General features: G+C 47.4%; 3 protein-coding genes and 1 long non-coding RNA gene across 6 annotated transcripts; 2 read left to right on the top strand and 2 right to left on the bottom strand.

Moving 5' to 3' along the window:
- The first annotated feature begins 17,619 nt into the window (after positions 1-17,619).
- On the top strand, positions 17,620-20,022 carry LOC125522111 (E3 ubiquitin-protein ligase SIRP1-like). The gene is made up of 2 exons (XM_048687188.1): positions 17,620-17,976; positions 18,781-20,022. The coding sequence occupies exon 2, from the start codon at positions 18,831-18,833 to the stop codon at positions 19,839-19,841; it is 1,011 nt and encodes a 336-aa protein (XP_048543145.1). The 5' UTR covers positions 17,620-17,976; positions 18,781-18,830; the 3' UTR covers positions 19,842-20,022.
- An 8,918-nt stretch (positions 20,023-28,940) lies between these two features.
- Positions 28,941-32,884, bottom strand: LOC125522103. The gene is made up of 2 exons (XR_007289632.1): positions 30,503-32,884; positions 28,941-30,386 (listed from the first exon to the last, which is right to left on the bottom strand). It is a non-coding gene; the product is annotated as an uncharacterized LOC125522103 (long non-coding RNA).
- A 187-nt stretch (positions 32,885-33,071) lies between these two features.
- LOC125522072 (myb-related protein 2-like) lies at positions 33,072-35,320 on the top strand. Of its 3 annotated transcripts, none has more exons than XM_048687146.1 (7): positions 33,072-33,231; positions 33,302-33,512; positions 33,593-33,669; positions 33,749-33,806; positions 33,892-33,979; positions 34,058-34,127; positions 34,531-35,320. In XM_048687146.1, exons 2-7 carry the CDS (start codon positions 33,308-33,310, stop codon positions 35,254-35,256), a joined length of 1,224 nt encoding a protein of 407 aa, XP_048543103.1. In that variant the 5' UTR covers positions 33,072-33,231; positions 33,302-33,307; the 3' UTR covers positions 35,257-35,320. The 3 variants fall into 3 exon arrangements, with proteins under 3 accessions (XP_048543103.1, XP_048543118.1, XP_048543111.1); XM_048687161.1 differs by having other exon boundaries at positions 33,073-33,231; positions 34,058-34,132; positions 34,531-34,810; XM_048687154.1 differs by having other exon boundaries at positions 33,083-33,231; positions 33,305-33,512.
- A 705-nt stretch (positions 35,321-36,025) lies between these two features.
- LOC125522094 (uncharacterized protein At5g19025-like) lies at positions 36,026-37,358 on the bottom strand. The gene has a single exon (XM_048687174.1). It carries the CDS (start codon positions 36,937-36,939, stop codon positions 36,244-36,246), a length of 696 nt encoding a protein of 231 aa, XP_048543131.1. The 5' UTR covers positions 36,940-37,358; the 3' UTR covers positions 36,026-36,243.
- Between the last annotated feature and the right edge of the window lie 33,154 nt (positions 37,359-70,512).

The following is a 70,512-nucleotide window of genomic DNA, read 5'->3' as shown; positions in this document are numbered from 1 at the left end:
ATATGCCCTAGAGGCAATAATAAAGTTATTATTTATTTCCTTATAATCATGATAAATGTTTATTATTCATGCTAGAATTGTATTAACCGGAAACATAATACATGTGTGAATACATAGACAAACAAAGTGTCACTAGTATGCCTCTACTTGACTAGCTCGTTAATCAAAGATGGTTATGTTTCCTAACCATGAGCAATGAGTTGTTATTTGATTAACGGGATCACATCATTAAGAGAATGATCTGATTGACATGACCCATTCCATTAGCTTAGCACCCGATCGTTTAGTATGTTGCTATTGCTTTCTTCATGACTTATACATGTTCCTATAACTATGAGATTATGCAACTCCCGTTTACTGGAGGAACACTTTGGGTACTACCAAACGTCACAACGTAACTGGGTGATTATAAAGGAGTACTACAGGTGTCTCCAAAGGTACATGTTGGGTTGGCGTACTTCGAGATTAGGTTTTGTCACTCCGATTGTCGGAGAGGTATCTTTGGGCCCTCTCGGTAATGCACATCACATAAGCCTTGCAAGCATTGCAACTAATGAGTTAGTTGCGAGATGATGTATTACAGAACGAGTAAAGAGACTTGTCGGTAACGAGATTGAACTAGGTATTGGATACCGATGATCGAATCTCGGGCAAGTAACATACCGATGACAAAGGGAACAACGTATGTTGTTATGTGGTCTGACCGATAAAGATCTTCGTAGAATATGTAGGAGCCAATATGGGCATCCAGGTCCTGCTGTTGGTTATTGACCGGAGACGTGTCTCGGTCATGTCTACATTGTTCTCGAACCCGTAGGGTCCGCACGCTTAAGGTTACGATGACAGTTATATTATGAGTTTATGCATTTTGATGTACCGAAGGTTGTTCGGAGTCCCGGATATGATCACGGACATGACGAGGAGTCTCGAAATGGTCGAGACGTAAAGATTGATATATTGGAAGCCTATGTTTGGATATCGGAAGTGTTCCGGGTGAAATCGGGATTTTACCGGAGTACCGGGAAGGTTACCGGAACCCCCCGGGAGCTAAATGGGCCATGATGGGCCTTAGTGGAAAAGAGAAGAGGCAGCCCTACATGGGCTGCGCGCCTCCCCCTTCCCCTAGTCCTATTAGGACTAGGAGAGGTGGCCGGCCCCCCTCTCTCTTTTCCCCCTCCGCGAATCCTATTCCAACTAGGATTGGGGGGGGGATCCTACTCCCAGAGGGAGTAGGACTCTCCTGGCGCGCCACACCTTGGCCGGCCAGCCTCCCCCCTCTAGTCCTTTATATACTGAGGCAGAGGCACCCTAGAACACACAAGTTGATCCACGTGATCTATTCCTTAGCCGTGTGCGGTGCCCCCAGCCACCATATTCCCCGATAATACTGTAGCGGAGTTTAGGCGAAGCCCTGCTGCTGTAGTGCATCAAGATCGTCACCACGCCGTCGTGCTGACGGAATTCTTCCCCGATACTTTGCTGGATCGGAGTCCGAGGATCGTCATCGAGCTGAACGTGTGCTCGAACTCGGAGGTGCCGTAGTTTCGGTGCTTGATCGGTTGGATCGCGAAGACGTACGACTACTTCCTCTATGTTGTGTCAACGCTTCCGCAGTCGGTCTGCGTGGGTACGTAGACAGCACTCTCCCCTCTCGTTGCTATGCATCACCATGATCTTGCGTGTGCGTAGGAATTTTTTTGAAATTACTACGAAACCCAACAGTGGTATCAGAGCCTAGGTAATTTATGTTGATGTTATATGCACGAGTAGAACACAAGTGAGTTGTGGGCGATATAAGTCATACTGCCTACCAGCATGTCATACTTTGGTTCGGCGGTATTGTTGGACGAGACGACCCGGACCAACATTACGTGTACGCTTACGCGAGACCGGTTCCCCCGACGTGCTTTGCACACAGGTGGCTTGCGGGCGACTGCCTCTCCAACTTTAGTTGAACCAAGTGTGGCTACGCCCGGTCCTTGCGAAGGTTAAAACGGAGTCTATTTGACAAACTATCATTGTGGTTTTGATGCGTAGGTGAGATTGGTTCTTGCTTAAGCCCGTAGCAGCCATGTAAAACTTGCAACAACAAAGTAGAGGACGTCTAACTTGTTTTTGCAGGGCATGTTGTGATGTGATATGGTCAAGACATGATGCTAAATTTTATTGTATGAGATGATCATGTTTTGTAACCGAGTTATCGGCAACTGGCAGGAGCCTTATGGTTGTCGTTTTATTGTATGCAATGCAATCGCGATGTAATGCTTTACTTTATTACTAAGCGGTAGTGATAGTCGTGGAAGCATAAGATTGGCGAGACATCAACGATGATACGATGGAGATCAAGGTGTCGCGCCGGTGACGATGGTGATCACGACGGTGCTTCGAAGATGGAGATCACAAGCACAAGATGATGATGGCCATATCATATCACTTATATTGATTACATGTGATGTTTATCTTTTATGCATCTTATCTTGCTTTGATTGACGGTAGCATTATAAGATGATCTCTCACTAAATTATCAAGAAGTGTTCTCCCTGAGTATGCACCGTTGCGAAAGTTCTTCGTGCTGAGACACCACGTGATGATCGGGTGTGATAGGTTCTACGTTCAAATACCACGGGTGCAAAACAGTTGCACACGCGGAATACTCAGGTTAAACTTGACGAGCCTAGCATATGCAGATATGGCCTCGGAACACGGAGACCAAAAGGTCGAGCGTGAATCATATAGTAGATATGATCAACATAACGATGTTCACCATTGAAAACTACTCCATCTCACGTGATGATCGGTTATGGTTTAGTTGATTTGGATCACGTGATCACTTAGAAGATTAGAGGGATGTCTATCTAAGTGGGAGTTCTTAAGTAATATGATTAATTAAACTTAAATTTATCATGAACTTAGTCCCTGATAGTATCTTGCTTGTTTATGTTGATTGTAGATAGATGGCTCGTGCTGTTGTTCCGTTGAATTTTAATGCGTTCCTTGAGAAAGCAAAGTTGAAAGATGATGGTAGCAATTACACGGACTGGGTCCGTAACTTGAGGATTATCCTCATTGCTGCACAGAAGAATTACGTCCTGGAAGCACCGCTGGGTGCCAGGCCTGCTGCAGGAGCAACGCCGGATGTTATGAACGTCTGGCAGAGTAAAGCTGATGACTACTCGATAGTTCAGTGTGCCATGCTTTACGGCTTAGAATCGGGACTTCAACGACGTTTTGAACATCATGGAGCATATGAGATGTTTCAGGAGTTGAAGTTAATATTTCAAGCAAATGCCCGGATTGAGATATATGAAGTCTCCAATAAGTTCTATAGCTGCAAGATGGAGGAGAACAGTTCTGTCAGTGAGCATATACTCAAAATGTCTGGGTATAATAATCACTTGATTCAATTGGGAGTTAATCTTCCAGATGATTGCGTCATTGACAGAATTCTCCAATCACTGCCACCAAGCTACAAGAGCTTCGTGATGAACTATAATATGCAAGGGATGAACAAGACTATTCCCGAGCTCTTCACAATGCTAAAAGCTGCGGAGGTAGAAATCAAGAAGGAGCATCAAGTGTTGATTGTCAACAATACCACTAGTTTCAAGAAAAATGGCAAAGGGAAGAAGAAGGGGAACTTCAAGAAGAATAGCAAACAAGTTGCTGCTCAGGAGAAGAAACCCAAGTCTAGACCTAAGCCTGAAACTGAGTGCTTCTACTGCAAGCAAACTGGTCACTGGAAGCGAAACTGCCCCAAGTATTTGGCGGATAAGAAGGATGGCAAGGGGAACAAAGGTATATGTGATATACATGTTATTGATGTGTACCTTACTAGAGCTCGCAGTAGCACCTGGGTATTTGATACTGGTTCTGTTGCTAATATTTGCAACTCGAAACAGGGACTACGGAATAAACGGGCACTGGCAAAGGACGAGGTGACGATGCGCGTGGGAAACGGTTCCAAAGTCGATGTGATCGCGGTTGGCACGCTACCTCTACATCTACCTTCGGGATTAATATTAGACCTAAATAATTGTTATTTGGTGCCAGCGTTGAGCATGAACATTATATCTGGATCTTGTTTGATGCGAGACGGTTATTCATTTAAATCAGAGAATAATGGTTGTTCTATTTATATGAGTAATATCTTTTATGGTCATGCACCTTTGAAAAGTGGTCTATTTTTGATGAATCTCGATAGTAGTGATACACATATTCATAATGTTGAAGCCAAAAGATGCAGAGTTGATAATGAAAGTGCAACTTATTTGCGGCACTGTCGTTTAGGTCATATCGGTGTAAAGCGCATGAAGAAACTCCATACTGATGGACTTTTGGAACCACTTGATTATGAATCACTTGGTACTTGCGAACCATGCCTCATGGGCAAGATGACTAAAACACCGTTCTCCGGTACTATGGAGAGAGCAACAGATTTGTTGGAAATCATACATACCGATGTATGTGGTCTGATGAATATTGAGGCTCGTGGCGGATATCATTATTTTCTCACCTTCACAGATGACTTAAGCAGATATGGGTATATCTACTTAATGAAACATAAGTCTGAAACATTTGAAAAGTTCAAAGAATTTCAGAGTGAAGTTGAAAATCATCGTAACAAGAAAATAAAGTTTCTACGATCTGATCGTGGAGGAGAATATTTGAGTTACGAGTTTGGTGTACATTTGAAAAATTGTGGAATAGTTTCGCAACTCACGCCACCCGGAACACCACAGCGTAATGGTGTGTCCGAACGTCGTAATCGTACTTTACAAGATATGGTGCGATCTATGATGTCTCTTACTGATTTACCGCTATCGTTTTGGGGATACGCTCTAGAGACGGACGCATTCACGTTAAATAGGGCACCATCAAAATCCGTTGAGACGACGCCTTATGAACTGTGGTTTGGCAAGAAACCAAAGTTGACGTTTCTTAAAGTTTGGGGCTGCGATGCTTATGTGAAAAAGCTTCAACCTGATAAGCTCGAACCCAAATCGAAGAAATGTGTCTTCATAGGATACCCAAAGGAGACTGTTGGGTACACCTTCTATCACAGATCCGAAGGCAAAACATTCGTTGCTAAGAATGGATCCTTTCTAGAGAAGGAGTTTCTCTCGAAAGAAGTGAGTGGGAGGAAAGTAGAACTTGACGAGGTAACTGTACCTGCTCCTTTATTGGAAAGTAGTACATCACAAAAAACTGTTTCTGCGACACCTACACCAATAAGTGAGGAAGCTAATGATGATAGTCATGAAACTTCAAATCAAGATACTACTGAACCTCATAGATCAACCAGAGTAAGATCCGCGCCAGAGTGGTACGGTAATCCTGTTCTGGAAATCATGCTACTAGATCATGATGAACCTACGAACTATGAAGAAGCGATGGTGAGCCCAGATTCCGCAAAGTGGCTTGAAGCCATGAAATCTGAGATGGGATCCATGTATGAGAACAAAGTATGGACTTTGGTTGACTTGCCCGAAGATCGGCAAGCAATTGAGAATAAATGGATCTTTAAGAAGAAGACTAACGCTGATGGTAATGTTACTGTCTACAAAGCTCGACTTGTCGCGAAAGGTTTTCGGCAAGTTCAAGGGATTGACTACGATGAGACCTTCTCACCCGTAGCGATGCTTAAGACCGTCCGAATCATGTTAGCAATTGCCGCATTTTATGATTATGAAATTTGGCAAATGGATGTCAAAACTGCATTCCTGAATGGATTTCTGGAAGAAGAGTTGTATATGATGCAACCAGAAGGTTTTGTCGATCCAAAAGGAGCTAACAAAGTGTGCAAGCTCCAGCGATCCATTTATGGACTGGTGCAAGCCTCTCGGAGTTGGAATAAACGCTTTGATAGTGTGATCAGAGCATTTGGTTTTATACAGACTTTCGGAGAAGCCTGTATTTACAAGAAAGTGAGTGGGAGCTCTGTAGCATTTCTAATATTATATGTGGATGACATATTACTAATTGGAAATGATATAGAATTTCTGGATAGCATAAAGAGATACTTGAATAAGAGTTTTTCAATGAAAGATCTCGGTGAAGCTGCTTACATATTAGGCATAAAGATCTATAGAGATAGATCAAAACGCTTAATTGGACTTTCACAAACAACATACCTTGACAAAATTTTGAAGAAGTTCAAAATGGATCAAGCAAAGAAAGGATTCATGCCTGTGTTACAAGGTGTGAAATTGAGTAAGACTTGCCCGGCCACTGCAGAAGATAGAGAGAATATGAAAGATGTTCCCTATGCATCAGCCATAGGATCTATCATGTATGCAATGCTGTGTACCAGACCCGATGTGTGCCTTGCTATAAGTCTAGCAGGGAGGTACCAAAGTAATCAAGGAGTGGATCACTGGACAGCGGTCAAGAACATCCTAAAATACCTGAAAAGGACTAAGGATATGTTTCTCGTATATGGAGGTGACAAAGAGCTCATCGTAAAAGGTTACGTTGATGCAAGCTTTGACACTGATCCGGACGATTCTAAATCGCAAACCGGATACGTGTTTACATTAAACGGTGGAGCTGTCAGTTGGTGCAGTTCTAAACAAAGCGTCGTAGCGGGATCTACATGTGAAGCGGAGTACATAGCTGCTTCGGAAGCAGCGAACAAAGGAGTCTGGATGAAGGAGTTCATATTTGATCTAGGTGTCATACCTAGTGCATCGGGTCCAATGAAAATCTTTTGTGACAATACTGGTGCAATTGCCTTGGCAAAGGAATCCAGATTTCACAAGAGAACCAAGCACATCAAGAGACGCTTCAATTCCATCCGGGATCTAGTCCAGGTGGGAGACATAGAGATTTGCAAGATACATACGGATCTGAATGTTGCAGACCCGTTGACTAAGCCTCTTCCACGAACAAAACATGATCAGCACCAAGGCTCCATGGGTGTTAAAATCATTACGGTGTAATCTAGATTATTGACTCTAGTGCAAGTGGGAGACTGAATGAAGGAAATATGCCCTAGAGGCAATAATAAAGTTATTATTTATTTCCTTATATCATGATAAATGTTTATTATTCATGCTAGAATTGTATTAACCGGAAACATAATACATGTGTGAATACATAGACAAACAAAGTGTCACTAGTATGCCTCTACTTGACTAGCTCGTTAATCAAAGATGGTTATGTTTCCTAACCATGAACAAGGTGTTGTTATTTGATTAACGAGGTCACATCATTAGTTGAATGATCTGATTGACATGACCCATTCCATTAGCTTAGCACCCGATCGTTTAGTATGTTGCTATTGCTTTTCTTCATGACTTATACATGTTCCTATGACTATGAGATTATGCAACTCCCGTTTACTGGAGGAACACTTTGTGTGCTACCAAACGTCACAACGTAACTGGGTGATTATAAATGAGCTCTCTACAGGTGTCTCCAAAGGTACATGTTGGGTTGGCGTATTTCGAGATTAGGTTTTGTCACTCCGATTGTCGGAGAGGTATCTCTGGGCCCTCTCGGTAATGCACATCACATAAGCCTTGCAAGCATTACAACTAATGAGTTAGTTGCGAGATGACTTATTACAAAACGAGTAAAGAGACTTGCCGGTAACGAGATTGAACTAGGTATTGAGATACCAGATCGAACCTCGGGCAAGTAACATACCGATGACAAAGGGAACAACGTATGTTGTTATGCGGTCTGACCGATAAAGATCTTCGTAGAATATGTAGGAGCCAATATAAGCATCCAGGTTCCGCTATTGGTTATTGACCGGAGACGTGTCTCGGTCATGTCTACATGTTCTCGAACCCGTAGGGTCCGCACGCTTAAGGTTTACGATGACAGTTATATTATGAGTTTATCATTTTGATGTACCGAAGGTTGTTCGGAGTCCCGGATGTGATCACGGACATGACGAGGAGTCTCGAAATGGTCGAGACAAAAGATTGATATATTGGAAGCCTATGTTTGGATATCGGAAGTGTTCCGGGTGAAATCGGGATTTTACCGGAGTACCGGGAAGGTTACCGGAACCCCCCGGGAGCTAATGGGCCATGATGGGCCTTAGTGGAAAAGAGAAGAGGCAGCCCTACATGGTGCGCGCTCCCCCTTCCCCTAGTCCTATTAGGACTAGGAGAGGTGGCCGGCCCCCTCCCTCTCTTTTCCCCCTCCGCAATCCTATTCCAACTAGGATTGGGGGGGATCCTACTCCCAGAGGGAGTAGGACTCTCCTGGCGCGCCACACCTTGGCCGGCCAGCCTCCCCCCTCTAGTCCTTTATATACTGAGGCAGAGGCACCCTAGAACACACAAGTTGATCCACGTGATCTATTCCTTAGCCGTGTGCGGTGCCCCCAGCCACCATATTCCTCGATAATACTGTAGCGGAGTTTAGGCGAAGCCCTGCTGCTGTAGTGCATCAAGATCGTCACCACGCCGTCATGCTGACGGAATCTCTTCCCCAACACTTTGCTGGATCGGAGTCCGAGGATCGTCATCGAGCTGAACGTGTGCTCGAACTCGGAGGTGCCGTAGTTTCGGTGCTTGATCGGTTGGATCGTGAAGACGTACGACTACTTCCTCTACGTTGTGTCAACGCTTCCGCAGTCGGTCTGCGTGGGTACGTAGACAACACACTCTCCCCTCTCGTTGCTATGCATCACATGATCTTGCGTGTGCGTAGGAAATTTTTTGAAATTACTACGAAACCCAACAGTGGTATCAGAGCCTAGGTTATTTATGTTGATGTTATATGCACGAGTAGAACACAAGTGAGTTGTGGGCGATATAAAAAAGTTATTTCGAGTGAAGATCGAGTTCCACTCGACGGATCATCCATGAAGATATTCAACGATAAATCCAATTCAGATAAGATCTAAAAGTCCCAGACCTCAGGCCAAAGTGATCGAGCCCTCAGCTTGACGGAGTTTAATGGTTACAAAATCCACTCGGCATTCCGAGGCAAATTTAAAGTGGAGCTTAAAAGTTTTTCACTCCTTAGGTGGAGGACTGGAAGGGGCGACGAACTTGTCCAAGTCGATCCCGTCTGCAATACGGGTGGCAGCAGCGATGAAAGTCTCCATGAAATCTTGAAAGTTGTGCTTCTTGGTATTGGCAACTTGGATGGCGGCCAGCTTCTCTTCTCGCGCCTCCTTGCAATGGACGCGGACCAGAGACAGAGCCACATCAGCGCCACACCGAGCAGAAGACCTCTTCCACTCCTGCACTCGGTCAGGGATTCCGTTAAGTCGAGTCATCAAAGACTCGAGATCGTTTTGGAGCGTAGCCTCTGGCCAAAGTGCCGGGTCGATCCGTGACATGGCAATCTTCAATCGAGCCAAGTAGTCCACGACGCCATCAATGCGAGATTCCAGTCGGAGCAGATTCATGGCAACTTCATCTTTCACGGGAGAGTTGATTGGATCCAAACCTGTTTCGATCCGCCTAGTCTCCTCTTCAAAGTTCTGGCAAAGCTCTGCATACACGATCCAAGGATAAGTCAATTTTCATAGACTGAGTCGACACAAAAAAAACCCAGTCGGAACTGAATGTGCACCTTCAAGCTTGATGTACAACTTCTTGGCGAGGCTCCTCAAGTAGCTCTCCAGGTCGTCCCTCCTGCGAGCGATGCTTTCCATCTTCTCGTTCAGGGTGAGGTTCTCCTTCTTCCAACGTGAACACTCTCTGTTGGCTTCATTCAGAGCGGTCTTCAGCTTGGTATTCTCTTCTTCTAAGTGGTCGACCGAAGCCAGCTTTTGTACGGCCAGAGTGGTCTTGTCATCAGCCTCCTTACGGGCAGCAGCCAAGTCCTGATCCTTCTTCGCCAGAGCTTCGTTCAGTTTTTCTGCGAAGAAATGATGATTGAATCGGAAATAGCAGAAGGATACTCAAGCCTAAAAACTAACCAGTCGACAAAGTCGTCTTACCTGTGGCGCCGTCTCTGACTTTCTGCAGCTCTGTTCTGGCCAGCTCCAGATCAAGGTTCAGTTGAATCTTCTGCTTCTCCAACTCAGTATAGCGAGCTACAAGTTCGTAGGATTTCTGTAAAAGAAAAATTAGTCGACAGACGTCCAAGATAAGTTGCTTCCGAGTAACCAAGAGACAATGACGACGTTTCTAAGACCACAGCCGAATCCAAAACATTCGACAGTAGTCTCGGGGACTACACCCAGTGGGTGCACTCAGTGTGCCCCCACCGGTTCGACCAAAAAAACAAAGAGAAAGAGAGAAAAAGTCGACTGCCCACAGTCGACCGGATACAGTTCCACTCGACCTGGCCCGACCAAACCGAGTGAAGAAATACAGCTACAGCAACACAATGTAAAGACTACAGTCGACTGCCAGCAGTCCACCGTAGTCTCGGGGACTACACCCAGTGGGTGCACTTAGCGTGCCCCCACTCGTCCAAGGATTGGCAGACACACCCAATGGGTGTACAGATACAGATACAAAAGATGTTCGGAAAAGAGACTCTTCAAACAGCATATCATAACAGACCAAGTGTTGAGTCGACTGACCTGGACGTTGCTCTGAAGAGCCGAACTTGCGTCATAGGCTGCTTGGCTGGCCTCCCGAGCCATCTTCACTTGCTCCATCATGATCCCCGCCTGGCGTATAGCCTCCTTTGCAGCAGCCGCTTGGTCCTTAGGGACGGGGTACGCAGCAAAAAGCGAAGGTGGATCCGCAGTCGACGCCGAAGGCCGCACGCTCGTCAGAGGAATGGCGAAAGTCACAGAAGCCCGAGTGGTGTCACCACCATCCCGAGCCATGGCCTCAGATGCCGGAGCAGGTTGGGGGGGTCTTGTCAGCCGACGACCTCTTGTTCCTCCTCATTCTCAGCGGTTCGTTGTCGTCGTCATCCGGAAGGTCGATAACATGAGGAGGGGCTGCAAGAGAAACATTCAATCGACCGGAGTTGCAATAAAAGATCAGTCGACTCAAAGCAGAACGTCAGTAATCGTACCAGGGTTGGAGGTAACAGCATCCTCCATCTCTTGGTCGTCGTCCTTGGCGGAGACCTCAGAAGTAGTAGCGCTGCAAATCTCGAAAGTCAGTCAGTTGGCTCAATGAATCGACCAAGGATCTGTCCATGGTCGACGAAGGAAAGCAAGTTTTATTATTACCCGGAAATGGTAGGGACAACTATCTTCATCTTGGGCAGAGCCTTGGGCGGCTTGGACAGCGTCGTGCGTGGGTGCTTGGGAACCTTCCCAGTCGGCGTAGGAGAAGAGGTCCGAGGGCGTTTCGACAACTGCCCAACAGAAGCAGTCGCCTTGCCACGTTCCCGCGCCGGGTCGTGTGTGTGCTTGGACCGCCCCTCTGGGCGAGGGGGTTCGACCTCCTCCTCCTCCTCTTCGCTGGAGTCGATGTTGTCGTCTCCCTCTCCTTCACCGTCGGACTCCCACTCGCCTTGGTCGTCCCCGCTCTCACCTCCGCTCGCCTCCCCTTCCTCAGTTGGCTCCTGAGCCCCGTTGGGCGTCGAGTACATCTCGGTGGTCGCCTGGAAAGCAATAGACAAGACGAAAGTCAATCGACCAACTCAAAGAAGACCAATGCAGAAAACAAGATTTCAGTCGGGAGCATAAAGACATACCTGGTCCACTTCATACGAGTTGTCGAGTGGAGTTACCCTCCTGGCTCCTCGGGGGTTGTCTTTGTTCCCTGTGATGCTCGACAGCCACCCCTCCAGCATCTCATCGGTGACCTCCTCCGGGTGGATCCGAGTGGTGTCATCGAGACCCGAGTACAACCACATCGGGTGGTCATGGGTCTGGAGCGGTTGGATGCGCCTCTGGAGGAAGACCTCCAGCAGGTCCATCCCAGTCACACCCTCACGGACAAGCTCGACCACTCGACCGGCCAACACTTTGACTTGGGCCCTTTCCTCCGGCATCACTTTCAGAGAAGCGGGTTTTTCAGCTCGGTCGAGGGAGAAAGGAGGAAGACCAGTCGACTGTCCTGGGGTCGCCTGGTCCTGACAGTAGAACCAGGTCGCCTGCCAACCACAGACCGACTCCGGGAAAGTAATGGATGGAAAACAGCTCTTCCCCCTCGTCTGGATCGCCAAGCCCCCGCACAACTGGATCACCTGCGTCCTCTCGTCACTCGACTTGGCCTTCTTGACCGATTGAGAACGGCAGGTAAAGATGTGCTTGAAAAGTCCCCAATGGGGGCGGCAACCCAAGAAAGCCTCACACATGGAAATGAAAGCGGCAAGGTATACAATGGAGTTGGGAGTAAAGTGGTGGAGCTGCGCTCCGAAGAAGTTCAAGAAGCTTCGGAAAAAAGGATGGGGCGGCAGAGAAAACCCTCGGGCAATGTGGGTGGCTAGGAGCACGCACTCACCGTCGCGGGGTTGAGGTTCGATCTCTCCCCCCGGAAGACATGCGGCTTCGTGGGGAATGACTCCCCCCTCGACCATGTCGTCGAGATCCTCTTGCCAGAGCACCGATGGCATCCAGTCGCCCTGGATCCAACCTTTGGGCAGAGCGGTCCTAGAGGAAGATCCGCCCCGAGCAGACCTCTTCCCTTTCCCCGCCGCCGCCACCTTCTTCGCGCGCTCCAGAGCAGTCGTCTTGCCCTTCACCATCGTCGCTGGCAAAATCTCGAACGGGCTTGCGGCGCTAGGGTGAGAATGGAGGTGGCGGAAGGACTTGCGAAGGGAGAGAAGAAGAAGAAAGCAGAAGGGAGCGCACTGTTTGGAAACCCCGATCCGGCAACTTATAAGGGGCCGCTTCGGAGTGGCTGACTGGTAGGCCCAGGCTATCCAGTCAAATCCCGCAGCAGACGCGCGCGCAGTACGTGGCGAAAAAGGCGACGCGGGGATCGAGGAGCTTCTGCTTTATCGCTTCCGATTACTACGGCCGCTCCCGTCCCGCGCGCTTCCCAAAATCCGAATCCTGCGACATCCGCGGGCCACAGAACAACTTGTCAAAATAGGAGACCCCGATCGCGCCGACGCTCAGTATGTCACAAGTAAAGAAATTCACTCGACGATAGGCCTGGAATGGATCAAGGCGACTGAAAGAGGTTGATAACGTCATCCGTGACGATTGGCCCAAAACGAGGCACTCGTGTAGCCCAAAGAACCAGTCGGGAAGATCCCCAACTCTTTCCCCACTCTAACCTCGATCCATTCAGGGGCTAATGATGAAACTATGTGAAGGAAATATGCCCTAGAGGCAATAATAAAGTTATTATTTATTTCCTTATAATCATGATAAATGTTTATTATTCATGCTAGAATTGTATTAACCGGAAACATAATACATGTGTGAATACATAGACAAACAAAGTGTCACTAGTATGCCTCTACTTGACTAGCTCGTTAATCAAAGATGGTTATGTTTCCTAACCATGAGCAATGAGTTGTTATTTGATTAACGGGATCACATCATTAAGAGAATGATCTGATTGACATGACCCATTCCATTAGCTTAGCACCCGATCGTTTAGTATGTTGCTATTGCTTTCTTCATGACTTATACATGTTCCTATAACTATGAGATTATGCAACTCCCGTTTACTGGAGGAACACTTTGGGTACTACCAAACGTCACAACGTAACTGGGTGATTATAAAGGAGTACTACAGGTGTCTCCAAAGGTACATGTTGGGTTGGCGTACTTCGAGATTAGGTTTTGTCACTCCGATTGTCGGAGAGGTATCTTTGGGCCCTCTCGGTAATGCACATCACATAAGCCTTGCAAGCATTGCAACTAATGAGTTAGTTGCGAGATGATGTATTACAGAACGAGTAAAGAGACTTGTCGGTAACGAGATTGAACTAGGTATTGGATACCGATGATCGAATCTCGGGCAAGTAACATACCGATGACAAAGGGAACAACGTATGTTGTTATGTGGTCTGACCGATAAAGATCTTCGTAGAATATGTAGGAGCCAATATGGGCATCCAGGTCCTGCTGTTGGTTATTGACCGGAGACGTGTCTCGGTCATGTCTACATTGTTCTCGAACCCGTAGGGTCCGCACGCTTAAGGTTACGATGACAGTTATATTATGAGTTTATGCATTTTGATGTACCGAAGGTTGTTCGGAGTCCCGGATATGATCACGGACATGACGAGGAGTCTCGAAATGGTCGAGACGTAAAGATTGATATATTGGAAGCCTATGTTTGGATATCGGAAGTGTTCCGGGTGAAATCGGGATTTTACCGGAGTACCGGGAAGGTTACCGGAACCCCCCGGGAGCTAAATGGGCCATGATGGGCCTTAGTGGAAAAGAGAAGAGGCAGCCCTACATGGGCTGCGCGCCTCCCCCTTCCCCTAGTCCTATTAGGACTAGGAGAGGTGGCCGGCCCCCCTCTCTCTTTTCCCCCTCCGCGAATCCTATTCCAACTAGGATTGGGGGGGGGATCCTACTCCCAGAGGGAGTAGGACTCTCCTGGCGCGCCACACCTTGGCCGGCCAGCCTCCCCCCTCTAGTCCTTTATATACTGAGGCAGAGGCACCCTAGAACACACAAGTTGATCCACGTGATCTATTCCTTAGCCGTGTGCGGTGCCCCCAGCCACCATATTCCTCGATAATACTGTAGCGGAGTTTAGGCGAAGCCCTGCTGCTGTAGTGCATCAAGATCGTCACCACGCCGTCGTGCTGACGGAATTCTTCCCCGACACTTTGCTGGATCGGAGTCCGAGGATCGTCATCGAGCTGAACGTGTGCTCGAACTCGGAGGTGCCGTAGTTTCGGTGCTTGATCGGTTGGATCGCGAAGACGTACGACTACTTCCTCTACGTTGTGTCAACGCTTCCGCAGTCGGTCTGCGTGGGTACGTAGACAGCACTCTCCCCTCTCGTTGCTATGCATCACCATGATCTTGCGTGTGCGTAGGAAATTTTTTGAAATTACTATGAAACCCAACAGTGGTATCAGAGCCTAGGTTATTTATGTTGATGTTATATGCACGAGTAGAACACAAGTGAGTTGTGGGCGATATAAGTCATACTGCCTACCAGCATGTCATACTTTGGTTCGGCGGTATTGTTGGACGAGACGACCCGGACCAACATTACGCGTACGCTTACGCGAGACCGATTCCCCCGACGTGCTTTGCACACAGGTGGCTTGCGGGCGACTGTCTCTCCAACTTTAGTTGAACCAAGTGTGGCTACACCCGGTCCTTGCGAAGGTTAAAACGGAGTCTATTTGACAAACTATCGTTGTGGTTTTGATGCGTAGGTGAGATTGATTCTTGCTTAAGCCCGTAGCAGCCATGTAAAACTTGCAACAACAAAGTAGAGGACGTCTAACTTGTTTTTGCAGGGCATGTTGTGATGTGATATGGTCAAGACATGATGCTGAATTTTATTGTATGAGATGATCATGTTTTGTAACCGAGTTATCGGCAACTGGCAGGAGCCTTATGGTTGTCGTTTTATTGTATGCAATGCAATCGCGATGTAATGCTTTACTTTATTACTAAGCGATAGTGATAGTCGTGGAAGCATAAGATTACCCTGGTCTCTCGATGGTCCTGACAACCATGTCAAGTTCAAGCACATCGCATGTCGAACTCGACGAGCACGAGCAACCTCCGCTGCCGCTGATGGTTTATCCCTACTGCAACAACGACATGGTGCAGTGGTGGGTCTCTCGTACAATTTCTAACCCAGGGAATCACTTCTACAAGTGCCAGCGTGAATGGGTAAGTCTATCGCACATACATCTATAATTTCAGCCCTATCTAGCACAACTGAATTTGATCTTTCCCTCTGTCTGTTATTGTAGTCTGGCAAATGCAACTTCAGGCCTTCTTTGGTTTGGACGAATTTTGTAGGATTTTCATAGGATATGATTTCTATAGAAAAAATTCCTTCAGAGCTCTTTGGTTTGTAGGAATGAAATCCTATTCCTATGGAGGAATTCTTCCTATCCTCCACATTTCATAGAAAAATAAACATTAGCCTAGACTCAATGAAAAAAATCCTATAATGTGAATCAAAGGGCATCTTCTTTTCTATTCCTATGCATAGGATCTGAGATGCATGTCATCTCATTTTCTATAACTTTCCTATTTCTATGATTTTCCAATCCTATGAACCAAAAAAGGCCTGAAAATGGGAGAAATACTACGTCAACGTTATCCGTGCAAAGTGGCCCAGGATGTTCACCATCCCAAATTGCACACAGAGGAAATTTCACCGTATCATCGTCGGGCTTCTAGTCCTCAACCTGCTTGCTTTGCTCTACGTTGTCTCAAAGGTCGCCTGAGCAGTGTGATGCTGCTGCCGAGACGCCAATGCTACTGCACCATCCTGTGTCCGCATGTCCTAGACATGGATTATCAACTATTATGTATTTTTTTTATTCCAAAGCACGTGACCTCGTTGCTACGTGTTGAGAAACTTGTACGACCTACTATTAGTGTCAATCTTAAATATGTTTATGTGAAATTGTGAATCTTTGGACGAATCAAATTATTAATTACGGGCCTTCAATTTGTACCGTGCATTTCGCCCGGCGACATGTCATAATGCGCCGTACAAGTTTATTATTACTGCCACATCTACCTTAGCACCCACATTTTCACACACCAAAGTTTACTTGTACATTGTCATACACCTATAATCAATGGGACGTGCAAAAGTCGTCCCTGAAGTCTTTGTTTTGGAAACTTTACATGCGAATTAACACTATGGGCCCACCACACTACCATATATTGAATGACAATGGATAGGTACGAACTGTTCTGGTGTGCGCGTCGGTCAGGTATTCACAAATAAGAAATCATTTCATCAAAAGGTGCACGCATCCCAAGTAAGCACGGGAGCGAAGGCGGTTTCAGCGTGCTGCGTCGCCGAGTGCTCCTAATTCGCTTCCAGTCGTCAACATGTTACTATCAAAGATCTCAGATAAATCCCCACTAACATTTTACCTCTCTAGCCAACAATAACCCAAGACCGCACACCTATTTCCTTGCGGGAAACAGGCATAACTACACCGCTCTCACATCCAATGCCCCGCCAAATTGACCAAACCAACCAAATCGAAGCGCTCCCAAGTGTGAAAAGAACCCACCAAGTCTAGAGTCAATCCAACCACGTTTGAGCCTCGAAGAAACAAGTCTGGTGAAAATCAACAATGAGCCACTAATCTAGACAGAGCTTCTCCTCCTCTCTTCTCTCCTCCCACAAAGAGCCATCTCAGCCACTGATTTAACCAAGATCAACAACAGTCCACAAACGCCGCACTTGTGGCCCGAGTCAAGCTGCCATCTCACCACGACGTGGAGAGATCAGCCCAACACATCCCGAGCCACATGCCGCCATTAACTCTGAAGACGCAAGGTTTGACAAACAAGGACCACTGACCACGTGACTGCTCCGCGCCACTGTACACGCCACTCCATGCTTCTTTGGTTGGCCCATCAGGCAGGCAGCACCCACCATCGTCGGAAATCTCCCACAAAATATCTCAAACAAAAACAAAACTTGCACGAAATCCTCCATAATTCACACTCAGTCCAGAGCAAGCCATCAGAAGCTAGCACACCGACAAAACAGGGCAGATAACCCATCAGGCACCTAGTTTACAGGTGGCCCGCTCTTCTCCGGATGATGAGAAGGACGCCCTATCCATCGGCCAAACCCTCAATCCCCATCACCTAAATAAAAAGATCCCCCCAAAAGATCAGAAGCTTTGCATGCTTCCAACCCATAACAAACTTCGCTTTGCTGGTGTGGTGGGATCCGAAACTAAACTATTTCCTCTTGGAGATTTGCGCCTGGATGAGATAAAAAATCCTCCTGCTATTTTTCTTGACGATGAAGGAAAAGGAGAGGGACGATAACCTCTAGGGACCAGGGAGTAAAGTATCCACCAGTCAAGCTAACCTGCCCTGCAACTTCCGTCCTGTTCTTCTCTGGCCTACCTCCTCCAGCAAGGGAGGACTGGGAGCAGGAGCAGGGGGGCCGCCTCCACTCCATCCAATCCGATCCAATCCGATCCACGGGAGAAAGGCCAAAGGTCAGCGACTTCTTTCTTTTCTTGATTGATGCTTGGTTTCGAGCAAAAAGATGGTTTTTTTGGGGTTGCTAATCCGGCCCGGCGTGCTCCAAATCAAGAACACGGTGGAGCCTGTTCCGTGCCCCCTCCCGTCGAATCGAATAATATAATATCGTTCCGTTGCGAAGGGATCGATCAGGGTGCGTGTTCGTTCGGGGATTTATGCGGGGATTTGTGTAGGCTGGGATCGACGGCGGGTCTCGCCGCTGAATTTGTTTCCGGCGCAGCCCGATGTTGTGTGAATCTTGAGAAGTGTCCGAGTTGGTCCCTTGTTTTCGCTCTTCTTTTAGGGGGGAATAATAGTATCCTGTTCCCCGTAGAATGGAATCGGCACCTCATTCTTGGGCTGGGAATCCAGGCTCTTGATCTCCGCCTCCCCTTCTCGGAGATCTCGGTGTCGCCTCGGCTTCAGTCGGGTATTCTCTTTAGGAATTATTATTAGGACTGTCTGCCACTCCTGTTCCTGAAGAATCAGAAAAATTAGAGCTAACTTTGTGTTAGATGCAAGACCTGGCTTTGTTCTTCTCCTTGTTCTTGTTCGCCATGCTGATCTCCTGTGAGATATGCCTGATTGCCATTGCTGTGTGGAATTTAGTCACACATGGACACCATGCTTCTCATGTTGTTCCACTTGTTCTTGATAAAATTGTTCCTGATATGCTGCACTTATTCTCATGGATTGCGAATTATATCATGTGTGGTTGTTTTCTTGGGGATTTATGCAGATTATTACCCTTCAACTAACTCATTGTGCACGGTTCACAGATTTGACTTCTGCTCGTGTGCTACGCTTGATCGACCGAAGGATTGGCGATATGGCAGAAGCTGACATCACGCGGTACTGGTGCCATGAATGTCAGCAGGCCGTCGAGGAGGCCATGGTGGAGGAGCTCAAGTGTCCGTTGTGTGATGGTGGGTTCGTCGAAGAGATGACCCTTGAGCAGGTTGAGGCATTGGTAAGTCAGCTATCAGAGCAAGGGCCAACTCAGTGGGACCCTCTGGACAACCCTTTTGAGCAGGCAGGATCGCCGGGGGACAGCGATGATGAAGATAATAGCGATATAGGCCGTGAGTTTGAGGGTTTCATCAGAAGGCATCGACGGGCATCGGCGCTGCGCCGTGTGCTTGACAGCATCCATGATGACCTTAGAGATGACAGGGAAAGGGACAACTCCGTTCTGATCAGTGCTTTCAACCAGGCCCTCGCTCTACAAGGTGCAGCGCTTGACCCTGACGAGGACCGAGGTGACAATGGTAACTCAAATAATGATGATGGTTTGCTAGACGAGTATGTCCTCGGGGCAGGGCTTAGTCTGCTTCTTCAACATTTGGCTGAGAATGACCCAAGCCGGTATGGTACTCCTCCAACGAAGAAAGAAGCAGTCGAAGCCCTGCCCACGGTCAAAATCGAAGAGGTTGTCAGCTGTTCAGTCTGTCTTGATGATCTTGATATAGGGTCCCAGGCTAAGCAGTTGCCTTGTGAACATAAGTTCCACTCACCATGTATCCTGCCATGGCTTGAACTCCATAGTTCCTGCCCAGTTTGCCGGTTTGAGCTGCCATCTGATGAGACAAAAGACTTGAGCGAGCCTAGCAACGTTGATCGAATAGAGAACAGCCATGAGGAGGCAAGAGCTGATGGCCCTGGAAACAATGGTGAGGACAGTAACACAAACGACAGGGAGGACAGTAACAGACCTTGGGCCCTTGTTCCTTGGTTTAATGGCCTATTCTCGACACCTGAGCCGCAAACTGTCAGAGCTACTTTGACTGATCAGCAGCTGCCTCCTGCTTCTGGAACCAACCCAAATGCAGGTCATAGTTGATCTTCTCCAGTGTTGTGAATAATGATCATACATCTGAGGATAGTGATGCAACTTTGTCAGTAGAACTCTTCTTTCCATCTTGTCGGTCATCTATCTGGATGAACAGGGTACAAAGTTTGTGGCTGCTTTGACATATGATTTGCGCTCATTTCACTTTGTTTCAGTGTTATGGCTAAGTCAACCCTATGTCTTACTACACTAATTTCTTTCTTTCCTCTTTGGCGCTGCGAATGATGCATTCATAATCCTTGATATATTGAGGTACTACTAGTCTTATTTCACTTGTAAACATCGACCAGAAAGCAACCTTGTTAAAACGTCCCTTTACGCTTTATGTAGTGGTTGGCCTTCTTACCTTCCACGCCTCTAGAAGCTTCTACGAAGCTATGCTTCCGGTAGCTTGCCTGCCAAGCCCCCTATAGGCGAACGGCCGAAGGATGGTCGAAAAGATTATGAGTAGAGTCTGTAGGGAAGTCAAGCTAATGCTTGTGCATAAAGTTGGTACAGGTATTGTTGCCCAAAAGTATACATCTGTTTGAAGACAACTCAAGCTAATGTTGTGCATAAAGTTAGGTATTGTTGCCCAAAATTATACATCTGGTTGGGAAAAGAAACGACTTTTAACAGTGCGTCGCTTCGATGCAATTCCTCTTGACAGGTAGCTACTTTCTATCATGCCTAAATTCCCCTCTCCTGCTGTTACCAAAATGGTTTGCTATGGACATGCTATCACCTTCGGTATAGTCCTTTGAACAGTTCACGTTTCATTTGTTTTCGGTTTAACTAAATGGTCCTATCAACCTTGTGGTGTTAATTTGATTAAACCTTTTGAATGATTGAGGTTTCATTTGTTTTTGGTTTAAAGAAATGTCCTATTCCTCTGCTTAACTGTCACAGTTGTTTGCTCCAAGTTGATCGCTGCCCCTTGTCTTAAGCCCACATTATTGCCCATTTGTTTAGTGGATGCCATGGGATTGAAATGATGCGATATCTAAGATAATCGCATCTAAATCTAAACCAGTCTGTTCATCTTTTGTCAAGCAGCAAATGCTCGGTTCCTCGGGACCGTGGCGGCATCGGAGAAAACTAATGGCGAGCTTAGTGGCCGTGGGATTTATGCTTGCCTTTGCATTATGCATCCGATTATTATTCCTGAAATTTTAAGAGGTGCTTACAAGCATAAGCTTTGAAATGAATTCCTTGTTGTGATACTAATCAATGGTTGTCTAGTGGCATTCGATTCTTGAGTGCCGCCAGACTGCCAGGTTTACAGAAATCAGCTAAATTACTCCACCAGTGAATGTTCTTTAATAATTGATTGTGTTACTGCTGATCATATTCTCTTGGTTCAACAAAATGATTGATGTTCAACATTTATTTTTTCCTCCTTCGGATCAAGGAGATTACGGCTCACGATTTCATTCACATGAAACCGCACAAACCGGCAGCACATTGAGCAACACCCCAAATATCTAGCTGGAGCACATTAGGAAAACAAATGATCAATACTTTCTTCCCTATCACAAGATCTACACTCGCTGTTATTCCCTTTTCACCCCCTCCTGATCAGAACATCCTTAGTCAAATACTACTCCCTCCGTTTACAAATACTCTATACGAGATGTTCTAAGTTTTTTCTAAACCAAATATATATAGACATGTTTTAGTGTGTATGTTCACCCATTTCAGTCCGTATGTAGTCCCTATTGAAATATCCTAATCATCTTATACTCCTGTTTGTGAACAGAGGGAGCACTATTAATCTAAGAGGAGCTCTAACTGGCCACATCTTCCTGCTTGGCCATTTAGCTTGGCTAGGGATTACACTGAAGAAGCACCAGACTTGCTACCTAACCATTTACTCTTTTTTTTTGACGAAAAGGCTGAGAGCAGCTTTTCACTGATATACGGGGGGGTTAAGAGGAGAATAGTTACAAGCGATGTACAGATCCAACATGCAACACTGGCCAACTCCTACACCAGTACTAGCCCTGATCTAGCGCAATTCCTTAGTCGGGTTCCCTGGGCCTGTTCAGCAAGGAGCTGGCATTGCCTCGGCCAGCAGCACGCCACACGTTTGCCTCCTCAATCATCCTGTCGACTAGTGCGTGTGTCGATGATTGCTGGTTCCGGAAGATTCTAGCGTTGCGTTCATTCCAAGTTGACCACCAGACTAATTGTACCAAGGCACTCCACTTCTTGCTTTGCCCCGCTGGACGCCTAGAGATTGTGCGCTCAGCCCATTGTGACAGGGATTCTGTGCCTGGGCATGGGGCGAGCTCCTGAGGTAGACTGCACCGGCGGAGGACGGCATGCCAAATCTGCAGCGTGAACGGGCATGTAGCCAGCAGGTGAATGGCATCTTCCATTGGTCCGTCACAGAACAAGCAGGTTGCATTATGTGGCCAGCCCTTCTTGGCTAGCACGTCGGCAGTGTTGCAACGTCCAAGCATTGCCAACCACGCAAACAGTTTACACTTGCCAGGCACGTCTGTGTTTCAGATAAAGTCAGCGAAGCCACTCCTGGTGCATCCTTCAAACTGGATCAGGTATGCCGACCGGGCCGTGTATATCCCGTCGGAGGTCCATCTCCACCGCACCTGGTCATGCGCCGTCGATAGGACAGTGCCGCTTATCCCTTCCCATAGTGCCAAGAACTCTCTGGTTGCCTGTAGCGATAGGTGTTGCTTGAGGTGTCTCATCCATCTGCCTTCCACAAGCGCTTGGGCGACCGTTAAGTTCTTCCTAGTGCAATGCTTGAACAGCACCGGGAAAGCATGTTGGAGGCAGATACCTTTGAACCATGGTTCCTTCCAGAAGAGTATCCGCTCACCATTGCCAAGCTGGAAGTCGACCGAGGCATTGAAAAGGGCTATGACAGTGCGGTCAATTGGTAGTTGTAGCCCGTCCCAAGCCTTGTTGCCATCGGTCCAGGAGCGCCAGAGCCATCTCATCCGCAATGCCCTACTATGTGCCAGCACGTTGGTGATGCCGAGCCCGCCGAGCTCCTTAGGCCTACAAACAGTTCTCCAGCTGACCAAACACTTGCCCCCCGATGTCGCCTCGGTGCCCTCCCAGAGAAAACCACGCCGCACCCTGTCAATCAGCTTCGCAAGCCAAGTTGGCATGATCAACGCGATCATCTGGAAGATCGGCATGGCCGAGAGCACCGTTTTGACCAGGTCCAATCTCCCGTCCATGGTAAGCAAGGCCATCTTCCATCCCTTCATTCTGCAAACTAGCTTGTCACATATTGGTTGGAGGTCATTCTTCTTCAGCTTTGAATCTGTCAGGGGCATGCCGAGGTAGGTGCACGGAAAATGCTTGATCGGGCAGTTCAAGTCTTGAAGCAACTCCTGCAGGTCCATCCCCTCGCAGCAGATGGGCGATACGGATGACTTTGCGAGGTTCGTGTGCAAGCCCGTGGCATCGCCGAACAGCCCTAAGACCTGGCTTACGGCAACAATCTCACGCCGGCAAGGGTTGATGAACAGCACTGCGTCGTCTGCGTATAGAGATGTCCGGAATGGCAATATTTGGTCTCCCATAGGGCCTAGAATTCCCAGGTTCGCTGCCTTGTCAATTAGAGTTGCTAGGCAGTCCATCACCAAAACGAACAACAGTGGGGAAAGAGGATCGCCCCGCCTGAGGCCCTTCATAAGATCAATCCTTTCGGAGAGCTCACCGTTGACAAAGATTCTCGTGGATGCTGTACTGAGGAGCGCAGCCAGGCAGTTGGTGAACACTCTCCCAAAACCCCTTGCGGTTAGCAGCTCAAGTAGGAACTCCCAGGATACCGTGTCGAAAGCACGTTGGATGTCAAGTTTCAGCATTAGGGCAGGCGTTTTGGATCGCCGAAAGGCCTTGGCCAGGCCGCTGACAAAGCAGAAGTTGTCTTGGATGGCCCTACCTCTGATGAATGCGTTCTGACAAGGTCCAACCAGATCATTCATCCTTCTCTGAAGCCTTGGCGCCAAGATTTTGGTGACCAGCTTGGCGAAGCTACAAACCAGACTGATCGGCCTGTAGTCCTTCATGGTGGCGGCGTCAGCACTCTTTGCAAGGAGGATCGTGGTAGCTTGGTTCAGGCGGCGGAGGTGGGTCGTCGTGGTGGTCTGTACTGCCCTGATGGCTGTAGTTAGGTCAGCCTTGATGATGTGCCAGCAGCGTTTGTAAAATAGCCCCGTGAACCCATCGGGTCCAGGAGCTCTATTGTCGTCCAGCTCCGCTATGTTGGCAAGGATTTCCTCTTCGGTGATGGGCGCATCCATGTTACCCAGCTCAATCCATTCATAATTGAGCCCCTGTAAGTTCAGCCTCCTTGGCCTTGGTTGCTTGGCCCCGAAGATAGGCTCGAAGAAGGAGTGGAAGGCCTTCACATTGGTTTCCTGATCGGTGACTGTAACCCCGTCCACCTGTAGCTTGGGGATGAAGTTTTTGCATCTCCGCGCCGTAGCTTTGGCACGGAAGAAGTTAGCTCCTACATCCCCTTCCTTTATCCCCCTGACCCTCGATTTCTGCCGCCAGATAGCCCTGTCCAGCACGGCATATCCGAGTCGCTGCATCTTCATGTTGGCCCTGAACTGTCTCTCGTCTGCCGTGAGGGGCCTCTGGTCCATAGCCCTGTCGAGCTGCGCAATGATCTCACTCGTGATGGCCCCCTTGAGCTTGATGTTGTTGCAGAACTTGGCCTGCCAGCGTTGGAGTGCATTGGCCGTGGCCTTGAGCCTGCCGGTGAACTGGCCGACGGGGTCACCGGCCGTAGGCCCCCCTGCCAAGCGTCACAGACCACCTCCTTGAACCCCTCCAATTTGGTCCAATGGTTTTGGAATCTGAAGCATCGCGCCTGCCGAAAAGCTATCTCACAATTGAGCAATAAAGGGCAGTGGTCCGAGATCTCCGAGGATAGAGCATGCAACATGCAGTCGGGCAGCAGCTCCTCGAATGCTCCATTGATGAGTATACGGTCTAGCTTCACCATTGTTGCTTGATCTTGCTCGCTACTCCATGTGTACCTACGACCATGTAGGTATAGGTCCTTCAGTTGCAACTCGTTAATGAACCTCCTAAATGCTGTGATGCATCGACGGTTGATCCGGGAGTTGTTCTTGTCAGCTGCCCGCGTGATGAGGTTGAAGTCTCCGACTAAGGCTAGGGCAACCCCAGCTGATAGCGAGTTCTGCACCGTATGCCTGAGCTCTTGAAGAAACTGCACCTTCTCGTCCCAGTTCTGCGGGCCATATACACCGATGATCCCCAGTTGCTCTCCCTTGGCGTTGCACCCCATCATAGCCACGGCGTGTGTGAGAATGGTGACACCGGGCAGGGAGTAGTGGTTTCCTTTCCATGCTAGCAGCACGCCCCCTCTGGTGCCCTCAGCGGGTAGGTATGCAAACTCCGAGAACTCATTGCCACATCACTGTGCCACCATAGCTCTATCGATGAATGATAGCTTCGTTTCTTGCAAACAAACTAGGGATACATTGTTGCGATACACCACCTCCTTAACCACAGCTCTCCTAGCTGGGTTGTTCAAACCCCTGACGTTCCAAACTAACTAGTTGTCTTCCATAAGGGAACGAGATCGACTAACATCCGACACAGCAGCCTAAGACGACGCCGGAGCCAGCGACGCTGCATTCTTGCCCGCTCTGACCAGCGCGGAGAGTGCCTCTATCTGGACAGGCGATAGGGGCTCGTCGAAGATCCTCTAGTATTCGGCAAGGCGTAGCTCCACCGCCTCGCCGCGCTCCGGGATGGCGAGCCCGTGCTTGGACATGACAAGGTGACGTGCCTGTGCCATGACGTTCCCTTGAGCCGCAGGGAAGAGGTTCTTCTTGCAGCTCAGGCGGTAGCTGCGCCTCGTGGCCGTTGCCGGCGTCCTCGCCGAGCGGCGTGGACGTCCACACGGTGCTTTTGGAGCCTGGAGGACGACCGGTTCGATGGGGGCAGCCACCAGGTCGAGGAAGAGCTCGGTGGCCTGCTCGTGGGTGATGGGGAAGGCAAGCACCCCACCGACAGCCCCACCAGGGCCCACCGCCTCGGCCCCACCCTGTGTGGGACCCCCCTCTTCAGCAGCGCTGGCGTGGGCATGCAGATGCGCAGACAGCGGTCCATCCACCAAGGTCGGCGCGCCATGCAGAGTAGCGTCCAGGAGGCCAGCGCTAGCGTGGGCATGCATGGGCTTGGTCAGCGGTCCATCTAGCACGGTCGTCGCGCCATGCAGGGCAGCGGACAGGAGGCCGTCCTTGGTGGGCCTCGAGCCGCTCGCCCGACCACCCGACAGCGGCCCCACCGCGGTGGACACGCAGGGGGGCACTGCAGCCTGCAGATCCGATGCCGCAGGGGTGCAGGCTGCCGCAGTTACCATTGGCGGGGAAGTGGTGGCCCGCACCCCGCTGTCGGCTGCCACCCCAGGCGACAGGGACAGATGGCCCATGCCCACCAGGGACAGGGCCCCGCCCGTGTCCGCACGCACCAGCGGTTGGACCACCGAGGCCGGGGCCGGCAGCACCGGGGACCCCACGCATGGGGCGCGCGACATGACGTCCGCATGCAACGTAGCCGGCTCGGCCACCGCCCCCTCCTCGGTGGGAGCTGTCGCCGAGATGGGAGCTGTCGCCGGAGCCCTCATCGGTGTCCACCGGCACGAAGACGGGAGAGGATAGCTCGCGGACGGCCTTGCCATAGATCTCTTCGGGCTGCAACACACCGAGCACCCGCCGGTAGTGGCCGGAGTAGGGGCGACCATTCCGGCGGCGGCCCCTCCTTTCAGCCAGCGAGAGGCCGAAACCTGTTCGGGTCCTGGTGACGTCGTCGGGCACCCTGTGCTCCCACGGGTGCGGCAGGTCTTCGGGCGGCGGCGCATCGTCGTCTTCATCGCCCCCATCACGCCGGACCGCGTACTCCGGGCGGGGAGGATAGTAGGTGACGGAGTCGACGTGGACGAGCACCGGGTAGTGAAGCTTGCTGGGGAGGTGCTTGGTGCAGGCGCAGTTCTCCTCCTCCTCCCCATCGAGCCTAAAGCCAGGCGGGAGAGAGACATGCGCCAGCGGGTCGGAGCAGCGGGTGCGTGGCCGGACGGTGAGCACCGTCTCCGTCGGCACCTCGTCGGGGTCGCCCACCCAGGCCCGGGCGATGAAGTAGGACATGTCGAGCTTGTCGAGGGATTCAATGGCCACCTGGTAGAAGAGGCATTCGGGGAGCAGGTCTTGGGCGGTGTTGAGGCTGAACTCGTGCGGCGGGATGCCCTGGATGAAGAGCCGCACGCTGTACCAGCACTTGACGGATGTCGCGAAGGTCAGCCGGTTCCACCGACGGATCAGCAGGGGCGTGCCGTGGGCGTGCACCATATCATGGCCACGCACCAGGTCGAACCACCGGCGATGAGCAAAGCGCACGAAGAACGAGCCCGGCTGCATCAGGGAGACCTGAAGGCCGTTGGTGGGCACATCAGGGAACTCGGCGCGAACCGCCGCCGCGACGTCCGCGGGCACCAACGCTGGCGAGGCCACGGCGGTGAACACGAGGGCAGACTCGCGCAGCCGCGTCTCCTCGTCCAGCGCCTCCTGGGTCTCCTCGATCAGGCACACCGTCTTGCGGCAGCGGCGGTTCCCCCTCGCCGGACCGTACGAGAAGCGTGCTGCCATCTCCATGGCAGGCGGAGGGGTGGTAGGGGGGGATGTGGTAGGCGGCACGGTTGGTGGAGATGGGGGTGGCGGTGGCGGCGGTGGGAAGACCAACCGAGACAGGACAGGAGCGCGGTCGTGGTTAGGGTGACCTTTCGGGAAAGCGATGCGGGAGGAGACCGGTAGCCGTGGGGGAGGGGGGCGGCGCCGCGGCTTGTCGAGGGAGGAGAGCGGAACGCGAGGAAGGTGGCAAGAAGGGCAGTGGTGGGTGGTATGGCCAAGGGCGAGGCAGTGGATGCACCGGACTTCACTACGGCAGGAGGCAACTCTGTGAGAGGAGCTGAGACACCGGAAGCACCTACCATGGAGGTCAGCCTTATAGGTGGAGCTGGTATGAATGCCGCGGCCGGCGGTGGTTGAGGATGGTGGAGCAGTAATGGCGTCGGTGCTATTGGCGGGTCGGAGCAGCACCCCTTTCTTGCCCTTGCGTCGGACCACATGCCACTCCTGTGAAACGGCCACCTGCGAAGCTGCAGGCCTGCCCGCCCCGGCGGGTTCATGGCCGCCCTCACCCACCACCACAATGGATTGAATGCGCGGCCGCGGTGGGGCAGACGGCGCAGGCGGCGCAGGTCTGATGGGCGAGGAGGGGCGAGTCGGGGCCGACGAAGCAGGTTTTGAATACCCGGAGCAGACCACATCGGCGAACGATGGGGCCGAGGATCCGAGGGCGGAATCCACGTCCGAGAAGGCGACCCTCTCCAAGGAGACGGGGCTGCAAGGAGACATGGCAGGCGGCAGCGAGACAGGGCCGGTGGAGACCTCAGCCGGGTGGCGCGGCACAGGGGCCGGCGACGCCGAGGGGTGGGGGGAGAGCATGCTAGGGAGAGAGACCAGCGAAGAAAGTTGGAGCAGAACTCCAAGAGACGGGGCTGCGAGGAGACATGGCAGGCGGCAGCGAGACAGGGCCGGTGGAGACCTCAGCCGGGTGGCGGAGGCACGGCCGCGCCGTCGGCACAGGGGCCGGCGACGCCGAAGGGTGGGGGAAGAGCACGCTAGGAGAGCACGCTAGGGAGAGAGACCAGCGTCATTTACTCTCTCCGACCAAAATATAAGACGTTTTTGTAGTTCAAATTTAACCGCAAAAATGTCTTATATTTTCATACAGAGGTAGTACAAGATTCTTCTACTATCAGACAGGATCACACCGTCACACATCTGCTTTAACCGTTGCCATAATAAACAGCGGTCTGCGCCCCCAACCTTTTGAACCACCCCCAACCATCAGCAAACACAACGCCAACTGTTATATTCATATTGGTAGTTAAATTATAGTCTACTAAACCGACACAAAGACCAAAACCCTGTCCTTTTCCCATTGCCAACTTTATTTCCTACAAAAACTTGTAAAAATATTTCCTACTTTCATCACCCCTCACGAATATTGCATGACTTCGCGCACAAGAATATCGCAGCAAAAAATGGCACAATTTCTCTGCTAAAAAGCGGAGCATTTGCTCCGGCGAACAAAGAACAGCTTCTTTACTGCTGGTCAAGTGCATGTATGTAACTGGAATGGTGATCGTGCGGAGAGATGTTAACGCCTCCATCCGCATCGACTTATCGCTATCCCAAATTCCTCATCTCCAGAGTGCGGAGTTGGGTTGCGATGCCATTGCACCCCCAACTTTCGGTAGCCAGCTTTAGACACGATCTGCGGAGCAGCTTGCATATCACCATCCTTCTTGTTTTCTCCCCTATCAGGTATCAGGTGGAAGAAGATTTATGACCGCGTCGATGTCAAACCTGTTAAGCAAGAATTTCACGAGGTCAAATTGCTTAGATAGGGAAACAATTGGTGTGGCACATAATATTTTACAAGAATTTTCCAGTTCTTTGTTGTGCCAAATCATGGTAAAATAGTATGTTATGAGGAAGACCCACCTCAGCAATCAACGCCAACCCAGGCCCTAGGCTAAATCTTGGCTTTCAGGTGGAGCTCGTAGCAGACAGTCTAGTGCCAGTCCTAGCTCATCTAGCATGCATCCCATGTAGGGAACCCCACGATCCATTTTTTTTCAGATCTAGTGGAACTAGAGTCAAGACTCAAGAGCACCCACGGATGAAGAAAGGTTACACAACAATTACTCATACAGCACCTATGTGATGAATATTAGTCAGACTCAAACAAAAGAGGAAGAATGACAATATCCAACATAAGTTGGTGCAAGTTTTGGTGTATGTTGTCCTGGAAAGAGAGCATCATCAACTTTTTCCGGAAGAAATAGGTGAACATCAGCAAGTTTGGTGTGATGCTGTTGATCAGTACCATCAAAACCAGGCAGACAAATCCTGATGCACCTAACACCCGAGAAAGTGATAATACATCTGCAATTAACCAGGAGGCGAAATGTGGCACCCCTATGTACAATCTAAAGGGGAATATTGTGCACGAAAGTGACTTATGTTAATCTGATCACCAGAATATGAAAAAGAGAGCAAAATCAAAAGCACTGACCAGGAATTGAAATGCCATATGCTCCAAAGATGCTCCCAACAAAGAATACGGAAGATGTCCCTCTCGACCACCTCAACATAATCTAATTTTAATCACAGATTTCTTTGAAACAAATCTAACCACGTGTCACATAAGAGCACATATACACAAATATAAACGAGGTAAAAAATCTCGAGTGCAAATTTGGCATTAGATACCATATCAGGAACGAACCCTTTCAGGTGCTTCCCCGGTGCCCATGAACTGCAAGAGCATCACATAACCAATAGACCAGACTAGTTGCTCAACGAGCATCGCTGAACAGTAACTATCAATAAGTGTAAGATAGTCGCCGCCGTGATAGTTTATTTGCAGGCTCAGGCAGCATATATTCTGTGAAAACCACAGAAAGCTGGAGTGCTGCGAGAGGAATATTGAGATTAGGATGTGGGCAAGGAGCATCAGCAAAAAGAAATAAAACTGTGCATCTAGGAGCATTGATGAGAAAGAAAATGCATATGAAAAGCATAGCTCACCAAATTGTGCGTGCAACTTGAGGTTGAACACAGATGCCAAGGACACTGAGAAAAGAATTGATGCCATGGCGCTTGGACGAAGAACCTCCATTCATGAGATAAGTAGCTCATGCAATTGGGATGGCTATTCATGATTGATTCCAATTGGATTTGTACTTTACTTTATATATGCCTCCAACGACCAATTTACAAAGGATGATTGGAAAAGGAACAAATCATGTACTAGTGTACACTTCTGGGAAAAAGGATAAGAGACTAAGGAACTTCAGTTTTATTGACAACGGAAAGATTCTTAGACCAAAGCAGTTTTTCTTGTTTACCATAAAAACACATAAAACCCTTTACTTCCAGTGAAGACACCAATTTTTTTGATGCCTTCCATTCCCCCCTACCAGCTGCATCAGATTCATTTATTTTCCTATAACATTATCTGGTTAACGAGGTCAATTCACTGTGTGTACTCCTCCATTAGAATTTTATGTAGTACCCCTCCATCAGAAAAGGCTCTAGACTGGCAAAGATCCAGAGGCAACTAAGCGTCAAAGAGGTTCACAGACGCTAGAGCAGAAAGCTTCAGGTCATATATAATCTACAGTTCTAAATAGCTGCCAGGACCAGTCTCTTACAACTGAATATGCTCCCACAAGCTGATGCTGCTTTGCAAAAGATGGAAGAGCAAAGGATGATGCTTTGGATTCTTCTTTTGATAACCTCTTTACATGTTGATAGCAAGACTGCCCACCCTCCAGTTCAAACAGTATGCAAAACCTGACAGGTTACCTATAAGGAAAATAAACTGAAGCAAGTATCTCGAAAAAAATAGATAGTAAATTGACATACCATGCTACACATACGTGCACAGTCATCAGCACATAGGAGTAAACACAGTAAATTTGTGAATGGGGAAATAAATCTGTGGTATTATCATAAACATCATAATACAGAGCAAACGTTCTCCAACTAAAACCTATGAGAGCCTTACTGTTTCGAAGGGAGAAGAAAGATGAAGCATAAAAAGAAAGTTATGTTACAAACTTACCGTTCCCAATGAGTAGCTAAAGGAAGACCTTACTGGAAGGGTTAGTGGAATCAGTGATAGTAAAGCATAAAGAGGGATATTCCTGATGGTTCATTCCTTTAAGTGCAGAAGACCATTAAACCGTTGCAGCTGAAAATGTCTCACTGGTGGTCCCAAGTGTCGACATATACCACTGGCACAGTTCTAATGAGGTGCCACTTCAATCAATTGAATCACACATAGAGAACTGGTGCATAAGTACAGAAGGCACAAAGGGAGGGACCAGGGGGGTATTTCGAACTCTATAACTTGTGTTCCTTTTTATCCTTACCCTTTATTACTCATGGCATGAAACATGAGGATAACTCATGCCTTTTCTATCAGTATCCCAAAGAAATAAAAATGAAGGAATGAAGGCAAATTGATGAAATGCGGATAAATTTGACAAACTTGACTGCAGGAAGAGAACAAAACCAGATCGTTAGAGCTGCAGAACACATTTCCCGATGAACCAAACATGAATTTATTGTATTGAACCCATATTATATTTTATAAGTAATCGGGAGGGAGGGAGGGAGGAAACATAGCGCCTACTTCTGCTTAGAAGTTAGAACTCACATCTAACTTTTCAGTGACTTGGTTAGAAGAATGATTGCTATAAGGCAGCTGCCTATGTTAGCAAAAAGTACTGAAATGATGAAGGTTGTGTAGCACATACAGGATCATAGCACATAAGTGTTGTTGTTTGACTAGTGATGATTAAAAGCAAAGTGGTCTGGTTCAAATGGAGCTTATCCCATGTAAAGAGCATAAGCCAGTAGGTCCATACTTTTCTGGACTACAATGAGAATATGTACCAATCTCAGGAAAGGACACTGATGGAACTTGTGCTTGTTCATATTCTATCCACTTTACAGTAGTACAAAGGACAGAATAAATTGACAGAAAAATTGTGCTTCTGTGTGTAAGATGTCACTCTCCAAGAAGGCAACAAGTATCAGCAATGAAAAAAAAACTTAATTGATTCATTTAAACAAAGATGCACATACTGCATTCCTCTAAGAGCATTAAAATCATTAATCACATAACATGAACCAGCAACACTAAACTAAATACTAGTAACCAAGGTAACAGAGAAGTTGCACAAATATTTCCATCTCGGCAAAATGAGTGATTCGGAAAGGTATCTTTCACGCTCCAAGCAGATATAGCAGATAATATGCCAAAAAATAACATTCCAGAAAGACAAATTGCTCCAGTTGTAGGTATTTATTCTGTACATATACCTTCTACTGATCTAATGAGTAAATATGCAGCTGAAGTTTCCATACAGAAATGCAGAGAAAGCTAAAGGACTAGTTTCATTACTGAGGGGTACAAGGTTGATGTTACTCAGCTGTCACAGGTTGCTATTAGTACTGATATTTTGATTTTGGTTATTATTTCCAAGAATAACTGAGGACAGCATCTTCTGTCAGTTGGGTTAAAGATTGTTCTTCTGCTGTTTGTTCTAAGATGCTAGATTCTATGTTTCCCCATATAAGGAGCCCCTCACAGGGCATTCCTTATCAACCTGAGAAGACCAAAAGGGTATCAACAGGCTTAAGCTCACACGGAGAACAAGACTGGTATTCGTCTTGTCAGTAGGGAAATACTCAATACACAGTTTCAACGTGCAACAGCAAAGAGGAAGGAAGCGACTGCAGAACAAGTAAGAAGTTGGTTAGATCTTTAAGCCCTCCAAATTTCTGTTGTTCTAAAAATTTCTGTCCATTCTACAGCAGAAGATGTATCACCAACATCAGGGCCCTAGTGAGCTCTTCACTACTAGGACGACCTTTCCCATGGAGAGGCATCTGTTTCTGCACGGAGGAAGTACACAAGGAGATTCTGGGCTAGTTCTCTCAACCGATGCAAAACCAAGGCTCAAATGGACACCCGAGTTACATCAGCGATTTGTAGACGCGGTCAATCAATTGGGTGGAGCAGAGAGTTAGTATACATCTATATGTTTCTTATCTACTCATTGTACAGAAGTCTGCTGAATTCTTACACTCATGTTTATCACGCAGAAGCTACTCCAAAAACAGTCATGAGGCTTATGGGCATTCCAGGACTCACCTTGTATCATCTGAAAAGCCACCTCCAGGTACATGATAATCATAAATTCTCATGTTAAAAATGGCGCCCATAACTGCAGTCAAGTCAGAATTTCTTTGATGTTTCAGAAATACAGGCTCAGTAAGAACCTCCAAGCTCAAGTTAACGTCGGGACAAACAAGAACAGTAAGCCCAAGTTTAACTTCTATAGTTCCATCTTTACCATTATAATATATCTGTATAATGACACACAGGCCATGAAATTTTGCAGCCATAGGATGTGCAATTGCAGCTGATGGCATGCCCGGAACAAGTGTGCCAGCGATGATTAATACAAATGCCATTCCACAGCCAGAGAAGTAAGGAAACTGGCCATGCAATTCAGAATTGTATTTCATGTGAATATTGAAGTACTAATCTCTCTTACTGGGTGACAGAACTATGCAAATTGGTGAAGCCCTACAGATGCAAATCGAGGTGCAGAGACAATTAAACGAACAACTTGAGGTGAGGTACTGAAACTACTTGTGTAATAAGCTCTTAACCAAGACAATTCATTAGATGCACACAGTAGATGGAAATCAAGATAACCTGAATCGAGCATCCAGATACCACTCTCGTTCCAACCAAATAAAAAACTGATAATGTATTCTAAATCCTTATTTGACACCTTTGAACGCTGCGCTTCCTCCAGGGATGGCCCCATAAAACGAATACAGTCTAGCAATTAAAGAACCAAAAGAGCGAAAAAGCAATTTGGCACCACTCATTAAATTCATATGCTTAATACCTTCTTCTAATGTAGCAATGAACTTTTGTCAAATTCCAGCTAAGTAACACACAATGCATGGAGTGACTAAAACATATCCATCAGTGCAGTGGTTCTAACCTGAAATTAAATTGGCAACAGGTACAACGGCATCTGCAACTACGGATAGAAGCCCAAGGGAAGTATCTGCAGGCAGTTCTAGAGCAGGCACAAGAGAGCCTTGGAAAACAGAATTCGGGTCCTGCAAACCTGGAAGATGCAAAGATGAAAATATCAGAACTAGTCTCACAAGTATCAAATGAATGTTTCGGCAGTGGAGTTACAGAGATAAAAGAAAGTTCAAGTATGCACAGACTAGAGCCGAGGCAAATCCAGTTCATGGAAAGTTCAACCAATAACTGTTTGACTGCAGCCGGAGGATTCATCAATGAGCATAGACTACACAGCCAAGGAATGCTCAAAGCATATGATGATAGTTCAATATTTTGCAGAAAGCACTCTCCTGACCATGAGTATCAGTTTTCCCTTAATAGAAGCCTAAGCGAGCGTAAGATGGGTCATTTGCAAAATGTGAATGAGTACCACAAAGCAGAGTTTGGAAGTGAAAGTGACATGGAGATTCAACAGGAATATACTACACCTCAAAAGAATGGCAGAGGCAGCACCGCCAGTTCGGCCTCAGGAAGCAAAGAAAGAGATGCAGACAGACTATATCTTGAAGAAGCAAACTGCAAGAGACAAGCGGTTGAACATTCCGGTTTTGAGCATCCAAGTTCTGGGAAGAAACTTGATCTGAACACTCAAAACACTGATGATGGTGATCAAGGGTATAGGCATTTTGATTTAAATGGCTTCAGCTGGAGCTGAATTGTTAATGATATGCAATATGATTGAAGAGAAGAAATGAGCATACAAATAATTTTTCCTGGCATTTTGAACACCATTATTTGGTGATTAAACTGTGTAGGTCAAGAAAAAAATACTAGTACACCAGAGTTCAACCATTGAGTATAGAAACTGAGATGTTATAGCTCAGCAGTTTAAATCTCTATTTCGAGAGGTTTAATACATATGAATAGGATATCAAATCTGTATAATAAAAAAAGGAATAGGGATGAAATATAGGAATAGAATGCAGAAGGCAAAGATAGCTAGAGAACCACCAACCGAGTAAGCGTCACACTTAATACAGGTAAACCATGGTGAGAAATACTCATCCATGTATATAATACAATTTCTCAGAATTTAAGCAGTAAGAATAGCAGGGACTACCAGAACCTTACCCTACCAAATAACACCGTTAAATCAATTTAGTAACAGAAGCTATCCCTGCCATTATGCGGATACTTTCAGCTCAACACAGCTTAAAACAAAACCAAACAGTTTATCGATTGATGCAGACTTCACGAACACAACTGACATCTCAGAGAAGCATGTGTAGAATAAAGATGGAAGTAATTCGTCCGCAGTCATCTCTGCACATCGTTCAACCAGCATATAAACTGATGCATCTATTCATCCACACAACGCAAACGATTTTTGAGGTAAAGTCCATCGCAGCACTTATTTGCATACGATCAGCATCAGGCAAGGCAAGAGTCATTTATAGCATAATAATTCGATTAAAAACTGCAAATGGAAGAGCAAAGCTATGTATAATCTTGGGGGGTGATGTGCATCACAAGTCATATAAGAAGACATGTATCTATTCCTTTGTTCCTCTCCTTATTCTCATCTATACTTGCCACAAGAGCAAGAGCACTGTATTATAGAGTATGGAATAATAACTAGAAAACTAGTTTATTATGGAGAGCAGTGAGCGCCGGTGTCATCCACTCATCGCTGCTACTACTACTACTTCTTGATCCGGCGCACCTTCTTGGCGCCCCAGACCTCCATCCTGCCCTTGGCGCAGCCGCAGGGGGAGCGGAAGATGAGCACGGAGCGGCCGTTGGGGGGCGCCATCTTCCGGAGCTCCGCCTCGAGCTCCCGGTGCTCCTCGCCGAGCTCGACGAGGCGCGCGGCGGAGCCGGCGGCCGCGAGGAGCGTCTTGGCGTGGCCGCCGGGCGGCAGCAGCCGGCCGCTCCCGCGCACGCACTCCTCCGTCTCGAGCTGGATGTCGAACTCGACGGCCTTGCGCAGGCCGCGGCAGCGGGGCCGGCCGCACTTGCGCGCGTGGTGGCCGGCCGCCTCCCACGCGAGCAGGCCCGCCACGGCCGCCACGGCCGCGCCGGCGCCCGCCGCGAAGGCGACGTACGAGTAGGGCTCCTCCGGGTACTGCCGCACCAGGTCGGCGGCCTCGCGCGCCAGCAGCCTGGCGTAGGGCGCGGCCAGGAAGGCCAGCGCGCCGAGCACGGCGAGCAGGGCGAGCGCGTCGAGCGCGGCGGTCGGGGGCGGGTTGTCGCAGAGCGAGGTGAAGAGCCTTCCCCGCGACGACGGCGACGAGGAGGAGGAGGCCGCGCGGCGGGGGCGGGCGCACGGCGAGGGCGAGGCGCGGCGGCGGTGCTCGAAGGCGCGGAGGAACTCGATGAGGCTGCGGCAGTCGGCCATGGCGAGGCGCGGCGGATCGGGATCTAGGCGCGGGGGCGCCGGTGCGGGGTGGGCGGGCTAGCCGCGAGCCCGAGCGTCGCGTCGCGTGTGCGGGCGGGGATCCGATCGGTGGGTATTTTTGACCCGGTTGGTGGGCGGCTCGCCGTCGCGTCGCGCGAGTGACGTGTGGCGTCAGGGAAGGCTGGCGGAAGGAGCCGGGCCGTCGCTTCGCTTGCTTTCTCTTCTTCTTCTTTTTCCGACGTTGCGGGGGAGGTTGCGCGTCACATGCTTCACACGGCGTTCTTTTCTTGTCATCTTTTTTCTTTTTCGCCCGCTTGCTTTTTTGTGCGACCCGTTTCAGCTTTCAGGTGCAGGCAGGCTCGCCGCGCTGTTGGACTCGTTCGACTGTTGAATCGCCTTTATTTACTGGACCGGTTCAACCGGATGACGATGTCAACAAATAAGTTCGATTGGAGGGCTTACCGATATTGTAAGATAATAACTCGACCTTCGTTGTTGCGTATTCTTCTTCTTCTTTGCGGTTGGACCTTTGGTGGGGTATAAAGGGTCTTTGTGTTTACAAGAGTCACACGTCGCATGACCGTACGACAAAGCGCACGTCACACCAGCAAATATGTCATTAAATCGATTTTCATATTGCCAATTTCTAGATAGACTACCGTGTAGTCGGGGCGTCCCCAACGCCGACCCTCAAACCCCTCGTAATCGTCTGGACCGTGCGGTTGGTTGGGACGTGTTTTGCCATCCAACGCGAATATGTATTGGTCTGTAGAATGGCCCGGGCGTGTTTTTCCCGCAAACCGGAGACAAAGTTGGGGAGCGGGGTTATGGGTGTCTGGACCGTTGACATGTCCGCGTCTGGCAACTGTGGCCCACCCAAAACCCTCCTCATTCACCCACGTGCTTTCCAGCCCGACGCCAACAGCTCACATTGCTGTCGACCCAGACCGGACGCGGCCTCGCACTGCCGGCATTGGAGTAGGGCGTCGGCTGAGAGAGCGCCGCTTGTTGCACGCCCGGCTGAGCAGCCTCCTCGCCGCATTCAAACGGCTAAACACTGCCTACCTACCTCCACATGCGTGTATGCCAAGAAACCTACTTTGGCCACACGTCCGTTCGCCCGACGACGCGCTGAAAGTGCTAGTGATCGACTAGAGGGGGGGTGAATAGGCGATTTTTATGAAAGTCTTCAAAACATGGAAGTTTCGAAGACAAACGATAGAAATAAACATATTACCATGTAGCGAAAGGTAGACTACACTAGACAAACCATAGTCAAGTATTCAATGAGGTGAAAGCATAATGACTAATAGCAGCTAGGCAGTAAGATCAGGTAGGAAGATATTGTGAAGCCAATCAGAACAAGTAGTCACTCAGTGAAGACAAAACATAATGCAATCAATATAATGACTTCACAAGGACCAACAGTAAGCAAAGGGAAGGGAAGGATGAAACCAGTGACTCATTGAAGACAATGATTTGTTGGACCAGTTCCAGTTGCTGTGACAACTGTACGTCTGGTTAGGGCGGCTAGGTATTTAAATCTAAGGACACACAGTCCCGGACACCCAGTCCTGAACACTCAGCTCAGGACACTTAGTCCTCACCGTATTCCCCTTGAGCTAAGGTCATACAGACCTCGCCCAATCACTCTGGTAAGTCTTCAAGGTGACTTCCAAACCTTCACAGACTTCGTTCACCGGCGATCCACAATGACTCTTGGATGCTCAGAACGCGACGCCTAACCGGCTGGAGGATTCACAGTCCTCAAGTGTAATAAGTCTTCAGATCACACAGACAGGAAGACTTAAGTGATGCCTACCACACTCTTTGGCTCTGGGTGTTTAGGGCTTTACCTCGCAAGGAATCTCTCTCAAAGGCTTCGAGGTGGGTTGCTCTCAAACGACAAAAGTCGTACTCTAACTCTGAGCAGCCAACCGTTTATGGTTGTAGGGGGTGGGCTATTTATAGCCACTAGGCAACCCGACCTGATTTGTCTGAAATGACCCTGAGTCACTAAGGAACTGACACGTGTTCCAACGGTCAGATTTCAAACACACACGGCAACTTTACTTGGGCACAAGCAAAGCTGACTTAATCCAACTCTGGACAAGATTTGCTCTCATAGTCTTCACTCGAAGACATAGGATTTTGGTTAAGCATCACTTCAGTCATTCTGACTGGTTCTCTTGGACCCCACTTAACAGTACGGTGGTTCCTATGACTCAACAAAGAAAAACACAGAACGACGAAACTGCTAAGTCTTCGCGCTCCATAGTCTTCACGCGATGTCTTCTCTTGTCATAGTCTTCAATGTGAATGTCTTCACATACCACCTTTGACTTCAATGTCTTCATACATTTTTAGGGGTCATCTCTGGTAGGAAAACCGAATCAATGAGGGACTTCTATCTATGTTATACTGCAATTCTTACAAACACATTAGTCCCTCAACTAGGTTTGTCGTCAATACTCCAAAACCAACTAGGGGTGGCACTAGATGCACTTACACGCGCATCAAACACAACGCCATTTGGCTCCTTGCATCCGCCGCTGTTTAAATGAGGACAAGCATCGGGCAAGAACCGCACCACACCTCCGCTTATCATCTCCTCCTTACACCATATTCTCCACACTCTGTTGGCATCCGACGAGTAGGAAGAGGTGTTCTCCGACATAAAAAGGCGGCTGGGTGGCTCACTGGATACGAGTGTCAGTGTCAAAACCGGCGGATCTCGGGTAGCAGGTCCCGAACTGTGCGTCTAAGGTCGATGGTAACAGGAGGCAGGGGACACGATGTTTTACCAAGGTTCGGGCCCTCATGATGGAGGTAATACCCTACGTCCTGCTTGATTGATATTGATGAGTACGAGGATTACAAGAGTTGATCTACCACAAGATTGTTGTGGCTAAAACCCTAGAAGTCTAGCCTGTATGATTATGATCGCCTCTACGGACTAAATCCTCCGGTTTATATAGACACCGAAGGAGACTAGGGTTGTACAAAGTCGGTTATAGAGAAAGGAATCTTCATATCCGAACGTCAGGCTTGCCATCCACACCAAGGAGAGTCCCATCCGGACACGAGAGAGAGAGTCTTCTGTCTTGTATCTTTACGGCCCATCAGTCCGGCCCATGTCCAATAGGTCGGACACCCGAGGACCCCTTAATCCAGGACTCCCTCAGTAGCCCCTGAACCATACTTCAATGACGAGGTGTCCGACGCGTAGATTGTCTTCGGCATTGCAAGGCGGGTTCCTTCTCCGATCACTTCAAAGTACCTGACTTAAAGAGTTGTATTCGGCATTTCATTTAATGTCGCACCCATCGGCTTCTGTGCCTCCACACCTTCTGCTTCCACGTGTCGAGCGAATACGAAAGGTCGGGGTATTTTTTGCACATAACCCACGGCCACGTAAGAAATGCCTCTATTTAAAGGGATTGGATCCCAGCGGAAAATCCTCAGAGTCTTGTCAGGGGAAACCATTCAACATGGCTAGCGTTCCCAGTTCGTCCTCCCGCCCACACGGCTCCGAAAAAGGTGTTTGGGAGAGATGTTCTGTATAAAACTTCAAGCCAAAAAGATCAGATCATGATGCAGCAAGTTGGCGGATGAAGAAGTCTTGTGCATTGAAGCATTTGCCGTGAAGAATATAAAAGACCAAAGTCTTCATTGCACCTTCCAGCTTTGCATGTGGAGAATGTCCTTTGATGGGCCAGAGAGTTCGCCTGATAATGTGATAGATAGTGCGTGGCAGATACTGAAGGTCTTCAATAAAGAACTCCTTAGGATATGCAGCATCTGGAGGCAAAGGCTTCATCATGCTAAGCATCTGACTCATGTTCGGTTCAGGCTTCTGAAAGATGCTCTCCATAGCTGCACTGTGAAGCTGACAACCAGGTTCATAAAGATCTCCAGGAGTGGGCAGACCAGTGAGCTCAATGATATCAAAGGCTTTGGCTTCGTGATGAACACTGCCGGTCATCCACTCAAGGACCCAAGTCTTCGGATCTCTGTTGTAGCCACGAATGTGAAGAGTGGCATAGAACTGGAGCAGCAACTCTTCGTTCCAGTGCTCTTGGTCGGTGACGAAAGGCAACAATCCAGACTCTTTGAAGCAATCCAGAGCTTCTTCCAAGTAAGGCAGACCAGTCATGGCTTCAGTGTCAAGATGCATATGAGGGAAAAATGCGACCTTGATTGTACAGAATGCATGAGTAATAACTTCGCTGCGGATAGCTCCAGAACCGATCAGAAGATATTCTTTTCCTTGAATAGGGGTTCTTGGCGCTATTGAAGAAGGTGTTGTCTGCTTTGAAGCCGTTGACATTAAAGGATCCGGGTGCTGATGCAGGACCTGGAAACCTGGGCAACCTTGGCATTGGCTTCTGTACCTAAGGGCTGTGCTCAACGTGATAGTCAAACTGAGGACCAGCAGCAGGCGCAGGAATAGGAGCAGTAGCATCATTGGCTTCACTGACTTCTGACACATTGGTTGGTGCAGGCTCCACATTTGCTTCAGCCATGACAACGTCATTGGCTTCATTTGTGTTGGTGGTGGCAGCCTCGAGATTCTCAACCTCCACTTGATGAGATGGAGGGTCGGACACAGACACGTTCTCCTCGAGAACAGCTTCTTCAGTAATGGGGGGAGTAGGGACACGTTCTTCTTCTTGTGTGTCATCGGCTGATGCAGCCGGAATGTCTTCAGCAGCTTTAGCCTCAGACTCGGAGACATTCACAGTAGGAGTGGCATCTGGAAACACTTAACGTGCAACAAATTGGTGGGGCACTTCTCCTTCTGGAACGCTCGAAAGAGGGACTTGAGACCTTGGTCCTTTGCGAAGCCTGCGTAACGCTGGCGACGCCTCTGGAGACGGAGTTGGCTGGGCCTCAAAGTCATCTTCTTCTTCTTGCCGGGGTGGTGTGACTTGTTGTTGTGGGTGATCAGCCCATGATGCATCCTGACCAATGCTGATGAGTTCGCTGTGCGTAAGCACAGGCGATGATACCAAGTTGTGCTCGATCTGAGGAAGAACTACATCATCTTCAACATTGTCATGGTGACCAATGTCTTCAGCAGCGGTGGGATCAGCTGCTGGAATGTCTTCAGCTTCATGAGCCTCTGTGGAAGCAGGCTCATGGACAATCAGTTGGTGCTCTTGTTGTGCAGATGCAGGGCGAACCATTGAGATAGGTTCAACAACTAAGGACTCTGTGGGAGCAGCCCGATCCTTCTTGGTCTTGCGCTTCTTCTTGGAGGGAGCAGCATCAGAGGCTTCAGGATGTTTCCTCTTTCTCGCTTCAGCCTCAGCATGCCTTGTCTTCTTCAGTTCTGAAGCGGTTGACCTGACCTTTGGCTTCGAGCCAGTCATGCTGGCTGGGAAGACAATGGGATGTGCTTCCTGTCTTGGTGCTTCGGGTTCGGCCACAGCTGGCTTCTTCTTCTTCTTTGCAGCCATCCTGGGATCGATGTCAGGACGACCAATAGCCTTGCGCTTCTTAGCCTCATTGTAGACTTGCACATACTTGTCAGTCAGGCTCTTCATGCGCTCACGAGAACCTTGAGCTTCTTCACGCTTTTTGAGAAAGGCTTCTTTGAGCTCGTGCAGCATGATCTTGAAGTTTTTGACCTCTTGCACGCTGAGCTTGGCCATGTGCTTCTTGAACTGAGCTTTCTCAAAGTCAATCTTTTACTTCAGTTCGACGATGCGCTGAGTTAGAGCTAGCTCTGAAGCAATGGCGCCATGGAAGGCAACACTGAGGCCAATTGGAAGTTGCAGATCATCAAAGCTGAGGTTGGGCGTGTCAAACCACTCATCAATGAAGTTTTGGATGATTGCCACGCCAAAGAGAGGCAAATCATTGAAGATTTCTGCTTCTTCTTTGATCTTGATCAGTTGCTCAAGAGCGTCATCTGCAAGATCTTCATTGCTGGACAGATCAATGGCGTCGTTGCGCAGAATAGCAGCAGCAGTCAGTTCTTGGCTGGTGTGTTGCAAAGGCATCTTTACTCTCGAGGGCTTGGAGATGCGTGACAAATCTTCAGACTGCACACTGTCTTCAGGAGGTGCAGTAGCCAGTGGCTTCGCCCGTGAGATTTTTGGTGCTGAGGCAGGCTTTGAAGCTTTAGGCTGCTTCAGTTTCTTTGGCTTCGGCGGTGCAGGCGCTTCATCAGATTCAGCGTCATCTGTAGGCTCATCCACGGCTGTCCCTTGAACCATGATATGAGTGATGAGACCTTCCAGGTTGTAGAAGGCCCCAACAAGATTGGGTTCAGCTTCGCGGGTGCCATCGGCACGAGGAGCATAGGGACCAGGGTTGAAGTCTAGTCCCAATGACTTCTTGTTCTGCTTCGCCGAATTCTGAGCAAATTGAAAGTTGTGCTTGAACAGATTGTCGTCACGACACCATAGTAATGACGATGGGACAGCATCCGCAGGCTGTGGTCCACGGACCATGCAGGGATAGAAGCCTTGTTCAATGGCTTCATCTCTGGACCTGGGTTGAAGATTTCTGTATAGGATGTCTCCCCATGGTCGCTTGATGGCATTCTTCTCAGCATATTCCTTGGTCACAAATCTGTACTTGAACCACTGTTCTGCCCAATATCGTCGAATCCATTGGATTCGTGTCTTGCGCTGATTGTAATCCTCTTCTGGATCTGTCTTATACAGCTCTGAGAGGTCATCGGGCAGATCTCTTGATGTTTCACCTCGACGCTTTTTGCCACCCTTACTGATTTCTCTGCAGCCATGAACTTTAAACTGAATGGCTTCAACATGTTCAAAGGCTTCAAAGGCTTTTGCTTGCTGGACAAACAGGAACTGGCTTCAGGAGAATTTATATGATGTTGTAAGAATTCTGCAAATGAATGCAGACTATGAGAACCAAGGGATTCTCCCACGGACATGTACCTGTGACAGCATTAAGGTGCGAGGGAAGGGGAAGAGGTCATATGCATTCTCAGAAGATTTTGAAGATAAATCAGTTTAGAAGACACTGACCTCAACGTGCAAAGACATTCACTCATAGATAAAGAGTTGGTTCCAGATTTGTATGAATCCATGGATCAATACAAGTGAGGAATCTAACTACTTTGTGAAGCATAAGTGAACATACTAGGCATATTATGAGATGCAGTATGAAATAGATCCAACTTGTGTGAATAGAAACTTCTTGTGGCAGAAAGTGATGAATCTATAGGATCAAAGGGGCCGTAAAAAGGAAGTTTTATTTACCACACGAAGAACTGCTAGACGGAGAGGGAGATGAGGCCGAGCAGTTCGATCGTTCGTGCCCAAACTTGCCTGATGTAGACTTGCGATCCACCTTGTCACCAGCATAATCAGCATCCGAGAATTCAACCAGATCAAACTCTGAGCCCTTGGGATACCATAATCCTAATGTTGGGGTGTGAGCCAAATATCGAAGAATTCGCTTCACAGCTAAGTGATGCGATTCCTTTGGTGCCGCTTGGAATCGAGCACACATGCAAATACTAAGCATAATATCTGGCCTAGATGCACATAGATAAAGTAAAGACCCAATCATGGAGCGGTATACCTTTTGATCGAACTCTTTACCGTTGTCGTCGGGACCCAGATGATGTTTGGCTGGCATTGGAGTTGTGAAGCCTTTGCAGTCTTGCATCCCAAATTTCTTCAGGCAATCTTTGAGACACTTCTCTTGAGATATGAAGATGTCGTTGCGTTGCTGACGTATTTGAAGACCAAGGAAGAACTTCAGCTCTCCCATCATGGACATCTGATATTGCTCTTTCATCATATATCCAAACTCGTCAGTGTATTTCTGATTGGTGCAGCCGAAAATAATGTCATCCACATATATTTGGCATACAAACAGTTCACCATCATATGTCTTCGTGAAGAGAGTGGGGTCGAGGGAACCAGGTTTGAAGCATTTTCTCTTCAGGAAGTATTTGAGTGTGTCATACCAAGCCCGAGGGGCTTGTTTGAGGCCATACAGTGCCTTGTTGAGCTTGTACACCATGTCAGGATGTTTTGGATTTTCAAAGCCAGGCGGTTGTGCAACATACACTTCTTCTTCAATCTATCCATTGAGAAAAGCGCTCTTCACATCCATTTGATATAGAAGTATGTTATGATGATTTGCATAGGCCAGCAGTATGCGTATGGCTTCAAGTCTAGCCACAGGAGCAAATGTTTCGTCGAAGTCAATCCCTTCAACTTGAGTGTACCCTTGAGCAATGAGACGAGCTTTGTTTCTAACAACTTGACCATGCTCATCTTGCTTGTTGCGATATATCCATTTGGTGCCTATTATATTGTGCTTGCGAGGATCAGGACGCTTAACCAGTTCCCATACATTATTCAGCTCAAACTGTTGAAGCTCTTCTTGCATAGCTTGAATCCATTCAGGTTCCATGAAGGCTTCTTCAACTTTCTTGGGTTCAGATATTGAGACGAATGCGAAGTGCCCACAGAAATTTGCTAGTTGTGTTGCCCTTGAACGAGTGAGTGGACCTGGTGCATTGATGCTATCAATTATTCTCTCAATCCGTACTTCATTTGCAACACGAGGATGTACAGGACGAAGATTTTGCTCTTGCTGATCATTGTCATCATTAGAGGGATTGTCTTCAGGATGAGCATTGTCTTCAGGTTGATCAGGTGCGGAGATGATAAGTTCCTCTTCAGGCTGAGCTTCAGACGGTATGATTTCTCCAGTTCCCATAAGTTTGATTGATTCACTGGATGGAGCTTCATCTAGCACATTTGGCAGGTGCTCTCTTTGTGAGCCGTTCGTCTCATCAAACCGCACATCCACTGTTTCAACCACTTTATAGTGAAAAAGGTTGAAGACTCTGTAGGAGTGCGAATCCTTTCCATATCCAAGCATAAAACCTTCATGTGCTTTTGGTGCAAATTTTGAAGTGTGACGTGGATCCTTGATCCAGCACCTGGCGCCAAATACTCTGAAGTAACTGACGTTTGACTTCTTGCCAGTAAGGAGCTCATAAGATGTCTTGTTCAGAAGCTTGTGAAGATAAACATGGTTGATGATATGGCATGCAGTATCAATGGCTTCAGGCCAGAACTTTCTTGGAGTCTTGTATTCATCAAGCATCGTCCGGGCCATCTCAATAAGTGTTCTGTTCTTGCGTTCGACGACGCCATTCTGCTGTGGCGTGTATGGAGCTGAGAATTCATGTGTGATGCCTAAAGTATCAAGATATGTATCTAGGCCAGTGTTCTTGAATTCAGTGCCATTGTCACTTCTGATGTGTTTTATCTTGGCGCCATAGTTGTTCATTGCTCGATTGGCGAAGCGTCTGAAGACATCCTGCACTTCAGTCTTGTAGAGGATTATATGCACCCAAATATATCTTGAATAATCATCAACAATGACAAAGCCATAGAGACAAGCAGTAGTAGTAAGAGTTGAGTAATGAGTGGGACCGAAAAGATCCATGTGGAGCAGTTCGAAGGGTTTAGTCGTTGTCATGATTGTCTTCGAGGGATGCTTGGCCCTCGACATCTTTCCTGCTTCACAGGCACCGCATAAGTGATCCTTCTTGAACTTGACGCCCTCGATGCCTATGACATGCTTCTTCCTTGCAAGGGTATGGAGGTTCCTCATGCCAGCATGCCCTAGCCTCCGATGCCAGAGCCAACATTCAGAAGCTTTTGCTAGAAGACATACGGCAAGTTGTGGTCCTGCTAAGAAATCTACCACGTACAAATCATCTTTCCGATACCCTTCAAACACTAGAGACTCGTTAGATTCCATTAGAACAAGGCAGCGATATTTTCCAAATATCACAATCATGTTTAAATCGCAAAGCATTGAGACAGACATTAAGTTGAAACCAAGGGATTCAACAAGCATGACTTTATCCATGTGTTGATCCTTTGAGATTGCAACTCTACCTAGACCCAATACCTTGCTTTTACCAGTGTCAGCAAATGTGATGTGACTTTTGTCAGATGGACGTAAAGTTGAGTCCATGAGAAGGCTTCGCTTTCCAGTCATGTGATTGGTACACCCACTATCAATAATCCATTCTGAAGCTGCTGGTGTCGTACCCTACAGTGCAGTTAGGGGGATAGGCTTCACGAAGAGAATTGTGAAGCAAAAACATTTGACGACCAGTGGATTATTAAAGCTTAGATCGAGATTAGGACTGATAGGGCAAGTAGCAAGCGATTCAGGAACAAAGTACATAATAAGACCATTTGGGCATTTGATCTTGCGCCCTACAAGATGTTTAAGGTCCCCAGCAATAGCGTTAGACGATTTTGGTTTTTGTCTGGAGACCTTTCCCTGCAAAAAAGAGTTAAGCTTTCTTAGCCACCCACATCTTTAAGGGCGGGTTCGAAGCAATGAGTCTAAGTGCAGCATCTGAGAACTTTGGCTTTGGAGCCCTAGCAAAAAGTCTTGCAGGTGGACAATAGTACTCATAAGAATAAGCAGAATAGTTCTTGGTCTTATGAACATGATGGTTTGTTGAACCGCGCTCATATTCATAGGCCTGAATATGGCTTCCCTGCAAAACATTTGCGTTAGTGCGACCCAGGTGAGTCCTCTGTCTATATGAAGCCTTTGGACCGTATGAAGCCTGTGGTCTGGGGTTTGTCTTCTTCACCTGTGGTGTCATGATGACATTCACAGGAAGATTCTCCAAACACCTTTTCGGCACCCAGATCTTCTTCATAGGCGGTCCATTCCTGCAGTTAGTATCAATATACCTGGCAAACACTTCACCATTCTGATTCTTAAACAGTTTATAGTTTGCATCAAAGGATTCATCAATAACAATGGGATTAGCACAAGTGAAGCCAGATAGGGTGGATGGATCCGCTGAAGGTTCCTTTGCAGCAACCCATGTGGTTTTGGGGTACTGCTCAGGTTTCCAGTAAGAGCCATCAGCATTCATTTTCCTTTCGAACCCAACACCCTCTTTCCTAGGGTTTCGGTTCAGGATCTGCCTTTTGAGGACATCACATAGTGTCTGATGCCCTTTGAGACTTTTGTACATCCCTGTTTCAAGCAGTGTCTTCAACCTGACATTCTCATCAGCAATAGCAGTGGTATCCTCAGCAGAGGGGTTAGTTACCACATCAACAGTTGAAGATATTGCAACAGTAGCAGCAGTAGAACATTCAGCAACAGAAGTAGCGTTATCACGCTCAATGCATTTAAGACATGGTGGTTCAAATCCTTCCTGAGCTGAACTGATCTGTTTGGCGCGAAGTGACTCGTTTTCCTTTTGAAAATCTTCATGAGCCGCTCTCAATTTCTCAAGATCTTGCTTCCTTTGAAGATAATCATAGGAAAGCCTTTCATGAGTTGTTGAGAGCGTTTCATGACGACTTTCAAGTTCCTCATCTTAACGTGAAGATTTTTTATGTCTTCAATTAAGGACTGAGATCGAGTCATTTCAGCGTCTAACAGATCATCGCTTTTGTCTAACAGTTTTTGAATGTGTTCCATAGCTTTCTGTTGTTCAGTCGCAATTTTAGCAAGTGTTTTTTAGCTGGGTTTGGAACCACAATCAGAGTCATCGTCACTAGATGTTTGATAGTGAGTAGTGCGTGTGTTTACCTTGGCACCGCGTGCCATGAAGCAGTAGGAAGGAGCGGAGTAGTCCTTGTCATTTGCATCGGTGTCGGTGATGAAGTCATTGTCTTCAGTGTTGAAGATGGACTTGGCAACGTATGCTGTAGCCAGACTCGCAACGCCAGAATCGGACTCCTCCTCAGACTCCACCTCCGCCTCCTCAAAAGCAGACTCCTCCTCTGAATCCATTTCCTTGCCAACAAACGCACGTGCCTTGCCAGATGAGCTCTTCTTGTGTGATGAAGACTTTGAGGAAGACTTGGAAGAAGACTTTGAGTATTTCTTCTTCTTCTTGTCGTCAGAGTCATACTCCTTGCTCTTCTTCTTCTTCTTGTTCTCATTGTCCCACTGCGGACACTCAAATATGTAGTGGCCAGGTTTCTTGCACTTGTGGCATGATCTCTTCTTGTAGTCATGAGCAGAAGCTTCATCATTCCTTGAGCTTGATCGTGAAGACTTTCTACAGCCTTTCTTCTTGGTGAATTTTTGGAACTTCTTCACAAGCATAGCAAGCTCCTTTTCAATGTCTTCAGGATCATCAGAACTGCTGTCAGATTCTTCTTCAGATGAGGAGACAGCTTTTGCCTTCAAGGCACGAGTTCGCCCATAGTTGAGACCGTAGATGTCTCTTTTCTCAGAAAGATGAAACTCGTGTGTGTTGAGCCTCTCAAGTATGTCAGACGGATCGAGTGTCTTGAAGTCGGGACGTTCTTGAATCATCAGGGCTAGGGTGTCAAACGAGCTGTCAAGTGATCTCAGGAGTGTCTTGACGACTTCATGCTTGGTGATCTCAGTGGCACCGAGAGCTTGAAGCTCATTAGTGATGTCAGTGAGTCGATCAAACGTGAGCTGGACGTTCTCATTGTCATTTCTCTTGAAGCGGTTGAAGAGGTTGCAAAGGACACTGATTCTCTGATCTCTCTGGGTTGAGACGCCTTCATTGACCTTGGAGAGCCAGTTCCAGACTAGCTTAGATGTTTCCAAAGCACTCACGCGGCTATACTGTCCTTTGGTCAGATGACCACAGATGATGTTCTTGACAGTGGAGTCCAGTTGAACGAACTTCTTGACATCAGCAGCGGTGACACCTTCACCAGCCTTGGGAACGCCATTCTTGACGACATACCATAGGTCGACATCAATGGCTTCAAGATGCATGCGCATCTTATTCTTCCAGTAGGGATATTCAGTTCCATCAAAGACGGGGCAAGCATCGGAGACTTTAATTATCCCTGCAGTCGACATAGCTAAAACTCCAGGTGGTTAAACTGAATCACACAGAACAAGGGAGTACCTTGCTCTGATACCAATTGAAAGTGCTAGTGATCGACTAGAGGGGGGTGAATATGCGATTTTTATGAAAGTCTTCAAAATATGGAAGTTTCGAAGGCAAACGATAGAAATAAACCTATTACCATGCAGCGGAAGGTAGACTACACTAGGTAAACCATAGTCAAGTATTCAATGAGGTGAAAGCATAATGACTAATAGCAGCTAGGCAGTAAGATCAGGTAGGAAGATATTGTGAAGCCAATCAGAACAAGTAGTCACTCAGTGAAGACAAAAGATAATGCAATCATACAATGACTTCACAAGGACCAACAGTAAGCAAAGGGAAGGGAAGGATGAAACCAGTGACTCGTTGAAGACAATGATTTGTTGGACCAGTTCCAGTTGCTGTGACAACTGTACGTCTGGTTAGTGCGGCTAGGTATTTAAACCTGAGGACACACAGTCCCGGACACCCAGTCCCGAACATGCAGCTCAGGACACTCAGTCCTCACCGTATTCCCCTTGAGCAAAGGTCACACAGACCTCGCCCAATCACTCTGGTAAGTCTTCAAGGTAGACTTCCAAACCTTCACATACTTCATTCACCGGCGATCCACAATGACTCTTGGATGCTCAGAACGCTTTTTTGTGCGACCCGTTTCAGCTTTCAGGTGCAGGCAGGCTCGCCGCGCTGTTGGACTCGTTCGACTGTTGAATCGCCTTTATTTACTGGACCGGTTCAACCGGATGACGATGTCAACAAATAAGTTTGATTGGAGGGCTTACCGATATTGTAAGATAATAACTCGACCTTCGTTGTTGCGTATTCTTCTTCTTCTTTGCGGTTGGACCTTTGGTGGGGTATAAAGGGTCTTTGTGTTTACAAGAGTCACACGTCGCATGACCGTATGACAAAGCGCACGTCACACCAGCAAATATGTCATTAAATCGATTTTCATATTGCCAATTTCTAAATAGACTACCGTGTAGTCGGGGCGTCCCCAACGCCGACCCTCAAACCCCTCGTAATCGTCTGGACCGTGCGGTTGGTTGGGACGTGTTTTGCCATCCAACGCGAATATGTATTGGTCTGTAGAATGGCCCGGGCGTGTTTTTCCCGCAAACCGGAGACAAAGTTGGGGAGCGGGGTTATGGGTGTCTGGACCGTTGACATGTCCGCGTCTGGCAACTGTGGCCCACCCAAAACCCTCCTCATTCACCCACGTGCTTTCCAGCCCGACGCCAACAGCTCACATTGCTGTCGACCCAGACCGGACGCGGCCTCGCACTGCCGGCATTGGAGTAGGGCGTCGGCTGAGAGAGCGCCGCTTGTTGCACGCCCGGCTGAGCAGCCTCCTCGCCGCATTCAAACGGCTAAACACTGCCTACCTACCTCCACATGCGTGTATGCCAAGAAACCTACTTTGGCCACACGTCCGTTCGCCCGACGACGCGCTGAAAGTGCTAGTGATCGACTAGAGGGGGGGTGAATAGGCGATTTTTATGAAAGTCTTCAAAACATGGAAGTTTCGAAGACAAACGATAGAAATAAACATATTACCATGTAGCGAAAGGTAGACTACACTAGACAAACCATAGTCAAGTATTCAATGAGGTGAAAGCATAATGACTAATAGCAGCTAGGCAGTAAGATCAGGTAGGAAGATATTGTGAAGCCAATCAGAACAAGTAGTCACTCAGTGAAGACAAAACATAATGCAATCATATAATGACTTCACAAGGACCAACAGTAAGCAAAGGGAAGGGAAGGATGAAACCAGTGACTCATTGAAGACAATGATTTGTTGGACCAGTTCCAGTTGCTGTGACAACTGTACGTCTGGTTAGGGCGGCTAGGTATTTAAATCTAAGGACACACAGTCCCGGACACACAGTCCTGAACACGCAGCTCAGGACACTCAGTCCTCACCGTATTCCCCTTGAGCAAAGGTCATACAGACCTCGCCCAATCACTCTGGTAAGTCTTCAAGGTAGACTTCCAAACCTTCACAGACTTCGTTCACCGGCGATCCACAATGACTCTTGGATGCTCAGAACGCGACGCCTAACCGGCTGGAGGATTCACAGTCCTCAAGTGTAATAAGTCTTCAGATCACACAGACATGAAGACTTAAGTGATGCCTACCACACTTTGGCTCTGGGTGTTTAGGGCTTTACCCTCGCAAGGAATCCTCTCTCAAAGGCTTCGAGGTGGGTTGCTCTCAAACGACAAAAGTCGTACTCTAACTCTGAGCAGCCAACCGTTTATGGTTGTAGGGGGTGGGCTATTTATAGCCACTAGGCAACCCGACCTGATTTGTCTGAAATGACCCTGAGTCACTAAGGAACTGACACGTGTTCCAACGGTCAGATTTCAAACACACACGGCAACTTTACTTGGGCTACAAGCAAAGCTGACTTATCCAACTCTGGACAAGATTTGCTCTCATAGTCTTCACTCGAAGACATAGGATTTTGGTTAAGCATCACTTCAGTCATTCTGACTGGTTCTCTTGGACCCCACTTAACAGTACGGTGGTTCCTATGACTCAACAAAGAAAACACAGAACGACGAAACTGCTAAGTCTTCGCGCTCCATAGTCTTCACGCGATGTCTTCTCTTGTCATAGTCTTCAATGTGAATGTCTTCACATACCACCTTTGACTTCAATGTCTTCATACATTTTTAGGGGTCATCTCTGGTAGGAAAACCGAATCAATGAGGGACTTCTACCTGTGTTATCCTGCAATTCTCACAAACACATTAGTCCCTCAACTAGGTTTGTCGTCAATACTCCAAAACCAACTAGGGGTGGCACTAGATGCACTTACACGCGCATCAAACACAACGCCATTTGGCTCCTTGCATCCGCCGCTGTTTAAATGAGGACAAGCATCGGGCAAGAACCGCACCACACCTCCGCTTATCATCTCCTCCTTACACCATATTCTCCACACTCTGTTGGCATCCGACGAGTAGGAAGAGGTGTTCTCCGACATAAAAAGGCGGCTGGGTGGCTCACTGGATACGAGTGTCAGTGTCAAAACCGGCGGATCTCGGGTAGCAGGTCCCGAACTGTGCGTCTAAGGTCGATGGTAACAGGAGGCAGGGGACACGATGTTTTACCAAGGTTCGGGCCCTCATGATGGAGGTAATACCCTACGTCCTGCTTGATTGATATTGATGAGTACGAGGATTACAAGAGTTGATCTACCACAAGATTGTTGTGGCTAAAACCCTAGAAGTCTAGCCTGTATGATTATGATCGCCTCTACGGACTAAATCCTCCGGTTTATATAGACACCGAAGGAGACTAGGGTTGTACAAAGTCGGTTATAGAGAAAGGAATCTTCATATCCGAACGTCAGGCTTGCCATCCACACCAAGGAGAGTCCCATCCGGACACGAGAGAGAGAGTCTTCTGTCTTGTATCTTTACGGCCCATCAGTCCGGCCCATGTCCAATAGGTCGGACACCCGAGGACCCCTTAATCCAGGACTCCCTCAGCCAGCCCCTGAACCATACTTCAATGACGAGGTGTCCGAAGCGTAGATTGTCTTCGTCATTGCAAGGCGGGTTCCTTCTCCGATCACTTCAAAGTACCTGACTTAAAGAGTTGTATTCGACATTTCATTTAATGTCGCACCCATCGGCTTCTGTGCCTCCACACCTTCTGCTCCCACGTGTCGAGCGAATACGAAAGGTCGGGGTATTTTTTGCACATAACCCCCGGCCACGTAAGAAATGCCTCTATTTAAAGGGATTGGATCCTAGCGGAAAATCCTCAGAGTCTTGTCAGGGGAAACCATTCAACATGGCTAGCGTTCCCAGTTCGTCCTCCCGCCCACACGGCTCCGAAAAAGGTGTTTGGGAGAGATGTTCTGTATCCCATAAGCAGTTGGTTAAGCTCCAAACACAAGGATTCCTTCCCCCCGCGGATCTGGTCCTTGTTCGAGCAGGATTGAGCTCCTTCACAGGCGAAGTTCTGACAAAAAATTTCCCCAATCCAACAGGGGGAACAGATGTGCTTCGTATCCTACTTATTGAGAGGCGTCGGGTTTCCAATTCACCCTTTCCTTCATGGACTCCTGGAGTATTACGGCCTCCAACTGCACAACCTCACGCCGGCTCGTATCAGTACTACACTCACTGTTATTCCCTTTTCACCCCCTCTTGATCAGGACATCCTTAGTCAAATACTACTCCCTCCGTCGCTTGCTTTCTCTTCTTCGTTTTTCCTCTGTTGCGGGGAAGGTTGCGCGTCACATGCTTCACACGACATTCTTTTTTATCTTTTCTTTTTTGCCACTTGCTTTTTTATGCGACCCGTTTCAGGTGCAGGCAGGCTCGCCACGCTGTTGGACTCGTTCGACTGTTGAATCATCTTTATTTACCAGACCGGTTCAACCGGAGGACGATGTCAAAAAATAAGTTCGATTGGAGAGCTTACCGATATTGTAAGATAACCCCACCTTCGTTGTTGCATATTCTTCTTTTTACGGTTGGACCTTTGTTGGGTTAAAGGGTCTTTGTGTTTACAAGACTGGACGCAAGAGTCAGACGTTGCATGACCATACAACAAGCGCACGTCACAACACCCTCAAACTGTCCGTAATCGTCTGGACCGTGTGGTCCAGACGTTTTTTGCCATCCAACACGGACATATGTTGGTCTGCAGGCTAATCCGGACATGTTTTCTCACGCAAACCAAAGATAAAGTTGGGGGGTGGGTGGGCGTTCGGACCGCTGACACGTTCGCGTCTGGCAACCGTGGCCCACCTGAAACACTCCTCCGCTTGCGTGCTTTCTCACCCGATTTAGAGCGGACGCGACCTCTCACTATGGGCATTGAAGTAGCGCGTCGGTCAAGAGTGCGCCGATCACTGCACACCCTACTGAGCACGCCTCCTCGCGCTCATTACTGAAAAAGGGTTCCCCTGCTTTGTATTCCAAAGCAACCAGCCAACATAGATACATCTTGACGTTGGGGCGAGCAGCACAACAAGCCCAAAGACAAAAAAGAAGAAGAAACATAATGCCAACAACGGCAGCTCGACAAAGCGCGGAAGGCCCGCCACCGCCGCGCCCTTCGGAAACACCCCACCACAGCCCAAGGCTCCGAGTGCCGCATACCAAGTAGCACCTTCAAGAAGGTATGCGACGCCGACGACGCTGCTGCCCGGACAAGTCCTAGAGTTTCCCCCGGTATGCGGAGGAAAGTAGAGGATGGCTACCACCGACGCCCTTCAAGAAGGAATGATGGCACCCGCCGGTGTCACCGCATCGGCGCCGGACGAAGCGGAAAGGATTTCTCCCGCACACCAAACACCACCGCCCATCCGGAGCCAACCAACCAAACAACCACCCAATGCGCCACCGCGGTTGCGCCGCCGCCCATGCCGTCTCACTACGAGCACCACCACGAGGCCGAGAAGACCGGAGAGAAGCGCCACGCGACAAGAGCAGCAGCACCAAGGCCGAGCGGAAGGGAGCCACCTCCACCGCCGTCGTGCGAGAAGGCATGCCTCCGGCACTGTCGCGGTAGCCGACCGGACACGGCAGCGGGGCATGCCAGGCCACCCCTGGCTCGGCCAGGCCCGAACGGGCCTGCTAAGCTCCGCCGGCCGTGCTGCAGCAAGTTGGCGTCGGAGCCGCCAGCCCCCTTCGCGCAACGCCGCTCCCCTGCGTCCCGGGAATCACGCCGCCAACCAGCCCCGCCGTCTGCCCGACCAGGTCCAGATGGGCCCCGTAGGGCCTAGATCTGGGCCGAGTGCCACCGCCAGGACGAGCCACAACGCCACCCCGCCGCCAACGACGGCGCCGCCGCCCAGCTGCCCGCCCGCTCTGCGACAAGGAACCCTGCCGCCAGCTGGCCCGCCGTCGCCTAGGAGCACCCTCCGGTGCAACTCCGCCCCGCGCCGGAGCCACCAGGAGGGGAAGGGCAGGAGGGCCGCCGCCACCAGCGACCCCGGGGCCAGGACGGCCGCGGGCGCCAGCGACGGCGGCGGGGAGGAGGGGGAGAGGGGGCTGGAGGCGGGAGAGAAAGGTGCGCGACCGGCCGCCCACCGGGGAGGGGGGGGGGCGACGCGGTCGCGCGAGAGAGGAAGGGGACCTAGTCGCCCGCTCGCAGTTGAAATATTCAGAAACACTCCTCCTCGTCTCATTCAAACGGCTAAAGACCGCCTGCCTACCTCCTTTAAACATGCATGTGTGCCAAGAAATCTACTCCGACTACATGTCCGTTCGTGAGCCGGCGGGCATCAAACACAATGTCGTTTGGCCCCTCGCGCCTGCCGGCTGTTTAAACAAGGACATACGTCGGGCAAGAACCACACCACACCTCTGCTTCTCATCTCCTCCTTGCACCATATTCTCCACACTCTTCATGGCATCTGGCGAGTAGGAAGCTGTGTTCTCCGGCATAAAAAGGTGGCTCGGTGGCCCGTTGGATACGAGCTAGACAACTCGCTGCTCCACCTCCCTCGCCGCTCCATGCCATCAGTAGCATGGGCGAGGCTGCAGGCTGGCACACGGAGGAGCAAGTGGCCGCTCCAAGCCGGCGTGTGTTCGGCAGCTCACCGCTCCAAGGTAGCTCACGCAGGAGTGGCGAGTTGCTCTAGCCCGGCATGCACGAGAGCATGGTGGTGCAGGCATCGTGGCTGTTGTGGACGAGGTTGTGTCGTACCGCTTCTCCTATGCCATCCGCCGCCGTCAATGTTCGTGAAACCGCGCCCTGCGGGGGAAGAAAGAAGTCAGCTTTTGCGAAGATCAACGAGGCGGCCACCGACGGCGAGGAAAAGTAGACCATGGGAGGCTACCGCCGCTTGGATCCCATGAAGGACACCACCACCGATGCATCGTCGGCATATACACAACCAGTGACTTGCCCTCTTTGCATGCCACCGCTGTCCCCCGCCCCAAAAACTAACCTTGATCTGTACTTCATGAAAGTGGAGGACACTCCAATGAGCGGAGCGGCCGGACATAGGGAAGGTATGGGGGGAAGCAAAGGCTATTCTTTCGCTTTGGCTGAAGCATATCCCTCCAGGGCATCCGATAATCGAAGGAGCGGCTGCGGGACATGGGGAAGACATGTCAACGAAGGACTGCGAAGGGGGTGGGATTTCATTTTCCGGGGCTCATGGCCGTCTGGAGTTTGGGAACGGGCGCCGACGGTCATTTTAGTCTAGGTTTAGAGTCCGGTCTACTTAAAATATGTCTAAGTGTAATGAATTTGCTCTGGAATTAGATGAAAAGCATCTGATTTTATTTAAAAAAAACCATTCAAGTGTGAATGAATATTATCCGATTTGTTTGAGTTCGAATCAAATTTGTTTATTCGTTGAATTTCATTTTGAAATGTAACCGGACATACACGGCCACCTTTGAATGGCTGACTCCTGCATGGCTGCATCCATATCCATGGACCGGTCGCCTCTGTTCACGGACGAACGCGGGAGCAAATTTCCGGATCGGTGTTGAAGATGCCCTTACAACATACGCTCCACAAGGGTATTTTCCAAATCCAAGTTCCAAAACATGAGATGTGACCAATGGCTCAACGAAGGCCACTCTCCGTTCCTCCTTTGCCCCATTGGTTGCCGCCATGTACGTACATACCTAAAGATCATCCGATGATGTGCGTTCAGTGAAAGAAAACGTTTTTCATCTACTACGAAGGCATATGCGGTGACTTTGTTAACCTCATGATAATGTGCCAGTTCAGTTTTTCGTCGATTACGTAGACGTCTCAAGATGATGTGTGTGTATAAAGAGGTGACTGTATGTGCGTATATATGAATGTCTACGTTTATACCGTGCTAAAAAAACATGAGACGTAACCAATGGCTCAACGAAAGCCACTCTCCCTCCGTCCTTTTGTCCCACTCATCACCACCACGTACGTACTACGTACCCAAAGATCATCGAAATCCCTCGGCGCGCGGAGACGAGGCAGCAGGAGAAATGCATACTGCTACCACCACGCAACGCCAGCGTCCACATCACGCGTTAATTACAGGGTCCAATTCCAAAACCCTGGCAATCGATCTGGCGCGACGCCGCCGTCGACTAGCCGTCGTTGTCCGGCCTCCTAATCCGCTCTGGAGTTTTCTGGCACGGCAGCGCGTCCATTGATTGGTGTGATGGGTACGTGTTCCCAACCATGGAATTGGCCGGGCCATCAACGCGCGTAAGATTATTACGTGCGGCGCTGGACCTCCCGGCCCGGCCGGCCATCGAGACTTGGTTAAGGTAGACACGGCCATGTGCATGCTGTGGCCGTGAAGCGCGTGCGGTCCGTGGCCTAACCGTGCCGGAGATCCACTGTTAGGGCTCGTGTTAATCAGAGCACAACGTGCCCGTGGCTGTTGACGGTCGGCGTCACTTTGTTGTCCCGGCAATCGGGAAACAACACAATAGTGGTAGCATATTTGTCAACAATTTAGTTAACGACGGGGCGAAGGCTGGTGCCGACGGTGATGGGTGGGCAACCCGTCTGCTTCTCTCGCCCCGGAGAACCGGGGAGCCAAGCGGCACGACATCGCTGAAAGTTAGGTGCCCGATCAACTCGAGCAAAAATGAAATAAAATAAAATCTTACTGTACTGGAAAATAAAATAAAATAAAGTTGTTTTCATTCCTGGGCAGTTGTTAGTCCGGCCGAATAACCACCTGGCCACGTTATGCTGACGTGACTAATGCTTTTTCCTTTCTCAAACAAAGACGAAGGTTTGTATAGGAAAATGATAAAGATGTATAGGAAAATGTTAATCATCTGTCTGAAAAATGTTTGTAACATCTAAAAAATGCCACAAGGTTACAACAATGTGCGTGCGTTTATAAAAAGTGTTTGCACAATGTAAAGGAAATGTTCACATAATTCAAAAAATGTTATTTTCATTAAATCAATGTACGTCCCATTTAAAAATAAATGTGTTTGTAAAATTTTCAACTCTGTACACGATATCGAAAAATGTTCGCGTAAATGTAAAAAAATGTTTCCTGCCATAAAGAAATGTACATGAGATCTTAAATAAATATTCCAGTGGTTTAAAAAAATTCTGACATTTAAAAATATTTTATACAATGTTAAAAATTTCCCGTATGTTAACTTTTTTATTTCCATAACTTCATTATAAAAATATACGTGATGTTTTAAAGAAATATTCACGTGTGTCCAAAAAATGACCGTGAAATTTTGCAAAATGTAAAAAATATATTTATTGTCATTAAGAAAACTTAGAACATGTATTTGGAAAATGTTACTGTGTATTCAAAAAAGTGTTCAAAATATGTATATCATAAAAAAATGTACAACATATATTTGAAAAATGTCCAATGCGTATCAAAAATGTTTCATGTGTTACTATTCATCACCCAGGTTGCAGAATAAGTTATTCTTCACCCGAGGTAATCTTACGATCATTTCATAATTAAATTACGTTTCGAATTCAAATAGTTACATTCCTATTGATTAATTACGTAAAATTTGACATAAAAATTAAAAATATAGGTCATAAGACAAGAAAATTTGTAGTTTATGTGTATTTTAGACTATGTTTTTATGTTTGTAATTTTACATATCATAAAATATTTTTTACGGCGATTATATATTTTCTTACGGTCCTTTTTTGCGTCGGAAATAAGACAAAATTTACGGAACGTAAAATTACGGTGCATTGATAGTAAAATAGAGGAGGATGAAGAATAACTATTCCTTACCCAGGGTGACGAATAACGCGACCCTATATATATTATTGAAAAAAAGTAGACATGTGTTAAATAAAGGAAACCAATTAATACTGACAAAGAAACAAAAAGAAAAGCAAAAACCCAAACAATACATAAAAACCAAAAAGAAACAAAAGAAAACCATAAATATAACAAAGTAATAAAAGATAAAAGAAAACCAATAAAAACAAAGTATAACCAAGGAAAAAAATCCAAAGAAAATGGGTGGAAAAACAAAGAAAGCAAAGAGAAGGGGGGAGGGGGGGCATTGCCCGAGTTGGACATGCTCCTTCCAAACCAGATACATTGCGATTAGCATTGGATAACTGTCTCCCGCATCATATCTGTGGACCATGCCCAGACATAAAAACATACATATAGCGAAGATATTTAATGATCAACGTTGGAGATGCTCTTAAGCGTAGTGTATGTACGCACTGTAGCGCACTATGCGCATGTGTTGCATGGCTTCATGTAGCAGAAGTACCGTAGGCCGACAACCACAAGGGCGCCACATGTAAACGCGGCTAGCTGTGCGCACATTCACTGCGCCGCCCGCCACACGGGAAGGACACGATGCGGCGTCATAACTTAGGCTCTCCCTTTTTCCTTTGTTTTTTCTTCATATTTTTTGTTTTTTCGTTTCCTTTTTATCCTTTTGTTTTATCCTTTATTTTTTCTGAACTATTTTTAAATTTGTGGACTTTTTCCCCCAAATTCATGAACTTTTTAAAAATTTGTGAATGTTTAGTGCATGAACTTTTTTAAAAAAAATTGTGAACCTTTTCAAATGCATGAACTTAAGATCATAATGTTTTTCATATTCATGTCTTTTTCATTTTCCAAAAGCTTTTTACAAATTTCATTAACTTTTCAAATTTCATGAGCTTTTTTTAATTCATGTTTTTTTTTCAAATCTGTGAACTTGAAAAAATTCATGAACTTTTCTAAAAGCTAATGAACTTTTTTCATTTCTGCGAACTTTTTCAGTTTGTATAAACCTATTGAAATTCATGAAGTTTTTTCAAATTCAGGAGTTTTGTTTTACAAGTTTTTTGTGAATTCCTTTTTAAATTTTTATGATTCACTAGTGAACTAATAAAAATAACAATAAAAAAGAACTAAAAACAAAATTCTTGGTAAATCTGCACGTTCTACATGCATTGACCACCACAAACCGGAAGGAAATGCAAACAAAAGATAAAACATTTTTTCAGAGTTCATGACATAAAATATAGAGATGGGAATTGAAAATACTAATAAATCTGAGAATGACACAAAAGAACAGAAATATTATAGGCTAAGAGAATAGATCTAATTAATTACTCCCTTTGTAAACTTTATAAGACGTTTTAGGTCACTACTCCCTCCGTTTCTAAATATATGTCTTTTTAGAGATTCTATAAGATGAATTACATACGAAGCAAAATGAACAAATCTACACCGTAAAATACGTCTATATGCATCTGTATGTAGTCTGTATAAAAATCTCCACAATGACTTATATTTAAGAACGGAGGGAGTACTTTACATAGGTAGTAATTAATTGGCATGCATCTGAATAGCAAAACATCTCAGATACTACAGTGGTACAGTGGCGGCAAGTGGGGCAAGTCAGCAAGGTCAACCCTTTTTTTTTCCGAAAAAACTTCAAATCTATTCATCTTTAAGAAGCTTCTGAATGATACTACTACTAATCAACAAGACATACATCTGCACAATATAATCTGACAAGACAAGAAATACACGATCACTTCTCTGAAGTTGTAGTTGAGTACAAATGAACCTGAAACTCAGTATAAAAACAGTATAATTTGAATGGTTGAGTGGAAAAGCCGCCACGACGGGGTTGGATCTCGCGATTTTCAGAAAGTAAGAGCATCTCCAACAGCCGCGCTAAGCGCCGCACGCAAAAAACCTGTTTGCCGCGCGCGCTTCGGCTGGTTTAGCGCGTCCGCCTGCGCTGGCTCCAGCAGCCGCGCTATAATGCAGCGCGCGTCACTCCAGCAGAGCGCAAAAATACAGCGCACGCGCCGCACAAACCACATATACATGTATTATGAGCAAAAATGATCAAACAAACAAAATAAATCAACAATAAATAGTTCAATTTCGTTATCATTACAACTCAAACAAATAGTTTATCGTTCAGTACAACAAATGCAATAAACACAACAAATAGTTCATGAACAATACAATGTCGAATGCAGATATCATTATGCTCTTTGTTGTCCATGCCATGCCCACCACTCTTCAATCAAATCATTCTGAAGTTCATTGTGCGTTGCGGGACGCAGAATGGCATGATAGGAGGCAATAAAACGGGCTACCCTTTCAGCCCTCCGTCGCACTCGCACGGGATATCCCAAGAGCTCATACTGTGAGTAGTCTAAATCTTGGCCACGCTCATTCTCGATGATCATGTTGTGCATGATCACACAAGCGTGCATGATGTACCAAAGCATTTTTTGATCCCAAAATCTAGCCGGTCCTCTCACAATAGCAAATTGGGCTTGCAAAATCCCAAATGCTCTCTCCACATCTTTTCTAGCCGCCGCATGAGCATTGTGGAAGTCAAGATTTTTCTTACCTTCCGGCTTTATCAACGGCTTCACGAAGGTTTGCCACTTTGGATAGATGCCATCCGCTAGATAATAGCCATAGTTGTACGTACGGCCATTTGCTACAAACTGCACCGGTGGCAACTCACCGTTTGCAATCTTATTCATCAGTGGTGACCGGTTGACAACATTGATGTCATTCAAAGATCCAGGCATTTCAAAGAATGCATGCCAAATCCAAGTCTCCTGATCGGCCACCGCTTCAAGGATTATAGTGGAACCCTTTTTTTGGCCGTGGAATTGCCCATGCCATGCCTTTGGACAATTCTTCCAACTCCAATGCATGCAATCTATTGAGCCAAGCATGCCAGGACAACCGCGAGCTTTGTTCATCGCCAATAGCCTTGCGACGTCTTCAGCATTGGGAGATCTCAAATACTCCTCGCCAAACACTTGCACAATTCCCACTGCAAAGCGCTTGACACACATGATGGCTTGGCTCTCACCCATAGCCAAGTGATCATCAACAAGCTCAGCCGGTATACCGTATGCCAACATACGCAAAGCGGCTGTCACCTTCTGAAAGGTGCTATGCCCGAGCTCTCCGGCGGCATTCCTCCTTTGCTGAAAAAAACGGTCGTGGCTCGCTAGTTTCTCTGCAATGCGCCTGAACAACTCGGTGCTCATCCTAAACCGGCGACGAAAATACGACTCGGGATATATGGGATTCTCCGCAAAATAATGCCTGATCAATCTGTTGTGGGCATCGATCCTATCCCTCCAAATTTTCTGCCGACCCATAACCGAACCACCGTGCTTTGGTTTTTTATATGCATAGCTAGGATCATTGCAAGATCCTCCTCCTCTTCCATATCAAATTCTTCTTCGAAAGAATCATACGACGAACTCATCTACAATGTTCAATACCATACTGTAAAAACTACAATTCAAAACATGCATCAAATTCATGAAGTTTGAGCAATACATACCTTGTAGGCGTTTTGTCAAACACCTTGCGGGCGCGGCGCGGCAGCGAGCACTCGGGCGCTGTTCCTCGGACGACGGAGGCGCGCGAGCGCCGGCGGGACTAGGAGGGGATGGGGCGGAAGCGCGGACGTGCGGGGATAGGCCGGGGAAGTCTGAACGGTCGCCGGGGGGCGCGGGCGGCGGCGGCGGCGCGGCCGGAGGGAGGGTGGAAGTGGGAGAGGAAATGCGGGCGCGAGCGTTGAAGTGTGCCGCGCGCTGCAGCGGGCGCCCGAAATACACCGCGCGGCTTAGTGTTTTCGACCGCGCGCCCAACCCGTTATAGCGCACGCGCCGTTTTTGCGCGCCCGCTGGAGCGACCCGCCGCGTTGCGCGCGCGCTAAAACGGCCTAATTTGCGGCGCGGCGCTAGTTTAGCGCGGCTGTTGGAGATGCTCTAATACATGTGCTCCTTGCGCTCCATCTCATACAGCACGACCTTCTCACTGCCTCACGCGCTGCCCTGGAGCACCTCGACGTACATGCGCGCCCTGTCCCTGACAGGGTCCAAGCGTCTGTCGGCAGCCAAGCACCGCCCACTCCTGCTGCTACCATAATATTGCCTAAAAAATGTACGCATATTTATACCATATAACCACGTAGGGTCTTTCCTAAAAGAAAAACAAAACTGAGACGAGGGGAAATTATTTCAAAGCACATTACTAACATGACCCAACATGCAAAATAACCATCAATGATACTCTGCAGACATACTTTTAATCCATACCAACACAGCTGGGTATCATAATGCATCTTTAGACAAATTCACAGGCAATGTATTTTCTCCGGCCACATAGATCATCAAGACCGGATCAGGAATGCGAGACATCAAGCAGAAGCAAAATATACATATATGTAAGCATCACCAGTACAGAAATTCAGAGAATGAAATAGGAGAGATGATTCTTGTGATGGAATTACAATGTGACATAATGATTATTAACATACCTACATAATGATTAATGGAGTTACTCCTGTTTCAGGTTGCTTGACAAGAAGGTTGCAAATGGCATCACACATTGCCTGAAAGACATTAATCAAGCACATCTCAGATGATACCCCAAATATCGTTCTTCTGTTTAAGAAGATGCATAAACAGTGGGATTGGCCTTACCGAAATTCAACATAGTAAGCTTGGTGCAGATTACTGTATCATGAATAGGATATTTAAGACCAGAACACAAAAGAGTTGTTGTTACATGCATATGCAAAAAAAAAACTAAGCTCTAAAATTTATAGAGACGATATTCTCTTGCTAAACTCTTAAAATTTTCTCCCGGAACAGAGATGCTATTCTCTTGCTAAGCTTTTAAATTTACTAGATGATCTGTTGCGCCGATGGCACAAAGGGCGAGAGTGAATCAGGCTTTCAAAACTTGGAATATTTAGAGACTGGTCATAAAATCCTTGAAGCATAAGAATATATATATATATATAGGAAAAATACATCCTACCACCCGGTGGTAGTTACCCCATATATCTCATATACTACCATGTGGTACTATATATACAATTTTATTATTTTAAATATGTTCATATAATATATCTAAGATGTTTCAAATCAAGTTACATGAAAAAATTGCATATGAACCCATAGTTTTTGTTATATTTGTGAAATACGTACATATTTATACGTAAAAAAGAGCATACTCAAAACAAGATATATACTACTTAAAAATTAGTATATATACTACCTAATCATTGTTATATACATCATACTACACGTACATACTCTCGGTTTCGTCAGATACTACATACAACATACAAAACGCAAGTGGTGGTAACTACCACTGCTTGTAGGAAACATTTGTCCTATATATATATATATATATATATATAGGTAAGATGTTCATATATGACACTATTATATTACATTAATGGTAGGTTCATATGACAAAATAAAGGCATGAGATTAGTTCATGATATAAGCAAAGCCAAATAGGCGGAGATGTGTCATATAGATAACTTTGGTCAGCCAGCTTATGGTAACTACTAACTAAGATCAGGTAGAGTCATTGCTGCCTGAGCCATAGGCATTGAAAATGACTTCATCGTCTAAGTAGCTCTTCATGGTGGGTGTGCTTGGTGGGCTGTCATTGACAAAAGCAGAAATGACTTCCCCAATAATACTTGTTTGTTTTGTGTGGAATGCCCAATTATACTTCTCTGTTTTGTGTAGAATGTCCTTTGATTGTAATGTCGTATCGTCAAGGCAATCCGCAACACACTTGATCTGCGAGAGAATATGGTTCAAATCATTGTTTTTTAGGCATTGATCCTCCTGTGAAGTTGGTATTTATGATGTGGTAAAGTTCCTTTACTTCCGTGTAGACCATTCGACCAGCTGCTACTCAGATAGTCTATTATTCCTTCTTTTTCTTTCAGCTCATGTTCCAGAGATTTATTCAAATGCATGAATTTTGACAGCTCATGTTCCAGAGATTTATTCAAATGCATGAATTTTGACAGCTCATGTTCCAGAGATTTATTCAAATGCATGAATTTTGACAGCTCATGTTCCAGAGATTTATTCAAATGCATGAATTTTGACAGCTCATGTTCCAGAGATTTATTCAAATGCATGAATTTTGACAGCTCATGTTCCAGAGATTTATTCAAATGCATGAATTTTGACAGCTCATGTTCCAGAGATTTATTCAAATGCATGAATTTTGACAGCTCATGTTCCAGAGATTTATTCAAATGCATGAATTTTGACAGCTCATGTTCCAGAGATTTATTCAAATGCATGAATTTTGACAGCTCATGTTCCAGAGATTTATTCAAATGCATGAATTTTGACAGGGGAAAATTAGAGTACACAAAAGTTTAAATGAAGGTATGAAGGGCATTCAAACAAAGAATAGAAGATGCTCTTACATAAACAAAAGGAACAATATAATTGTACTGAAAGAGGACACATCAGTGCTGAAGAAAACATGAGACGATCAACAACAAGCATACAGGGAAATGCTGCTACAGAATGGTCCATTGATGGTAGGTTCAATACATAGCAAATGCAAATATTACAGTGGATAGAGAATGTTATCTAAGCAACTGCAACTAACACAGGGGATGCAATACAAGAAGTTTTTCAAGCAGGTAGAATACATAGTGTTCACGATATACTGGGCTAGAGCATAACAGAGTGCCTAACATTAATTTAATGGCTATGGAGATCGCTAATAGTTATGTAGCTGTCGCCGATGTCATCATTAGAACCTTCACCACAGCCTGAATCTGATTCTGTATCATATGAATATATGCCTTTCTTTTGTACTGAGAGACATGCTGCGCTAGTAATATTCCGAAATGCAGCCACAATATCATGTATCTTCAGAAGATTTTTTAGATTACAAACAGTCATTGGAGTAGTAGGGTTATATTTTTGCCAGTTGCATATATATCAATAATACACTGTAAATTCTGCTCGGTGCTGGTGCTTGCACACTTGGAGGTGGTGGTTGTCGCTCTACTTCGACACCTCTTGCGACATCCACCGGTGCTGCTGGCCACTATACGTCGACTCCCCAAGTGGCTCTACGTTGACTCGCTACTCTCTGTCGACTCTGCATGCGGCTTCCACGGGTGGTGGCGACTGCTCATCATCGGCAGATGTTTCTACTTCAACCTCTTCCACAGTGTCCCTGTTTGTGTGTGAGATTGTACAGTTGTGATGCCTGCTTGATGCTTGGGATTCTTCACCGACAGTTTCTGCAGGTTCTGTGACTGACTCTTCTGGCACTGAGAAACCACTTTCTACTCATCCACGTACATCCCCATGGATTCTCGATACTGGAGCATCGTTTCATATGACTTATGATTCTTCCACTTTGACCTCCGTTCGACCTGTCGAATCTCCTGTTCGTGTTCTTACGACTGATGGCACTCCGGTCCTGTAGCTAGTCAAGGCACTCTTAGCACTTCTTCATTTCATGTTCCCTCTGTCGCTCATGTTCCTCAACTTACCATGTAGCTCATTTCTGGTGGTCAGATTGTTGACTCTAGTTGTAGGGTCATTCTCAACTTTGATTCATGTTCTGTTCAAGATGGTCGCACGGCCGCTCTGCTTGGTGCTGGCCCTCAATGTTCTGATGGTCTCTAGGAGCTTGAATGGCTTCGTCTTCCTTCCGCCGCCAGTCTCACAACCCCTGTTGTTGCATCTACCAGCTCTTTTCAGCAGTGGCATCATCGTCTTGGCCATTTATGTGGTTCTCGTCTTTGGTTCATCGCGGTGTTCTGGAGTCTGTCTCCGGTAACGCTTCGTTGGATTGTCTGGGTTGTAGGCTTGGTAAGCAAATTCAGGTACCCTACCCTCACAGAGTCAGTCTTCGAGCGTCCTCTTGATCTCGTTCACTCTGATGTTTGGGGTCTGGCTCCCTTCGCTTCAAAAGGGGGTCATCACTATTATATTATCTTTATAGATGATTTTTCTCGGTACACTTGGATCTATTCCACGTCTTCTCATAGTGAGGTCTTATCTATATATAAAAAATTTGCTGCCATGGTTCATACCCAATTTTCCACTCCTATTCGTGTTTTTCGCGCAGATTCAGCTGGTGAGTATATCTCCCATGCCCTGTGAGGATTTCTTGCCGAGCATGGTACTCTTACTCAGTTCTCTTGCCCTAGTGCTCATGCTCAGAATGGTGTGGCTGAGCGCAAGCATCGTCACCTTCCTGAGACGGCGTGTGCGATGATGATCGCCGCCTCTTTTCCGCCTCACTTCTGGGCTGAGGCTGTTACTACTTCCACCTATCTCATCAACATTCAACCATCTGTTGCTCTACAGGGTGGTATTCCTCTTGAGCGTCTTTTTGGTCGTTCTCCTGATTATTCGGCGCTCCGTTTGTTTGGTTGCTTTTGCTATGTTTTGCTTGCCCCTCCTGAACGCACCAAACTAACCGCTCAGTCTGTTGAGTGTGTCTTTCTCGAATACAGTGATAAGCACAAGGGCTATTGGTGTTGGGATCCTGTCGGTCGCCGGATGCGTATTTCCCAGGATGTGACCTTTGATGAATCTCGTCCCTTCTACCCGCGTCCATCTTTCTTGGCCTTTTCGACAGAGGACATCTCTTTCTTACGTTTCCGGATACACCTCCCTCTGTGCCCAGTATTCCTACTTCTCGCCCCGCTGTTGCAGATTTGACGCCATCCTCTCCTATGGTTTCTTCTCCTCCCTCATCGCATGACTCTCCACCTTCATCACCGATACCTTCCCCTTCTCCACCTTCATCACTGATACATTCCACCTCTTCCGTCCTTTCCATTCCATTATACTCGTCGTTCACGTGTTGTGGATGAGTCTACCGATGTGCCCTTTCTACTTCTGGTGTTTCGTCTTCCTCCTCTCAACCGACTTATGGTCTTCGTTCTCGGCCTTGTCCGCCTCCTGACAGATATTCTCCTTCTCGCTTGGTCTTTCGACCATTCTTGAGCCGACTTCTTATCGAGATGCTATTGTTCATCTTGAATGGTAGTTTGCGATGGCAGAGGAGATTGCTGCCCTTGAGCACACCAGCACGTGGGAGCTGGTTTCTCTTCCTCCCGCGTTCGTCCCATCACTTGTAAGTGGGTCTATAAGATTAAGACTCGCTCTGATGGTTCTCTTGAGCGTTATAAAGCTCGTCTTGTAGCTCGTGGCTTTTAGCAGGAGCATGGTCATGATTACGATGAGACTTTTGCTCCTGTGGTCCATATGACCACTGTCAGCACACTTCTCGCAGTGGCCTCTATCCGCCACTGGTCCGTGTCTCAGCTTGATGTTAAGAATGCCTTTCTTAATGGTGAGTTGCGTGAGGAAGTTTATATGCAGCCATCACCTGGGTATTCAGTTCCTGACGGCATGGTTTGCCGTCTTCTTTGCTCTCTATATGGCCTTAAGCAAGCCCCACATGCTTGGTTTGAGCGTTTTGCCTCTGTGGTCACTGCAGCTGGTTTTTCGCCCAGTGCTCATGATCTAGCACTATTTTCCACCTTTATGCTTGTGGTCACTCTTCTTCTATATGTTGATGACATGATCATCACCGGCAACGATTCTGAGTACATTGCCTTTGTCAAGACCCGTCTCAGTGAGCAGTTTCTTATGTCTGATCTTGGCCCCCTTCGTTACTTTCTTGGGATTGAGGTTTCCTCCACCTCTAATGGCTTTTCTATTTCTCAAGAAAAGTATATCCAGGATCTTCTTGCTCGTGCCGCTCTTAGTGATGAGCGCACTGCTGAGACTCCTATGGAGCTCAATATTAACCTTCGGGCTTCTGATGATGAGCTCTTGTCTGATCCGATTCATTATCGTCATCTTGTTGGGAGTCTTGTCTATCTTGTTGTCACTCGTCTGGATATCTCCTATCCTGTCCATATTCTGAGTCAGTTTGTTTTCGCTCCCACTTAAGTTCACTATAGTCACCTTCGAGTTCTACTATATCTTTGTGACACGATCTCTCATCGTCTCTTCTTTCCTCGCTCCAGCTTGTTACAGCTCCAGGCCTATTCGGATGCTATGTGGGTCAATGGTCCTTCAGATCGCCGTTCACTTTCTGTTTACTGTGTTTTTTTGGTGGTTCTCTCATTGCTCGGAAGATGAAGAAACAGACTGTAGTTTCTCGTTCGAGTGCGGAGGCCGAGTTGAGAGCTATGGCTCTTCTGATGGCAGAGGTGACTTGGTTACGGTGGCTACTGGAGGATTTTGGTGTTTCTGTGACTACACCTACCACCCTCTTGTCTGACAGTACAGGTGCTATCAGTATTGCGCGGGACCCCATGAAGCATGAGCTTACGAAACATATTGGTGTTAATGCTTATTATGTGCGCGCTGCTGTGCAGGATCGTGTTATTGCTCTTCAGTATGTGCCTTCCGAGTTACAGCTGGCGGATTTCTTCACGAAGGCACAGACTAGAGTGCAACATAGATTTCACCTCTCCAAACTCAGTGTTGTGGATCCACCATGAGTTTGAAGGGGGGGGGGGGGTTATAGTTATATTGATGATGGCCTTTTGTATTCTTGCCTTTTGGCATTCTCATGTACATCTTACATATGGTGGCTTTGGCCTCCTAGTAATACAAGTTACATATTTCCTGACAAAAATCCACTTCACTGGTGATGTAAGTTGATAAAAAATCTATAGATAATCTACTTGATGTGTTTAAGATATTTACTTATAATGTGAGGAACATTGTCTTTAGCTTTATTTGCATGGTACAATATGAGTCGCATCCTGATTTTAGTAAGCTTTAAATTCTAGGCTACCTATAAATAATTTGGTTGGTATTTTCCCTAAAAATGACTTGTTAGGTTATGTGAAATTGATGTCAAAAAAATGAGATCCATGGGCACTAGCACTCAGGACGTAGTTTTTTAGAAGAAGCCCGCCCGGAGTGAGGT

The sequence above is a fragment of the Triticum urartu genome, chromosome 1 (assembly GCF_003073215.2).
Source record: "Triticum urartu cultivar G1812 chromosome 1, Tu2.1, whole genome shotgun sequence".
NCBI classification, from domain to species: domain Eukaryota; kingdom Viridiplantae; phylum Streptophyta; class Magnoliopsida; order Poales; family Poaceae; genus Triticum; species Triticum urartu.
Note: the sequence above shows the minus strand (reverse complement) of the source record. Positions and strands in the feature narration are given on the sequence as shown.

Bases quoted from the DNA above. Each gene is read 5' to 3' on its own strand.
- LOC125522111 (XM_048687188.1), top strand. From the start codon at position 18,831: ATGGCAGAAGCTGACATCACGCGGTACTGGTGCCATGAATGTCAGCAG.
- LOC125522072 (XM_048687146.1), top strand. From the start codon at position 33,308: ATGTATCACCAACATCAGGGCCCTAGTGAGCTCTTCACTACTAGGACG. The intron at 33,670-33,748 runs GTACATGATAAT...TTGATGTTTCAG, and splicing joins ATCTGAAAAGCCACCTCCAG to AAATACAGGCTCAGTAAGAA. The intron at 33,807-33,891 runs GTAAGCCCAAGT...GAAATTTTGCAG, and splicing joins CGTCGGGACAAACAAGAACA to CCATAGGATGTGCAATTGCA.
- LOC125522094 (XM_048687174.1), bottom strand. From the start codon at position 36,939: ATGGCCGACTGCCGCAGCCTCATCGAGTTCCTCCGCGCCTTCGAGCAC.